Below are 72089 nucleotides of genomic sequence, written 5' to 3' on the forward strand. Positions count from 1 at the left end.
TTTTGGGGCTTAACATGACAGTTTCTTTAATGTTGATACCTCTGATTTATATACTAACCTGGTTCAGAATGACTTCTATCACCAGTACTTATTTTCTAAATTCTTTTTACTAGCCACTATCTAGTACCAAGCAGAACACATAGTGCCATCCAGAGTTTTCTTCTTTCTTTTAAATGATGCTTATTGCAGAGAACTAGCATTTGTGCACCTTTTGGAAAGTTTCCATGTTGTCTCTTTCCATTTTCCCAAGTTCTCATGTTTTATTCATTCTCAGTTCCATTTAGAGCAATTTTCAGACAGGGTTTGATCCTCTCCTTTAGGAGATGACTATTTCTTGGTGGTGTATGAAAAATCCCACCACTAGGGCTCCACCGACCTATCTCTTACTCTTTTCTACACCCTGTGAAAGTTTATGATGTCTTGTGTTGGCTGATTCTACTGTATTCGGAAGGTTTTGAACCCTTGATACATAATTTACAACTTGTAGGATTTTTTTCCTAACTTCTCTATCAATATAGTTTGTAGTGAAGGGCAGAAAGGTGTGATACCACTTTTTACTACTCATAAGGGTCATGGTCAACACATTTATAATGAAAAGCTAATTAATAAGCGAAAAGCATAACATATTTATTTAATTAAAGTTTTATGTGACATGGGATCCTTGAAAAACAGAGGAAACTCTGTTTCTATGCGTATGGTTGACAAAGAATGGATGGGGGTATTTAAATGTGATTGAACAAAAGGGTATGAGCTCAGCTCAGAGTAATAGACTGACAGGGGGAACCCAGCAAGGCCCGTCTGTTCAGATTCTTTTCAGCCTTTCTAGATAGTGGTCTTTCCTCTCAGTTGTGGGTCTTGGCAGGAATCCTGTGGAATGAGAGGCTTCAAGGGAAAAGGGAAATGGGATAGAGCAACCTTTTTATATTATGGGTTTTTTTTTTTTTTTTTTTTGGTTTGTTTGCAGAATAGGGGTTATAGTTTCTATGATCCATCTTGAGAAAGAAAAATTCTGGTTTCTGTGATTCACTTCAGGAGAGAAACAGGGGTGAGAGATCTGTGGGAAGGAAAAGGTTAGAGAAATCCTTCTTTTGAGGCCCTTTCAATTTCCTCCGTTGAAAGTGCTCAGCATGCCAAGGTGCCACATTTTGGGATTTTGTGTTATGAGCTCTGCTAGGAAGAAAAGTAGGCAATAAAAAATTAAGCTGCCCTCATACTAAATGATTTAATACCTGTTCTTCAAACAGCACTTTGGATTATTATTGCAAATGGTTCATTGGTCAATAAAGTTATTTATGTCGTTTGTAGCATTTAAAGGAAAACTTAGTTATTTTCAGAGACAAAACTTACAATCTTGATGGCATGACACAATGAAAGTTTATTTCTTGCTCATGTAAAGTTCAGTGGGCCAGGGGAGCACTGGGGTTAGGGCATGTGTCTTAACATGGTCACTCAGAGGGCTAGGTTGATATAGGCTGTGCCATATTTAACATATGGATTCCAAAAATTGTCTACACCTCGGTATCGATTTGGCAGATGGAATAAAAGAAAGACACAACAGGTTTGTACAGGATTTATGAGCCAGGTCTGAATGTGGTATCCCTTTATTCCACCCACTCCAACCTGCAATAGTTACTCATATAGCCACAACTAGCTGAAGATGAGCTAGGAAATGAAACCCTGTTCTGTGGAGAAGAAGACCAGGAAACAGATTCAGTGAAGAAATAATCCATCTTGGCTACAAAGTATCTGTCTCTTCTGCCAGTCCACTAGCTTTGCCTAGGAATGGTAAAAAGTTTGCTCATCTCCATCCCCTACTTAGCTTGGTAGAGAACCTGGGAAATAACACATATTCAATGAAAGCTCGTGAAATCACGTTTTTATTTTGCCATTTAATTTGAATCATTTAAATATCCTCTCATGTTGATCATGAGCCATGTACTTCTGTCTGGGACTTGCAATGGACAAGGTTAAACTAAGGCAGAAAAGGAATGGCAGATTGACAAAGTGGAGAAGATAAGAAACAGATCCTTTCCAAGTCTCTATAAACTATGACAAAGCCCTGCTTTGTTTTAGTGTCATGGAAAGTGACACATATCTTGAGATAGGTTAGATCAGAACACAGTCTGCCACCTGCCATGATAAAATGCAGGATGAGGGGGAGTCATCCAAGGTGAAAATAGTATTGCTGCTATTCTCACACTTGGAAGAAATACTTTGAACAGATAGTGCATTGTGTGTGTGTGTGGGCCCAACATTAAAGGAAATTGCTATTAGCATATCTGTTGCTTTTTTGTTGTGGCATTATCTAAAGTGATGTGGCTTATCATACACATATCCTTCCATATTTTGGGATTTTGTGTTATGAGCTCTGCCAGGAAGAGCAGGAAGGAAATGTATGTTGAAATGTATGTTGAAGGAAGGAAAATGTGTTTCATCATTTTTAATGATGTACATGCTTTCTTCATTTAGAATAGGCCTTATTTGGGGCAATTTCAGCATGATATATTTTACTGGAATACCGGGTGACATAGAATTTTTGAATTTTCAAAAACTAAGAAATTATGTAGTTTAACTCTTCAGTGACTAGCAAACATTTATAAGTCGAAAGATTTATAAAAGAATACATAGCATGGTGGGAACTAGGAACCAAGCCGGTATTCCTATAGTCTTGCTGGTATAAGAAGGATCACTGGAGTGCTGTTTTGAGTCTATTAAGGTCCTCACTAACATGACTCTTTTGATGGCCTGTCCTCTGTTCTCAGTTATTCTAGGCGTGGGAGAGTCCCTGGGATTCAATCAGAAAGGACTGGTCAAGAATGCTCTGGATCAGAATACCTTGCTCCCCAAGTTACTTCCCTGTTGAAAAGTGATTTTCTGATTCAATCACAGTCAAAAAATTATAAACAAGGGTGGGGGTGGGGGAGGGAGAGAGAAGGAAGAGAATGGGGATAAATAAAAATGATTTAGACTCAACAACTATCTCTCTAGCATCTCACATATCACTGAAGCTTATGTTAAATACTTACAAGGAGAAAATATTTAAAACAAAATAGGGATACTGTTCTTCAGATGTCAGCCTCATCATCACCTCTGAAGTCTAAAATAAACAAATGCATGTAAAATGTTCCATTAACTAACATGAATATGTTGAAGTCTACCCCATTTCAGGGGAATAAAACTATTCTTACTATTTTCACTCCTTTGAAAATTAGCTTCAATTATTTAGGGAAGGACTTATGTCAAAAGCTAGTTAGTTCAAATCAAAATCATAATGAGATGCCACCTCATATCCAATTAAGATAAATATTGTTTTTAAAAAACTCCAACCAAACAGAAAACAACTTGTTAGCAAGGAAGTGGAGAAATTGAAATTGGAACTCTTATACAGCGTTGGTGGGAATGTGAAATGGTATAGCCAATAAGGTAAACCAAGGGGTTCTCAACCTTCCTAATGCCACAGCCCTTTAATACAGTTCCTGTGGGTCATGACCCACAGGTTGAGAACCACAGGTTGAAAACAGTGTAACAATTATTTAGAATATTAGAAATAAAATCATCATACATATCAGCCAGAAACTTCACTTCTGAGCATATACCCCAAAGAACTGAAAACAGAGTCTCACAGAGATATCTGTATACCCATGTTCATAGCATTATTCACAACAGAAAAAAGGCAACCTAGCATCGATTGACAAAGGAAAGGATAAACAAAATGCAGTATAAATACATGCACATAGACACATATACACACATGTACGATGGAATGTTACTCAGCATTAAGAGGAAAGGAAATCTGAGTCCCAGTAGTGAGGTCAACACAGTCCCATATGCTATTTCATTTACCTAAGGGCTGCAATGAGAAAGGCATAGTGAGGGACATCTGAGGCCAGTCACAGAAGGAATTTCAGTTTCTCATAGGGAAAGTATGCGATCCCTTAGACAGGCTGGTTTGCCCATCCTCAAGCCATGTGAATTTTGGCTGCTGATGACTCAGAGCTACCCTCCTTCTATGGAGAACTGCCCTTGGCTAATGAAGTTATGTTACAACTGGGAGTTACACGCTGACTTCCCAATTCAGGGGCAGTTAGTGACAATGACTGAGTGATGTGGGGGAGCACAATCCAAGCTTGTCTCACGTGGGAATGATTCTGTCTTGACACTTATGCTTCCAAGCCCCTGGTCGATAACACTTTAACCAAGATGATAAGCATGATGGTTAAATTTTACATTTCCACTTGACTGGGTTGCCCAGATGTTTGGCTGAACATTACTTTTGTGTACATCTGTGAGAATGTTTCTAGAAGAGATCAGCATATGAGTTTGGAGACTGAGTAAAGCAGATAAATCCTCCCCAAAGTGGGTGTATCATTCAATCTGAGGAGGGCCTGAATAGGACAAAAAAGCTGAGGATGTATGAATTTTCTGTCTACCTGACTACTGAGCCGGGACTTCAAGCTTCTTCTACCCTCAGCACTCTGGGTCTCAGGCCTTCAAATCAGACTGGAAAGAGACACTACTAGTTCTCAGTTCTCAGACTTCAAACCATACCACTGGCCTGCCTGTATCTTTATATTTATAGATATTTGTATCTATTTATATCTTTAGTTGTATTCTCATATATCTCTATGTTTATCTAATTCTAATTTATAATACCTCTTGCCCCCCATATGTGTGTATTTAGAGATCATCAATAGATACATAGATACACACACACACACACACACACACACACTCTTGGTTTGTTCTCTGGAGAACTCTCACTAATACATCAAGTTTGTTCTTTTTTTTTTTTTTCCCCATACAATTCTTCTTCCCTCATTCTCTTATGGGATTTACTGCAGGGCACCCCCTCAGTAAATCCTGTGTGCCCAAAGGCGCTTTCCCTAACCAACAACCCCTGGAGCTATTGGCAACATCTGTCTTCTCCGGCTTTGATACTCTCCTCATCTCTTCCAGTACAGCTTTTAACACCTCTTTACTCCTGGAGGCAGTCTGGGAGTTGGGGCCACCTTTCATCTGAGTCAGATCTAACTAATCCCTTTAGGAGGCATCTGAGTCAGTCTAACCCAAACTCATGTAAAATACAGTATGCAGATACCACACAGGACTGTTCAGAAAAGAGGCAGTTTTTATTATCAGGAGCAAGAAAACATAAGAAGTGAAATAATTTTTTGTTGATAAACTCACAGAACAATGAGTGCAACTAGGAGCTGTCTTGGAATGTGTCAGTTCTGAGAGAACAAGAGCCCGAAGTGTTGTCTAGATATAGGCTCTTTGTAGGTAAGGAAGATGTATCACCCCAGGTAGATAGCATTGTATCAGAATTCATTTCACAAAGGTGCATAAGGTGCTTTTGCCTTTGGTTATGATTTATTGTGGATCCTTTCACTACAGATCCTTTATGCTAGGAAGATCTTCCCTATTCGATGTTTATTGATCATTCTCCTTCCCTTGCCTTTGGTTAAAAGAAAGGGGTATACTTTGTTATCCTTTGCATCTTGGCTATTGCATTTGAAGCCCTTCCTAAAATATATTTTGTCTTATAGTCCTTACTTTTGCATTTGTCTGGATTTTCCTGAATGTATTGTACTGACAAGTATTCAAAAGCTTAATTGTAACTTAAAATTGTAACTTGAAGTTAAATAATGAACCATACATGTTTGAAAAACATATCAGTAGAATAGAATTTGCATATCTATTTCATGTTATCCTCCTTACTACAGAGGAAGCTATAGAAAACCCGGAATAGAAATGCATCAGGAAAAGATGCCATCCTTGGAGGACAATGTACCCTGTTTCCCCGAAAATAAGACAGTGTCTTACTTTAAGGTGTGCTCCCAAAGATGCGGTAGGTCTTATTTTCAGGGGATATCTTATCTTTCCTATAAGTAGGTCTTATTTTCGGGGAAACAGGGTATATGTGGGGATGGGAAAAGGAAGCAGAGGTCCAGAGCCTAAGAGACTAGCAAACAGAAAGTGGGGGGTGGAGGAGACAAGATGGCTGACTGAAGCCAGCTTTCCACAGAGGCTCCCGTCCAGAAGGAGTTAAAGGACAAAAATTCAGCAAGTAACCTGGTGGATTTAAGCTGCACTAAGAGAGAAGGTTGTAGTACGCACGTCAACCCTGCTGAGGCGAGCTGCGACCACAAGGATACAAACAAAAGGTACAAAATCCATCACCAAGCGGACAGGAGTCCCCCTCCCCCATGAGAACGGCTCAGAGTGCCCCACAAACAACCGGGCAGAGTTCAAAGGTCCTCCCACTACACTCCACGGGAGAGACCCTCTAAAAACTGGACCTACTTCCCCTACTAGGGTGCCATGGTGTCCTCCTGCCAGGCATAAAACTGTATAAACTGTATATAGTCTCTACGTGGAATTCTGAGCTCCCAGTGTTCCCCTTCGCTCACACTGGGGTCTTGAGGCCAGTCCTGGTCAGTCGGCGGAGAGGGGACTGCACCGGAGTGGCAGTTCCCTGAGGCACAGTGCGACAGCCGTCATTTGGTGACAATACTGCCAGGCATAAAACTGTGTAAAGCTGTGTCTGTTCTCTGCCCACAACCCCAGGCTTTCAGCGCTCCCTGCACTCTCCTCTGCTCTCGCTCCAAGGTCTGGAGGCCTGCCCCCCAGGGGTCCAGACTCTTGAGCGATTGCTCAAGGGGTGTAGACAGTGCTGGGCTGCAGCCGGTTGGTGCAGACTCTGGGGTACGGGAGCAGAGAGAGGACAGAGGATGGTTGGCTGGAGGGGAGCTACACCAGAGCAGCGGTTGCCTGAGCCATAAAGCAGCAGCGGTCTTTTGCTAGCAATACGGCTCACTACCAAATATTCTGAAGCCACACCCCCTGTCTCCCTGGGCAACCAGAGAATCTGAGTTTGCCTGAGGCAACTCCAACTTGCAAACCGGGGAAACTCCCAGGGCGGGGCTGACCCAGACGTCCACTTCACTAAACCTAAGACGCACCTGGCCCTCAGGGGATCCTCACCCTATAGACAATACAAGAGCAAAGACAAGCTGATTTGGAACTCAATTCAGCTTCTCTTCTGCAGGGGAACCGCAGAGTTGTTCTGTTCTGTTCTGTCAGTAACATTAATTAGGGGCGAGACTGGACCTGAGTGAAAACCCCTCAACCTTCATCAAGCGCCCGAGGTTGTCAGGCCTCACCTCCTCCTGCTAGAGAGAGGCAGAGCGCAGTGGCCTGGCAGACTTCCTTGTGATTCAGGCAGGTACAAACTCCTGGAGTTCTGATTCACTACAGGCAACTGGGTCAGCCAACTGCAGGGCTATCAGTGACAGGGTGTGAAGTGGTGCAAGGTGGGGAAGGAGGCAGCAACCTTCCCAGACTGATTTATTGGCTGGGTGGCTTCTCCTGACTCCACACAGCACTGGAGCAAGCCACACCAGAGTAGTCACCAGACCCCTGTGATCCAGTTCCCAGAGACCTCTTAAACTCTCTCACCTGAGACAGGTGCAGACTGAGACAATTGATTTGGACCTTTTTGAACTGAACCAATCACCTGAGGACAAATCAGGTGGTGCCCTGGGTGCACGGTGGTAGGAAGGTTTGATATTTCTTTTCCAATTGTTTGCCGGTGGGGTGCGGGGTGACTTAATTGCTGATATTTCTCCACAGCTGAGACTTCAATCCACAGTATCTATTTTACTAGGGTGGAACAGAAACCAGCTGAAAACAAGACAGAACCACTTAGCCCCACCACACCAGACAGGGCCCCAGTTTCTCAGGCCACAACACTGTATAGGCCCTCAACAAAGCCCCAGGGGAAAAAATCAGAGGGAGTAAAACAACCATGGGGCGGAATCAGTGGAAAAACTCTGGTAATGTGAATAACCAGAATAGATCAACCCCCCCAAGGAAAGATATGGCAGATGCAATTGAAGATCCCATTCATAAACAACTAGCTGAGATGTCAGAAATCGAATTCAGAATTTGGATTGCAGACAAGATTAACAAAGTAGAATTAGGAATTCGAGGAGAAATTCAAAAGTTGTCTCAAGAATTTAACGAATTTAAAGACAAAACCACCAAAGACTTAGACACACTGAAGCAAGAATTTGCAGCCCTCAAAGATATGAAAAATACAGTAGAATCCCTCAGCAACAGAATGGAGCAAGCAGAAGAAAGGATTTCTGATATTGAAGATAAAGCCTTTGAATGCTCCCAAACTCTCAAAGAGGAAGAGAGATGGAGACCAAAAACGGATCATTGTCTCAGAGAGCTCTGGGATAATTCGAAGAAGATGAATATCCGAATCATAGGAGTTCCAGAAACAGATGAAGTGGCCTCGCTGGGCACAGAGGCCCTTCTGCATGAAAGTATGAAAGAGAATTTTCCAGACATGCCTAGAGATTCTGAAATTCAGATAGCGGACAGCTTCAGAACCCCAGCACGACTCAACCCCAGTAAGACATCTCCCAGGCATATCATAATTAACTTCACTAAAGTTAATATGAAGGAGAAAATCGTCAAAGCTGCCAGGAGAAAGAAAACCATTACCTTCAAAGGGAAAAATATTAGAATGACTGCAGATCTCTCTGCTGAAACTTATTAAGCCAGAAGAGGGTGGTCACCGACTTTTAATCTCTTAAAGCAAAATATCTTTCAACCTCAGATCTTGTATCCAGCTAAACTGAGTTTCATTTATGATGGAGAAATTAAATACTTTAATGACATTCATGTGTTGACGAAATTTGCCATAACCAAACCAGCTCTTCAGGATATTCTCAGACCTATCCTCCATAATGACCAACCCAATCCTATACCACAAAAGTAAACTCACTCAGAAACTTCAGATCAAACTCCAATTTCCACACTGGCGAAAGGATTAAAAATGCCCACTGGACTTTTGAAAAACTCGATACCCAAAACTTCACCAGACTTATCAATATTCTCCATTAATGTGAACGGCTTAAACTGTCCTCGATAGAGGCATAGGTTAGCTGATTGGATACACAAACTCAGGCCAGATATTTGTTGCATACAAGAGTCACATCTTAAAAGACAAATACAGACTCAAGGTGAAAGGATGGTCGTCCATATTTCAGGCAAATGGTAATCAGAAAAAGCAGGTGTTGCAATTTTATTTGCAGATACAATAGGCTTTAAACCAACAAAAGTAAGGAAGGACAAGAATGGTCACTTCATATTTGTTAAGGGTAATATTCACTATGATGAGATCTCAATTATTAATATCTATGCACCCAACCAGAATGCACCTCAATTTATAAGAGAAATTCTAACAGACATGAGCAACTTGATTTCCTCCAGCTCCATAATCGTTGGAGATTTCAACACTCCTTTGGCAGTGTTGGATCGATCCTCCAACAAGAAGCTGAGCAAAGAAATTTTATATTTAAACCTAACCATCCAACATTTGGATTTAGCAGACATCTACAGAACATTTCTCCCAACAAAACTGAATACACATACTTCTCATCGGCCCATGGAACTTACTCCAAAATCAATCACACCTTAGGTCACAAGTCTAACCTCAGTAAATTTAAAGGAACAGAAATTATTCCATGCATCTTCTCGTAGCACCATGGAATAAAACTTGAGCTGAGTAACAACAGGAATCTGCCTACTCATACAAAACCATGGAAGTTAAATAACCTTATGCTGAATGATAGCTGGGTCAGAGATGAGATTAAGAAAGAAATCGCCAGGTGGTGCCTGTGGCTCAGCAGGTAGGGTGCCAGCCCCATATGCTGAGGGTGGCGGGTTCAAACTCAGCCCCGGCCAAACTGCAACAAAAAAATAGCCAGGAGTTTGGTGGGCACCTGTAGTCACAGCTACTTGGGAGGCTGAGTCAAGAGAATCACCTAAGCCCAAGGATTTGGAGGTTGCTGTGAGCTGTGTGATGCCACGGCACTCTACCGAGAGTGATAAGGTTAGACTCTGTCTCTACAAAAAAAAAAAAAAAAAAAAGAAAGATATCACCAATTATTTGGAAAAAAACAACAATGAAGACACGAAATATCAGAACCTCTGGGACACCATACAGGCAGTTCTAAGAGGGAAATTTATAGCACTGCAAGCCTTCCTCAAGAGAACGGAAAGAGAGGAAGTTAACAACTTAATGGGACATCTCAAGCAACTGGAAAAGGAAGAACATTCCAGCCCCAAACCCAGTAGAAGAAAAGAAATAACCAAAATTAGAGCAGAATTAAATGAAATTGAAAACAAAAGAATAATACAACAGATCAATAAATAAAAAAGCTGGTTTTTGAAAAGGTCAATAAAATAGATAAACCTTTGGCCAACCTAATCAGGAAAAAAGGACTAAAATCTCTAATCTCATGAATTAGAAACAACAAACATGAAATAACAATAGTCTGCTCAGAAATCCAAAAAATCCTTAATGAATATTATGAGAAACTTTATTCTCAGAATATGAAAATCTGAAGGAAATTGACCAATACTTGGAAGCACGTCACCTTCCAAGACTTAGCCAGAATCAAGTGGAAATGTTGAACAGGCCCATATCAAGTTCGGAATTGCATCAACCGTACAAAACCTCCCTAAAAAGAAAAGCCCGTGACCAGATGGTTTCACATCTGAATTCTACCAAACCTTTAAAGAGGAATTAGTACCTATATTACTCAACCTGTTCCAAAAGGTAGAAAAAGAAGGAAGACTACCCAACACGTTCTATGAAGCAAACATCACCCTGATCCCCAAACCAGGAAAAGACCCAACAAGGAAAGAAATTATAGACCGATATCACTAATGAATATAGATGCAAAAATATTCAACAAGATCCCAACAAACAGAATCCAGCAACACGTCAAACAAATTATACATCACGACTAAGTCGGTTTTATCCCAGGATCTCAAGGCTGGTTCAATATACGTAAATCTATAAATGTAATCCAGCACATAAACAAATTAAAAAACAAAGAACATATGATTCTCTCAATCAATGCAGAAAAAGCTTTTGATAATATCCAGCATCCCTTCATGATCAGAACACTCAAGAAAATCGGTATAGAAGGGACATTTCTTAAACTGATAGAGACCATCTACAGCAAACCCACAGCCAATATCATATTGAATGGAGTCAAATTGGAATCATTTCCACTCAGATCAGGAATCAGACAAGGCTGCCCATTCTCTCCATTGCTTTTTAACATTGTAATGGAAGTTTTAGGCACTGCAATTAGGGAAGAAAAGACGATCAAGGGTATCCTTATAGGGTCAGAAGAGATCAAACTTTTGCTCTTCGTGGATGATATGATAGTATATCTGGAAAACACTAGGGACTCTACTACAAAACGCTTAGAAGTGATCAAGGAATACAGCAGCGTCTCAGGGTACAAAATCAATATTCATAAATAGGTAGCCTTTATATATACCAACAACAGTCAAGTTGAAAAAACAGTTAAGGGCTCTATCCCATTCACAGTAGTGCCAAAGAGATGAAATATTTGGGAATTCATCTAACAAAGGATGTGAAAGATCTCTATAAAGAGAACTATGAATCTCTAAGAAAAGAAATAGCTGAAAATATTAATAAATGGAAAAACATACCATGCTCATGGCTGGGAAGAATCAACATTGTTAAAATGTCTATACTACCCAAAGAAATATATAATTTCAATGCAATCCCTATTAAAGCTCCACTGTCATACTTTAAAGATCTTGAAAAAACAATACTTTGGTTTATATGGAATCAGAGAAAACCTCGAATAGCCAAGACATTACTCAGAAATAAAAACAAAGCAGGAGGAAGTACGCTACCAGACCTCAGACTATACTACAAATCAATAGTGATCAAAATAGCATGGTATTGGCACAAAAACAGAGAAGTAGATGTCTGGAACAGAATAGAGAACCAAGAGATGAATCCAGCTACTTACCCTTATTTAATCTTTGACAAGCCAATTAAAAACATTCAGTGGGGAAAAGATTCCCTATTTAACAAATGGTGCAGGGCGGCGCCTGTGGCTCAGTGAGCAGGGTGCCAGCCCCATATACCAAGGGTGGCGGGTTCAAACCCAGCCCCGGCCAAACTGCAACAAAAAAATAGTCGGGCGTTGTGGCAGGTGCCTGTAGTCCTAGCTACTCGGGAGGCCGAGGCAGGAGAATCGCCTAAGCCCAGGAGCTGGAGGTTGCTGTGAGCCGTGTGATGCCACGGCATTCTACCAAGGGCAATAAAGTGAAACTCTGTCTCTACAAACAAACAAACAAACAAACAACAACAAAAAAAAACAAATGGTGCTGGGTGAACAGGCTGGCAAACTGTAGAAGACTGAAACTCGACCCACACCTTTCACCATTAACTAAGATAGACTCTCACTGGATCAAAGATTTAAACTTAAGACATGAAACCATAAAAATACTAGAGGAGAGTGCAGGGAAAACCCTTGAAGAAATCGGGCTGGGTGAGTATTTTATGAGGAGGACCCCCTGGGCAATTGAAGCAGCTTCAAAAATACACTACTGGGACTTGATCAAACTAAAAAGCTTCTGCACAGCCAAGAACACAGTAAGTAAAGCAAGCAGACAGCCCTCAGAATGGGAGAAGATATTTGCAGGTTATGTCTCCGACAAAGGTTTAATAACCAGAATCCACAGAGAACTCAAACTCATTAGCAAGAATAGAACAAGGGATCCCATCGCAAGCTGGGCAAGGGATTTGAAGAGAAACTTCTCTGAAGAAGACAGGCATGCGGCCTTTAGACATATGAAAAAATGCTCATCATCTTTAATCATCAGAGAAATGCAAATCAAAACTACTTTGGGATACCATCTAACTCCAGTGAGACTAGCCTATATCACAAAATCCCAAGACCAGAGATGTTGGCGCGGATGTGGAGAAAAGGGAACACTTTTGCACTGCTGGTGGCAATGCAAATTAATACATTCCTTTTGGAAAGAGATATAGAGAACACTTAGAGATCTAAAAATAGATCTGCCATTCAATCCTGTAATCCCTCTACTGGGCATATGCCCAGAAGACCAAAAAGCACATCATAGCAAAGATATTTGTACAGAATGTTTATTACAGCTCAATTCATAATTGATAAGTCATGGAAGAAGCCCAAGTGCCCATCTATCCACGAATGAATTAATAAATTGTGGTACATGTACACCATGGAATATTATGCAGCCTTAAAGAAAGATGGAGACTTTACCTCTTTCATGTTTACATGGATGGAGCTGGAACATATTCTTCTTAGTAAAGTATCTCAAGAATGGAAGAAAAAGTACCCAATGTACTCAGCCCTACTATGAAACTAATTTAGGGTTTTCACATGAAAGCTATAACCCAGTTACAACCTAAGAATAGGGGAAGGGGGAAAGGGAAGGGGGAAAGAGAGGGGGGAGGTGGGTAGAGGGAAGGGGATTGGTGGGATTACAGCAGCGGTGCATCTTACAAGGGTATATGGGAAACTTGGTAAACGGTCTGTGAAGCTAGTGAATGAGGGCCCATGATCATATCAATGTACACAGCTATGATTTAATAAAAAAAAAAAATTAAAAAAAAAAAGTGGGAAGACCTAAACCACTCACTAACCTAGTGACCACTACCAAATAATTAATCATTGTTTCAAATTCCATTTTTCTAACTGCTAACATACTGTCTAGACCAGTTTTAACATTGACCCTTCAAAGACAAGGTAGTAGGCTTATAGGTATGCTTTATGAGTGTCATCTCTTTGTAGTAATTTTGAAAGAAATATTTTCTTTCTACTCCCATGAAGAATGAATTAAATCATATCAGCTTTCAAAGATCAATGGCATTGGGGTGATACTTTAGAAAAAGAATTACATTGTAACATTATTAATCCCATGCCCTCATTACAGAAGCACAGAGGTGCTTAATTACAGACAGTTCTGGGTGGGTGGAGATGGCTCAGGACGATGAATAGAATCATTAGACAGAACAACCTTGATCGACTGGTAAGTGAAGGAAGGAGCGCGCAGGCAGCAGCAGTCTCAGACAACTCTGGAACCAGACTCGCGTCCTCTCAGCCTCGTCTCTGATTTCAGCTGTTATCTAGCAGACAGTTCCTTGTGGGCTTTGGCGCCCTCCATGCTACTTGTCATCTGCTTTATGTCCCAGGTTTCTATACTACTGTGGACACTGTCAGGAATCCAATAGTCAAGCATGTTTGCACAGTCTGGATGTACAGGGAGTTATGGCCCCAGGGGATCCCTCAACAAATACATAATGGGATGGGAGCTGATGGTGAAATACTCTCGCCAACTCTCGGGTGAAAATTCTGAGAGGCAAACTAGATGTTCCTTAGAGGTCTGTAGAGAGAATTTTGCCTTTTTCTTCAGTGGTATCCCCAAGCATGCAACTTTATAATGAAGGTTCCTCTTTCCCTTGGTATCTTAGGAGCTTCACTCCTGTATCCCAGGATAACTTCAAAATAAAATACCTGCCCACAAATCCTTGTGTTTGACTCTACTTTTGAGGAATAACCCAAGATAAGATAGTGTTTTGTATGGGCCTAGAAATCAAATGCTCATAATACCCTGTTTCCCCGAAAATAAGACAGTGCCTTATTTTAAGGTGTGCTCCTAAAGATGTGCTAGGTCTTATTTTCAGGGGACGTCTTATCTTTCCTGTAAGTAGGTCTTGTTTTCGGAGGATGTCTTATTTTCAGGGAAACAGGGTAACATTGAGCCCAGCTGCCCACAGCAGTGAACCAAATAATATGTCTTTTTCTGCCTTTTCCTTCTTTCCTTCACTCTCTCTTGTCCTCACTCATTCTCCTTGGATTATCTCCTGAGTGAACTCTGGCAGAAGTTCTTGCTCAGGCTCTGCCATTGGTGGGAACCCAAACTTAGATGGGGATTGAGCAGAGCTGATAAGGAAAATGGTTTCACTGAAATCAAAGGATGAATACATTTCAAAAGAGTGGTGAATGACATAAAAAACTATAGAGAGGCCAAATAAGATAAAAATTAGAAAGAATCATATTTAACAATTGCAAGGTTATAGGCAGTCTTGGAATAGAGCTGTCAATGCAATAAAGAAAGTAGATCTTATGACCACTGGAAAGATCGTTTTCTTAGAATTTTATTTTTTAATCTTTAATTCTCTTCATAATGTTGTGAGCATTTTTCGTCAGTGTCTTACACTGTCTTAATCATCCATAAATTCCTTCTATATATTGTCCTTTGTGTTTGTAAAATTAGTTCTATTGGCAATATGAGTAATTATTCTGATTATTGTTAAGTGGAGCTGTAGATAAATAATTAAGTAGCATTGAAAAGGTTCTAGGCCCTCTAAGAATGTAAAATATAAGAAGTTCTGCAAGGAAGTCACGGGCATGGTCTCAGAAGTCAGGATAGTGTTTAACCATGGGGAAGCAGGTGCTTATGACTGGAATGGTCTTAAGGGGGCTTCTGGAGCTGGATGCTGACTACATAGATGGATTCAGTTTGTGAAAATTCAGTTTTACACTTTTGGCTTACCTGCATATATGTATGTATTATTTTGTACTTAAATAAAAAGTTCAAAAACAAATATAAAAACAAAACCATAAACCTTTAGATGTCGATGCAGAAGAATTACTTTAAAATTTCAGAATGAGGGAGTCCTTTTTTATGATGATTCAAAAACCCAAAGTCAATTTGGATCTGATCAAGTTGACTACTAAAAAGAAAATATTTTGTTAAAATGCAAATGAAATCTGCTAGATAACACTCAACCCATTATGTAGGCAAAGTGTTTTGATAATACAGTGTGCTGAAAGGAGGTGAGGAAACAGGTAGTCCAATAAACAGGTTTTAGAACTTAGCTTACTTGTATGTGTGTCAGATGACTTAGGTACAAGTGGATTAAGTGAAGCAGTGATGGTAATAGCAAAGGTATTGTAAATAGGAATAAATTTATTTTTGCTCATATATAGATAATCATCTTTTGAGATAGATATTCAAACTCTAGGTAATTAAGGTAAGAAAAAGATGATTAAAATGTGGAATGAGAGTATTTTGATGCTTTCTACATCAAAGTTTTTTTGAAATTACTCAATTGAAACATTAATTAAAATAAGAGTAAAGCTGTAACAGTAGTCCCAACTACTCAGGAGGGTGAGGCAGGAGGATTACTTAAGTTCCCTGTGATCTAGGCTGAGGGCATGGTACTCTAGCCTTGGCAATAGAGTGAGACTGTCAAAAAAAAAAAAAAAAAGAGTCAAGCTATAACAAACAAAAATGAACAAAACTAAATTTCAACATGAATGATATTAAATTATAATCCTGTAAATATATTTATAACACATATAGGAAAAATAGAAATTGTTATAATATTAAAAATAATAGCATAGTGCTATATAATGTCTACCCTTGCCAGAGTTTGGAAAAATGCTTACTCTCTTGTATCAATGCTTGTTGGCCTGTGAATTGGTGCAAAGGTTCAACAGACAATTGTACCAATTTGGCTGTAGGAATCAACATAGTAAGTTAGCCCTCTTATGGCAAATTATCCCTAGAACAATACTATTATTTATATTTTATTTTATTTTTTAAATTCCAGTTTAACATGTGAGTACAAACAATTATGTTACAATTTTTTTTAATTTTTATTTTTTATTGTTGGGGATTCATTGAGGGTACAATAAGCCAGGTTACACTGATTGCAATTTTTAGGTAAAGTCCCTCTTGCAATCATGTCTTGCCCCCATAAAGTGTGACACGCACCAAGGCCCCACCCCCCTCCCTCCGTCCCTCTTACAATTTTTTCATTTGTTAGGTTAGGTTCCTGTTGTAGTTGCGTCCCTCACTCAAAAGGTGTACCGTATACCCTTACATTGTGCCCATTAGGTAAGAGCACACCAATCTCCCTCCCCCTGGAAACTCCCCCCTCCCTCATTCCTCTTTCCCCCAGCTTGAATTCATTTGAGTGTTTCTCTTCAGTGGGCATGTATTAGTTCATCTACCGGCTTCATATCGGCAGAGCTAAGGACACAAAATTAAAACAAATACACTTTAATTTTTAAAAAAAGAATATTAGTAGCTAACAATGAATAATCAACAAGGAACTGGAAATTAATTAGCATGTATTCATATGATAAAATATTACAAATTTGTTGAAAAAAATGTTGTTCTTTGAGACAATTTAAAAGTGTGAGACTATGCTTCAATATACAGATGATGCCAAAAAATGTATACACATTTAGGAAAGGAAAAAGTGTATTAAAATTATAATATGTAATACATGTAGTTCACCTATAACCAAGGATGAATACAAGTAACATTGAGCACCTCTTGGAACAGCAAAAGTCAAATGTGACTTGACTATTACACATTTAATACAGCCTTTTTTCTTTCTTACAATGTGTATACATTTTTTTGCCCTCTGTATCTTAAGTAATTAAGAAAGATGAAATTTTACACTGCATAATCACAATTTGGTAAAATTTTATAGGGCATGTCTGAAAAGAAACACCTTTAATTGATAGGAGGAGAAGCAATTTTCCTTGTCCTACTTTAAATATTTTTAAAATGTTACATATTGAACATATATTAAATTATATTCAGAAAAGTGAACAAAACAAACATTAATAACATGGAGTACTTCAGGGTCTGATATGACTTGAGTTATTTGCTGTTTTGTGGTTCTAGTTTCCTACAGGTAATATGTGGACCATTTTAAATGGACAGCTTTGTTTTCCTCTGGATGGTCCCTCGTGGTGGTGACTCTCACAGAGAGAAACGTTTAAATTTATTTCAAAAAAGTTTTTTTGTCATCTGTCCAGTGGAGTACTCAGATTGATTCTTGGCTCAGTTTTCAAGAAGTCAAAAGCAGACTGCTTCTGAGATTTCCAAGTTTATACTTAAATACTCTGGTAAAAACAAACAAAACCCCCCCCACAAACAAACAAAAAGAAAAAAAAAGCTGGTCCTACTGGTCTTAAGGCAGTCAAGTAATTTGATTCTCTAAGATAACATTGACCAGGAAGGCCCAACACTTGTACTCAAAGCCCCTTTGCAAGCTGAGCATGAGAGGGGTATATAATGATTTCTTCCACATGGCCATACAGGCGCCACAAATCATCTTTTAGGAGATGCCCTAGTCCAAATTTGCAGAAAATTGCATTCAGTTTAGACAAAATATGTATCAAATTTTTGGACTAAAATATGGCTAAATTTCTAATATTCAATAAAAAGAACGAAGACTCCGAAGTTAGAAAGGAATAGGTTTGAATACTATTTGCTATCTCACACACTATTTAAGCATCTTTCTGAGCCTGTTTCTTTCTTTCTTTGTGTAAAGTACATCAATATCTACCATTCTAGATTGGAAAGTTATATCAAGAAATGTGCACAAAAGACCCATAGATTTTCTATCTCACGGAGACCCTACTCTGTCCCTGGCACCAATTTAGAGGGAGCTACATTTTCTTTTAATTTTTATATTTTCATTTAAAAATCAATTCCTAAATATTTCTATACCATCTTGCCTAACTTATTTTTTCCAAACTAATGCTATCAATTTGATTATAAATGACTCTATATTTATAGAGAAAGTTGAGAATAAATTCAAGATATGTTTATAAGCCAAGATAAAATTTAGCAGCACTATATTAAAATTCAAAAGATCATTATTAAAATCATTTTGAGATGACATAAAATAAATACATATATTGATATTTAACTTAGAGTAAAATTAAGTTGAGGTGTACAAATCTATGAATTTTAATACATGAATATACTTGTGTAATCTTCACAGTCAGGATACAGGAGGATTTCATCATACTGAATTCTGTAGCTAAACTCTTTACTCACCCTTAACCTGTGGCAACCATTGATTTATTCTTTATCATTGTATCACTACAATTTTGTCTTTTGCAAGAACATTATACAAATGGAATCATACAATATGTAACCTTTTCTAACTAGCTTCTTTGGTATTCATCCAAGTTATTGCAGTAATTTCTTCCTCTTTCTTGCTGAATGTTTTACTGTATGGATGTAAAATGGTTTGCTTAATCATTTACCTGCTAAAGTAAATCTGGGGTTGTTAGAGGTTTTGGCACTTATGAATAGAGCTGCCATAAACATTCATGAGCAGGTTTTGGTTTAAAATAAGTTATTTTTAAATAGCTAGGGATGAAATTGATATGTTTGTATTTAGAACTATTTTATTGTTTGCTTTCTATATGTTGCCTCTATTTTTTATGTCTCTGCTTTTCCTTTTCTCTTTTTCTTTCCCCTTTTTTTCTTAGGTTAATTACATATATATATATTTATTAAATCATAGCTGTGTACATTAATGCAATCATGGGACACCATGCACTGGTTTTATATACAATTTGAAGTATTTTCATCAAACTGGTTAAAATAGACTTCCTGGAATTTTCTTAGTTATTATGTTAAGACTTTTATATTCTACGTTTAGTAAGTTTCACATGTACCCTTGTAAAATGCACCACAGGTGTGGTCCCACCAATTACACTTCCAGGTTAGTTAAATATTTTTAATTAAATTTTAATTCACTTAATTTGTTTGTATTCATGTCTCCTTATGTTGGTTTTGTTTTGCTTTGCTTTATTTTTTATTGGTTCATTTAAGGATGATTACAAGATACACATTTAGCCTCATACAATCTATTTATAATCAGTATACCTATACCATTTCAACTGGGATGTAAAAACCTTACAACCGTGTTGTTCCCTCACCTTTCACTCTTTTGTTTTTAGTTTTCTCAGGTGCTGTTTCTCTTTCCATTGAAAATCCCATCATACAGTGTCATAGTTTTTGCTCTCGACTATTATACGTATTTGAAAGAACTCCAGTAGAGAATAGTTTATTACATATACTCAGGTATTTAGTGTGATTTATCTTCTTTTAATACTGGTATTCCAAGTTTTCATCTGATGCAATTTCCCTTCAGCTGGGAGAAATCCCTTCAGTCATTCTCTAAAGTACACCTGTACCAATGGGTGGTCCAAATTTTCGTTCATTTGAGAATGCATTTATATCAGTTTTACTACGCCTGAAGTATATGCTTCCCAGGTATAGAATTGTGGGTTGACAGCAATTTTCTTTCAGTACCTTAAAATATTATTTAACTTTGTTTCAGACTCCATCATTTTTAATGAGAATTCTTAAATCAATGTTCATTTATAACTAAGGTATTCTTTTTTTTTCCCTTCACGTTTCTACGGTTTTTCTTTGTTTTTTGCCTTTAGTCATTTGACTCTGGTACATCTGGCTTTGGATTTCTTTGCATTTTTCATGCTTGAAGTTTGCTGAGCTGCTTGAATCTGTAGATTTATGTCTTTCAAAAATTTGGAAAGTTTTTAGCCATCATTTATTCAAATAACTTTCCTGCACTGTGTACTTTTTTCTCCTCTTCTAGGATACCAATGACATGAATGTTTAACCAATGAATGAAAGTTACTGAGACCCTGTTAAGATTTTTCAATCTTTATTTTTCTCATTTGTTCATACTGTGTAATTCATTTCATATCTTTCCAACTTTATTGACTCTCCTTTCTGCCATATCTATTAAGCTATTGGGTCCATTTAGTGAGTTTTTGTGTATAGGTTTTTCTTTTGTTCAGTTATAAAATTTCTATTTGGTTCTGCTTTCTACTTTTTCCTTTTTTAAAAGTTTCTGTATTTCTTTTTGTTTGAAGAACACTTAATATTTATTTAAAAACTTTTCTAGTAAATTCTTTGATGCTTTTGTTGAAGAATTGTAACATTTTAGTCATTTTCTTATTGTCATCTACCAACTGATGACAAGTTGAGATTTTTTTTTTCAAAGAATTATGAATTGTATTCTGGAACTTTTGAATATTATATAGTAAGACTGTGAATATAATTTAAATACTATAAAGAAAAACATTTTTTTTAAACATTTTTTTTTCAAAGAATTCTGAATTGTATTCTGGAACTTTTGAATATTATATAGTAAGACTGTGAATATAATTTAAATACTATAAAGAAAAACATTTTTTTTAAACATTTTTTTTTCAAAGAATTCTGAATTGTATTCTGGAACTTTTGAATATTATATAGTAAGACTGTGAATATAATTTAAATACTATAAAGAAAAACATTTTTTTTTTAAGTTGCTTACCCAATTGGATTTAAACCACAAATTTAGGTCAATCATCTATGGTTGTGATTTAGACATTAGTTTTCTATGTAAGCCTTTGTAGAGCTCCTTAAATCTGTCCCATGTCTGTGCCCCAGTTGCCAGTCTGCAATCTGGATGGTGGCTATTCTTTTAGTTCAGTTCTCAAAGTCTGATGAGGAACTGCAGTGTGAAATTTGTAAGTTCAAGTCAATTAGAAACATTCTCTCTCTCTCTCTGTTTGGGAGGAAAGTAGACAGACAAAAGCAATTGTCAACAGACAAAAGCAATTTATCTTATCCGTCACTTTGATTTTGCTGCATAAAAGAGCACCCCCAAAGCATTGGCTTCATACAACAGTTTCTGAGTGCTCTTATATCTGTGGAGTGACTGGGTTTCTTCAGATTTGGATCTGGATCCAATAATAACCTGGACCTACTAGTGAGTTTGTAGTCACATGCTGAGTTGGGTGAAGGGTGGGCCCAGCTTGGAGAACGAACTCATCTTCAGTCCATATGGTCTTTTATCTTCCTACAGTCTAGTTTGAGTTTATTAGCATTGTGGCTCAGCAAGAGTCCAAGGGGGCGGACAGAAGCATGCAGGGCCTCTTGGCCTAGACATGGAACTGACACAAGTTTACCACGTTCTATTGGTAAAACAAGTGCTGATGCCAGCCCAGATTTAAATAGTGGGAAATGGACTTCATGGCTTGAGAAGTTACATTAAATTGTGTCAAATAACTTTATGAGTATGAATAAAGGAAAACTTCTTTATCTTATAGCACTTAATTATAAATTCTTTTTGGTATTCTGTCAATACAGATGGAGCTCAAGGAAGCAGGTAAGGGCAGCTATCTGAGATGAGGCATGTGAGTGAGCAGCCTTTCAGAAAGGATTGGTCTCTACCTCTGGGTGATAGTACTAGATATAGATGTGGGAGAATCTCGAAGAGTTTGCTATCACGCATTCTAAAATTATGTATAATAGCAGTTAAAACCTAGTATTACAGGGTAACTGACAAATCTTTGAAATTCAACTTTCAAAATTAAAAATACTTAAAGAATTATGATTGGGTTTAAATTTACACATAAGGAAGAAAATATTTGTTCATGGTAGCCTTTAAAAAAGTACCATGGAACAATGGGGAAAATTAAGACTTCAGTTTAGAGTCTAAAAATGTGTAACTAATTTGTTTCAATTCCAGATAAAATGGAGCAGTGACTCTACCTGGATATAATGCACAGAGCAGGGGGTACTGCAGGGACTAAAACTCTGAGGAAGGGTAAAGAAACCACATTTGCTATATAAGGATTTGTGAGCCCAAGAGATTGAGGCAACCCATTGTTACCTTTTCCCTTTCTCTAGCCTTCTGCATCCTTGTCACAAAGGCAGCTGCAGTCATGGGAAATACAGGAGATAGCAGTCTAACTATAGCTCCAGATTTCTGGTTGGGGGATTGAAGAAGGTAGCCCCAGAAAATCAGAAAACACCAAGAAAATCATAGTCAGAAGTTTGAGAGAGCAAAACCAGGATGCTGTTTAAGAACTGGGCGGACCATCAAACTGCACATGTGTGGATCTAATGGTAAAAAAGCAAACCCCCACACATACACACAGGTATGTAGGTACACACACTCACGCACACACACAAAGTACAAAAAGTATTTCTAACTGACCTGCACTTAGGAATTCCACACTGCGGTTCCTAATCAATTGAATGGAAGTTTCAACACCATGTTAAAGCCTGTCAGTAACCATCTCTAGAAAGCTAACAATTTTATTTTCATACATTTCATAAATTTTATGGCCCACATTCTGCTACTACAGCCATTATTGGCATCAGAATGCCACAGTTCATGGATTGTCATTTTCAGCATATATTTTCCTTCTGAGGAAAAAGAAAAGAAGATTGATTGAAACACAATGAGTCTGTTGATTTGAAGGAGGAAAAGAGCCTGTAATTGAGACTATGCAGACAGTGCCGTCCAGACTCACATTTGTATTTTCAGCCCTAATTAGCTCTTTTGGAGCAGATTGTTTGCAATGAGCTCCAGAAAATTGAGTATGATTTACTCAAGGCAAACAAGGTTCAGTTGTTAACCTTTCAGTATTTAATGATGCAATGTCTTAAAGATGAACAACAGTAAACAAGGAAGCTTGTCAATAAGAATCAAGACTGTGCCAGAATCCAATTTTACACCAAAACAAATCTCTGGAGGAAAATAACTTCCCTGCCATGAAGCGATGGTGAAAGATATGCTATAATAAAAAAAGTATCATCCCAATTCAAAACTGATAATTCAATTTTGGAGTGTCTAATATTGTCAGGTAAATATAAAGCAAACAACGCTCCCATGCTGCTGCAGAAGGCAATGAAAAAGTGGTAAATAGAAAAATATGACAATAGGTTTCTACTTCATAGAAATATAAGGGTATTCTGCTAGAATTGTGAATTTTAATACTGTAAAGTCTTACACATGAACTATGTCATTAATCAAACAGGTGATTGGAGTGAGATGTGAGAGCCTATTCACACACGTTTGCAGGTGGAGGAAGACGCCTGTGCTCTGCCCCAGGTGAGACTTCTCAGACAATCTCCACAGCTGATTGTACACTTTAAGCTGTGTCTTCTACACTGAATGCTTGCGCTTTTCTGAGCGTGCTTTATAGTATTGCACTTCCTAGTGCCTTGCTAATGCTGTTTCCTCTACCTGGACTACCTTTCCTGAGTTTCATAGTCTGCCAAATTTCTACTAATTGGTAAACTCCTAATCAAATTATCTCCTTAGTATAGGAGAATGTATTTCTTCTTTATCTGTATTTCTCAGACACGTTTTTACAGTAGGGTTTCCAAACAGACTCTGAGTCACTAAGAGGCAAACGTGAACTATTATTTCTATATCTTCAGCTTCAATGTCATAGCAATTTGGACTAATTTATGAGAATGTAGTGTATTGGCGCCTTTTGTAAATCTCAGGAAATTTTTTACATAGGTATACAGAGAAAAATTTTCACAGAGAACATACACTTACCAAAACAAGGAATAAAAAATGGATTTTTTGGGTGTGTGTGTGTGTGTGTCAGGCTGTGTCACATCTGTAATCCTAGCACTCTGGGAGTCTGAGGTGGGAGGATTGCTTGAGGTCAGGAGTTCATGGCCAGCCCAAGCAAAGTAAGACCCAGTGTACACTAAAAATAGAAAAATTAGCCAGCAGTGGTGGCTCATGCCTGTAAGCCCAGCTACTTGAATGGCTGAGGCAAGGGGAATGCTTTAGCACAGGAGTTTAAGGTCGTGAGCTGGGCTAAGACCATGGCACTCAAACCCAGGTGACAGAGCAAGATTCTGTCTCAAAAAAGAAAAAAAAAGATGGAATTTGTATCACAGTTTTTAAGACCTTCTGATACAGGGTAGAAATTCAGTTTCTGCCTTTTGCTTGATTATTGGAATGGGTTGGCAGATTGCAAAAATGACTACAGTTATTCTTTTTCTACATCAACAACAAAGTGACTTTTCAGTTTCTTGTAACAAGAAGTGAAGTCTGTTTCCCTAACCTTTGAATCTAGAATGATCTTGGAATTTACCTTACCAATAAAATGAAGCAGAAGTCATTCTATGTCAACCCCAAGCCTGCACCTCAGAATGCTTTGAATTCTGCTTGTTCTCTTTGTAAGTCCCAGACACTAGGTCAAAACACCTTGAGTTAGCCTGGTGACAGATGAGAGACCACATAGACCTGAAACAAGCCACCTTGGCTGGACCATTTGAAACCAGTCAGCCTGAATGGATACAGATAAGACCAGAGAGAACATCCAGATAAGCCCAAATTGCTAATCCATTGTGTGGTAAGCTAAATAAAATATTGTTGTCTTAATTCACTATGTTTTGAAAAGGCTTAGACTTAGGAAAAAATTAACTGATACAAATAGTCAAGTGCCTATAAAGATATACAACTGTTAAGTACGCATAATAATTAAAAATTGAAAAACAGTCAAATGCACACATATTTGGTATGGTCCTATGTCAGAAAGGACATGTCCTGGATGTTTTTCTTCTTAATTGTTGAGCTACTCAAATATTCTTCCCCATCCCAAGTTTCTTGAACTTTCCTTCTTTTCTTTCCCAGAGTATATCTGATCTCTTACATTCCTCTCTATTCCCTAATTTCCACCATTTCTCCTTCACTTTCAGCTTAGGTTCTCAATGTGTTTCAAATCATTGTGTTTAATTTTTTCTTGCCGTACATTGTAATTGAGGACCTATGAGGACTGTCTCTTAGAATTCAGGCGAGGAATAAATGAAAACTGTGTATACTAAGCCAAATAACTACGAAGCTACCTTTTCTATTACAAAATATTTTATGCCAAAAAAAAAAAAAAAAAGAAGAGAAAACTAAAGTGAAGTGACAACAAAACTAAAGTGAAAAACTTCCCATTCTTGGGTTTCATTACATTGCAGCTATTATTCTGCCTTGATTTGTCTATTTTGCCCCAAGAAGAGATTTTAGAATGTCTTATTCCAGGAAAGCATTATAAGTAATCAATAAATTTCCTACCTGTCCTCAGATAACATTTTGAGTCATTAAAAGCGACTGGTTTCCCTTTAGTACTGTTGCCCCTTCTTTGCCCTCCCCACACCAACCAGTGTGTAGGCAGAGATTGTAGTGAACCACTGAAATTTTTACTCAGTACTGATTTTCTAGTATGAAAAGCTTGTATGTTTCAGGTCCTAAAATAAAAGGAAAAATACAGTTGTTTAAACACAAATATTTGACATTTTTAAAGGTCACATCTTACTCTAAGAATTATCAATTTTTGTCCATGCAAAAGCTGGAGACCAAAAAAAAAAAAAAAAAATAGTTTCATTGAGTTCATAAACAGAGGGTCTCTCCATTTGCTCAGATCTTCATTACTTTCTTTTCTTTTCTCAATGTATTGCAGTTTTCAGTATATAGATCTCCCCCCTCTTTGCTTAAATTTATTCCTAGGTTTTTTATTCGTTTGTATGTTACTGTAAATGGAAGTGCCCTTTAATGTGCTGAGGAAGGTCCTTTATACTCCCAGTTTTCCTAGTTGGGATTTTTTTTTTTTTTTTGTGGTTTTTGGCCGGGGCTGGGTTTGAACCCGCCACCTCCGGCATATGGGACCGGTGCCCTACTCCTTGAGCCACAGGTGCCGCCCAACCTAGTCGGGTTTTGATCATGAAAGGACGTTAGATTTTGTCAAATTTCTTTTTCTGTGTCAAATGAAATAATCATGTTTTTCCTCTCCTGTGTTCTATTGTCGTGGTGTTGTGTTGTGGATTGATGATCTTTACGTTAAATAAACTTTGTATTCCTTGGAAAAATCCCACATGATCATGCTCTTTGAATACACTGTTGGTTTTTGCCTGCTGGTATGCTACTCAGGATTTTTGCATCTATATTCTTAAAAATGTTGATATGCAGTTTTCTTTTCTTATGATGCCTTTATCTGACTTTGATATCTGGGTAATCCTAGACTTATAGACTGAGGTAGAAAATACTTCCTCCTTTTTTTTTTTTTTTTGGTGAAGAGTTTGAAAAAGATTGGTGTTAATTCTCATTAAAATGTTTGATAGAATTCATTAGTGAAGCCATCTGCTCTTTGACTATTTTTTTCCAGAGGATTTTGATTATTGATTAAATCTGTGCTTTCCAGCTTTGTTGGTATTTTCTAATTTATTTTTAGTTGTTTTAGGTAATTTGTATATTTCTAGAAATTTTCTTATCATGTCTAGGTTATCTGTTTTATTGGTATACAGTTGTCCATCATTTTTCTTCATAATGCTTTTTATTTCTGTGAGGTTAGTAGTAATGGCCCTACTTACATTCTTTAATGTAGTTATTTGCATTATCTCTATTTTATTTCTTTGTCATTCTAGCTAGAGGTTGGTCATATTGTTGATTTTTTTCAAAGAACCATTTTTGGAAATAAATGGAGAATAGAATAACAATAGAGATAATCAACAATACCAAAATGATCGACTAGTTTGAGTTTAGTGTGGCATACATGTGGTGTTTGTTTTTTCACAGTTGTGATACCTAGTAGAATGGTCTCCAATTCCATCTGGATTATTACAAAAGATACTAAAATAATTACTGGTAAGAAAGAACTGCCATTTTGCTATTTGTTTTCTTTATGTCTTCTACTTATTTTGCCTCTCATATCCTCTACTACTGCTTTCTTTTCATTTAGCTGATTGTAGTAAACTATTTTGAATCCCTTCTGGGTTCCTTTTGTGTATAGTGTAAACATATATTTACATTTGTGATTACCACATAGTTAAACTTATATTTATACTAGTTATTCAATATTCTAAGTATAACAATCTAGTTGTAATTGATACCAACTTAACTTCAGTAGCAAACAAAATCTCTGACAGAAACAGCTCTGTTTTCCCTGTCCCCTTTTTTTGTTGTCAAAAATTACATCTTATACGTGTTCACATCCATGTATTTATTATTACTTTTATACATTTTTCTTTTTAATAATTTAGAAAATAAAAAATAAAATTACAAAGCAAAAATAAAATAATGATAGCTTTTATATTTGCCCATTTACTTACTTTTATTTGAATTCTTTATTTCTGCTTTCAAAATCAAGTTGCTATCTAGGGTCTTTTCATTTGAACCTGAAGGACTTGCTTTATTATTTCTCAGCTCTTGTTTATTTGGGTAAGTCCTCATTTCTCCCTTATTTTTGAAGGACAGTTTTGCTGGATGTAGAATTCTTGGTCAACAAGCTTTTTCTGGAGGAGAAACCTTAACTGTGTCGTTCTACTGCCTCTGACCTTTATAGTTCCTAATGAAAAGTCAGCTTTTAATATTATGGACAGTACCTTGTTTGTGGGTCATGTCACTTCTCTGTTACTGCTTTCAACAATTTCTTTTTGTCTTTGCCTTTGATACTTTGATTAGAATGTGTCTCAGTATGAATTTCTTTAGGCATATCATACTTGGAGTATGGATGTGTATCTTAGCTTTGGATGTGTATCTTCCTTCAAATTTCAGAATTTTGTGACCATTCTTCCAAATATTCTTTCTGCACCTTTTTTCTCTCTTCTCCTTCTGAATTTTCCGTTATTCATATGTTAGTCCACTTGATCATATCCCACAGGTCCCTTAGGCTTTGTTCACTTTCTTCATTCTTTGTTCTCTTTTTGCCCCACAGATTAGATAATCTTAATTGTTCTATGTTCAAGGTTGTTGTTCTCTTTTCTGACTGCTCAAATATACTCCTTTAACCACTTTCATTTGTTATGATAATTTTAGGCTCCAATATTTTAGTTTCATTAATTTTATAATTTTTATCCTCTTATTGTCATTCTCATTTTGTTCATATACCTTTTTTAATTTCTTTTAGTTTTTGTCCATAATCATTTCTATTTAGTTTTTGAACATTATTACAGTTGATGTAAAGTCTTTATTTCTTAGGTACAATGTAGGGGTTTCCTTAAGGACAGTTTCTGTCAATTAATTTTTGTTCCTTTGAATGTTTTATACCTCCTGTTTTTCTGTATATCTTGTGCTTTCCTTTTGTGTAAACTGGATCTTTGAATATTATATTTTGACGACTCTGAAAGTCAGTTTCCTACTTTTCCAGGGTTTGCTCTTTTTAAATTATTGTTACCTATAGTCATTCATTTGCTTATTGACTTTTCCAATCTATATTTGCAAAGACTGTATTCCTTTTCAGTTGGAGGTCCTTGACTTTTTTTTTTTTTACTTTACTTTGGGAAGTCTTGACAGAGATTTCCTTGAAAATGATGAGCAAAACAAATAAATAAAAACACATCTCCTATTCCTTGTGGAGGAGCTCAGTGCCAGAATACTCCAACAATTAGCCAGGCTTACACTGAGCCTAGATGTCACTAAAGGTGACATTGTAAGTTCTTTTCAAGTATTTTCTGTTCATGAGGTTCTGTTCATTTTGTTCTGCACATGTCTGCTGCTTTCTAAATTCTTTAATGTATTGGGTGCTTCTAAGTGTTTTAACTTTACAAGCAAACTCTTCCTTGCTTTTCTTTCCATGCTTTAGGTCCTCTGTTGTATGTTTCAAGCATTTCTTTTGCCCCAGGCCACTGCTGACTACTCACTGGCTTTACAGTGTTTTTAAGCTATGTCCACTACATTTCCTCCATGAGATAGTTTCATGTTCAGCAAAATAGAGAAGAACACATTTGTTTATGCCTCCAGTTATCCCTCAGATGAATTAAAATGGACGTGGAATAATTTGTGATAAGTTATTTATTTTCTACTTTCTCTGGAACCAGGGACTAGGGGCCCATCCTAAGAGTTAGGAATGTCCATTACTGTCTTCAAGTCTACTGTTGAGCTGGAGAGAGAGTGGAACAAAGATAAGAAAAAATGCCACAAGTATTTCCCTACCATTTAACAATTGCCTTTCACTTGGTTTAGCATTTATTTTTATTGTTTATTTTCTGATTATTTGTGAGCCATGTCTCTTTTTAAAAATGTCTTAGATACTTTGCCAGGAACTTGAGTTTTCTGTTTCTCATTGATTTATAGAATTTCTTCAGATAGTTTTCACACGAATGGTTTGTTACATATATTGTAATTATTTTCTATCCCTTGACACTTTTATTTTAATAGTGTTTATGGTACCTATGCTCAAAAAATTTTTGTATGATTAAGCTTAAAAATATTTTCCTCCTTTTGGGTTTTATGCCTGGCTTTATAAGGTCTTTCCTATAAATATTTTTATAGTAAATTTAATTTCTTGTGTATTAGCTTATTAAAATATTTTTTAAATAAAATATGTACTAAAATATTTAAGTAAATCAATGTTTATATTTAGGTTTTTGATTCCCTTATGGCATGCTCTTGATTTTCTTTAAACGTCTTTTAGTTTTGATTTTTATTCAAATTGTTTCATTTCCTTTCAACTTTCTTCCCTTGCATTCTACTTTTCTTTGTATACTATAGCCTGCTTCCACTAATCTTGGGGATGGTATGGGACAGGCTTACCAGTGTGATTCAACAATGGTTAGTGTATGGGGGAAAAAATGTTAAGTCTTCTTTCTGCTTGTCACCACCCACCTTGACACTTCTTGGCCTCTTCCACACCAGTTTTCACATTACTGCTCCAAAGTTTCTGTCACCAAAGTACAAATGATCACCTGGTGTGAACCAGTAATCATTAAGATAGTTCCCACTGTTTGTATCTTCTACCTTTGACTTGGAGAACTCCTAGAAATGTTCCTGGTTTTTGTAGTTGTCCTTCCTTTTATGTTCTTTGATCTGTGTTCATCTCTGTCAAGCTGATTCTGTCTGCATTTTACTCTCTCATGGATCCTGCAATAAATTTGATTCACAGACGAAAGTTTCTTGTATACTGCTGATGTTATAATTTTGTTTCCTCTAATACAATTTTTTACATATTCTCAAGGGAAGAAAAAGATACAGCATTTGTTCTGAGACTAATATCCTGATCTAATTTCCCATGTATATTTTTATTCTTACAACACATTTATGTAATAGGATTTGAGGTTCCTAGAAAGATCACATTTAGTACAATAAAATAAAAATACTTGGGGGAATAAGAAGATATGAATGAGTATGAATGGAAAGAAAACAGCAAGAAATTAGTTTGGTACCTATAGGAATTCATATTCTTGGCAGATCTGAGGCTTTCTCTTAATAATGGGTAAGAAAGCCAAGGGTATCCCAGAAAACTGACCTTTGACTTGTCTAGAAATAAGTTTTCTTATTGGTTGGTTTCACACAGTCACTAAGACTTAGTCAGTAGAAGGTGCTTCTCCTGAGCTTCCAGAAAATTACAAATCTTCTCTCTATGGTCAGAATTTTATGCTACCAAAATTAAATTATTGGCAGCTGAGCATCTCAGACAGCACTTTCTGTTTCCTTGAAAGCTTCCCTTCCAATTGGGAATGTAAAGCAAGTTCTCCATATTGATATGGCTTCATATCCTATGTGGGGAATAACAGCCTGTCCTGTGTCTGCTGGCATCCCTTAGTATTCCCACAACTGACCCATGATGACATTAGCTAAACCACTGGACACACCACTCCTCGTCTTTTCAATAGGTGAGCTGAAAATATGGACTGTTTTTCATTATTCAGAAAAATAGATCCTACATTTGAAAATGTAAGATATAAATAAACTGATAAGTAAAGATTTGACTATTCCTAGAAAAAAAAAAACTAAAGGAAAACACTTAATATTGTAGAGACAAGTTTCATCCTCGAAGATATTCTTCATAGTTACTAAATTATAGACATTTGGATGTCTTCTGTTTTACATGCTGGTATTTATGGCATGTTTGTACTTTTATTCTGTGTTGATACTTTTGAAACTATGTTCTCTGGATAACTTCTGATGCCACATTAGATTATAATTTCTGTGAAAGAAGGACATGGGCCAATGTTTCCTTCAAATATTCTGTAAAACACTATAATAATGTCAGTACTGAGCAAGTGATTAATAAATAACCATGACATTTTATTTACAGAAAATGAACAGTTGAGTATGCCATTTTTTTTTTAATGAGCATTATGGTGAGATTCTTCAGCTGCCTATTTTTGCCCTGGGGCTTTTGACTTGACTTATAAAAGTTGCCAAACTTATTTAGGCAGAAGCTACAGAGAGCTGGATGATTGAGAATAAGAAAAATGTTCATGACAAATCTGTGATTCACAGAATCTTTTAGTAAGACATGATAAAATGAAACCATCAGCTAACGAATTAAAGGATCCTTTGATCAGGAACTATAGATTCTAATTATAGGCCTTTAGTTATCCCCTGAATAACCCCTGAAAATTCAATTATTCTTTTATTTATTCATCTAAGGAAGGGAATGAAAGGAGATGCTAACGTTTCCTTGAGTAGTGTTAAAAAGAGGTAATGGAAAAATTAGAAAGGAAATGAAACTTTTGAAATAGGGAATAATTCAGATATAATTGTTGACATATATGCATATTCATGTTCTTTTAACACTTGCTTATTGTGTTGAAATCTTGGTATATTTTCAGCTATGAACAAATGTTTTCCAGATTCAGTAGCTTTATGATTTATTATTTTTTTCAGGTCTAATACACATCTTATCCCTAAGGTACTTCGGAGCGAATGTCTTTTCTGCTCTGTGTTTCAATAAATCCCACCAAGAATTGAGTTTACAATACAAACTGCTTGAAAGAGGAAATGAGTTTAAAACTTGAATTAAGTTTCCTCCGGTAAAAGCAAGTTATTTTCCTCTGTAGAGAACCTTGTTGAGCAGGTACCCACTCTTAAGGAAAGTAGCTTGAACTTGATAATTGACCGAGCTCTGACTTGAGGAACTGCCTAACCCCCAGAGGGAAATCAATTGAGGACTATCACCAGGCTGTGATGTGCTTATTTCTCTTGTGGGGTGTGGAGAGTACTTCCTGAATCATAAGGGCAAATCAATATTTTGTTCATCCCTTTCAGTGCTAATTCTTAAGAGCAGATGCATCATTTTTTGACCTTTCCTCAGAAGAATTGATTGCTCCTTTTTCCATATCCAACCAGAATTTTGTGCATCTTTTACGATAGCCTTCCCGAGACTCAGAGATGTAGCAAAAAGAGTGTGGGCTTTGAAAATGGGGAGATATGACTTCAAGTACTGTTTCTGCCACCAATTTACCATATAACTTATAATGAATTGTTTTCTTGCATTCATCAATAGAATGGGGTAATAACAGTTATCTCTCAGGCTTTCTGTGAGAGTTAAATATGTTACTAAATGTAAATTCCACAATGAAGTGTCTAGCATCTTGTAAGCACACAGGAGAGCATTTCTGTGGTGGAAGGAGAGGAAGAGAGAGGTTATGTCACACCCTCCATCTACATAGCTCAGAAGGTATGAACAAAAAATAGATATTCTATTACTGCACTGGCTGAAATACACTGGCATAGCTTCACAAAGCATTCTATGAAATATGTAAATGGGAGGAAAAAAGAGAAGACTATAAGAGTATCCAACACTTAGCATGGTTTGGTAATTTTCCTAGTAATATTTCTACCTTGTAAGCAATGCAAAGGGAAAATGAGATGGATGGGCCATATCCTGATGAATTTTAATCCATATGCTTAAGTAAGAAATAGGTTAGAGTCAGGAGGATGTCAAATAGACCAATGATCATTAATATCCTTGCTCTGGAAGCCTTAGCTAGTGTAGTTACATGAAATAATAAAGCACTATAAAAATGAGAATGGTAGACATTAAATCATAGTTTTCTTGAACATCATATGACTCTGTATCATTAGAACTCATGAGAATTGTCTGAAAAGTTACTAGAAATAAAAAAGAGAGTCCAGAAAAATCCCTAATTGCAAAATGTATATATAAAGCATTAATTTGCTTCTACATTAATTAAAAACAAAAATTAATGAAGAAAATATCTTATTTATAATATCAAGAAAAAATGATTTAAAAAACTAGGAAAAAGCAATATTCAGAGTTTATGTGAAGGAAACTTGAAAACTCTTCTGAGGGTTATAAAAGAAGACTTTGAAAAATAATTATTACTTATTCTTAGATAGAAAACCTCAATATTGTAAGGGTGTTATCTACCAAAATTAATTTGTGAAACCTATAATATCCAAATTAGAATACCAATGAGATGTTTTAAGAGAAATATTTATACACTATTTTCTGAGGAATGCATGGATGAATTTGCTATTATGACTCTGAAAAATAAGAAAAATATTACATTCAGCAGAAAATCTAGAATCTTGAAAATATACATTCATAAATATATGAATATGTTATATATGATAAAATGGAATTTTATGAGTAGAAATAGATGAGTTAATTGAAAAATCCAGGTTGCAAAAACTGAATTGACATTTATAAAAAACATATACTTGGATAGCTATGGATAATTCAGTCTCAAAATGAATTTGAAGCCTGTTTATTGCATAAATGTAAAAAATAAAACCTTAGTGATAGTACAAGAAAATATGGAAGACATAAAGAAAATATTGATAAAGTAGCAACTTAAAAATTAAAAACTGGAGTGTGGCAAAAATATGGTAATATAAAAAACCCAAATAAACTGCACAAAATATTTCCTATATGCACAATGATCTTATAAAATTACAAATAAGTAAATATTTCACTCACAAAGTAAGTTATTATTTTATAGAAAATAAGAAAATATGTCTAGGAATTAAGCAAAAAATGAAAGGTATATACAAGGAAAACTATAAAACCTAGACGAAAGAAAGTAAATAGTATACAAATGGAAGAACATCCCATGCTAAAGAAGTGAAAGAATTAATATTGTTAAAATTACCATAATACCCAAAGCAATACGTATCAAAGTACCAATGTCATTTTTTTTTACAGAAAAATAGAAAAACATTGTAAAATTTAAATGGGACCTAGAGAGCAGAAATAGACAAAGCAATCTTGAGCAAAAAGAACAAAGCTGAAAGCCCAATGTTACCTGACTTCAAAATATAATGAAGGCCATATAATTATTTTCATATAACTGCACACCCAGGGGACCTGTAGAAGACTGAAACTGGACCCACATCTTTCACCATTAACTAAGACAGACTCTCACTGGATTAAAGATTTAAACTTAAGACGTGAAACTCTAAAAATACTAGAAGAATGTGCAGGGAAAACACTTGAAGAAATTGTCCTGGGAGAATATTTTATGAGGAGGACGCTCCAGGAAATTGAAGCAACACCGAAAATACGTTACTGGGACCTGATCAAACTAAAAAGCTTCTGCACAGTCAAGAATACAGTAAGTAAACCAAGCAGACAGCCCTCAGAATGGGGGAAGATATTTGCAGGTTATGTCTCCAACAAAGGTCTAATAAGCAGAATCCATAGAGAACTGAAATGTATAAGCAAGAAAAGAACAAGTGATCCTATCGCAGGCTGGGTAAGGGACTTGAAGAGAAGCTTCTTTGAAGAAGACAGGTGCACGGCCTACAGACGTATGAAAAAATGCTCATCATCCTTAATCATCAGAGAAATCATCTAACTACTCTGAGATATCATCTAACTCCAGTAAGATTAGCCCACATCACAAAATCCCAACCAGAGATGTTGGTGTGAATGAGGAGAAAAGGGAACACATGTACACTGCTGGTGGGAATGGAAATTAATACATTCCTTTTGGAAAGATGTTTGGAGAACACTTAGAGATCTAAAAATAGACCTGCCATTCAGTCCTACAATTCCTCTACTAGGTATATATCTAGAACACCAAAAATCACGTTATAACAAAGATATTTGTACCAGAATGTTTATTGCAGCCCAATTCATAATTGCTAAGTCATGGAAGAAACCCAAGTGCCCATCGATCCAAGAATGGATTAATAAATTGTGGTATATGTACACCATGGAATATTTTGTAGCCTTAAAGAAAGATGGAGACTTTACCTCTTTCACGTTTACATGGATGGAGCTGGAACATATTCTTCTTAGCAAAGTATCTCAAGAAGAGGAGGAAAAGTATCCAAAGTACTCAGCCATACTATGAAACCAATTTATATCTTTCATATGAAAGTTATAACTCAATTATAGCCCAAGAAGAAGGAAAAAGAGAAGAGGGAGGGGATGTGGGAGATGGTTGGAGGAAGGGTACTTGTCGGAACCACACTTACGGTGCATCTTACAAGGGTACATGTGAAATTTACTAAGTTTAGAACATAAATGTCTTAACACAATAACTAAGAAAATGCCATGAAGGCTATGTTAACCAGTTTGATCAAAATATTTCAAATTGTACATAAAACCAGTACATTGTACCCCATGATTGCATTAATTTACACAGCTATGATTTAATAAAAAAAAAATGTTTCTTATAATACCATGGCATTGATATGAAAACAGATCAATGAAAGAAAATAGGGAACTCAGAAATAAATCCACACATTTATAGCCAACTTATTTTTGACACAGGTACCAAGAACATATATTGGAGAAATGGGGAAAGGAAAATCTCTTCAATAAATGGTGCTGAGAAAACTAGATATCCATATGGAAAAGAATAAAACTAGACCCCTTTTTCTCACCATATGCAAAAATCAAACCATATGGACTGAAGGCCTAAACATAGGACTTGAAACTATTAAACTATTAGATGAGAACTTTGGAGAAACACTTCAGGATATTCATCTTGGCTGAAATATCTTTAGTAATACCCCCCAAAACATAGGTAACCAAAGCAAAATTGACAAATGGGATGATATCTAGTTAAGAAGCTTCTCCACAGAAAAGAAAACAATCAACATAGTGAAGAGACAGAATTAGTACAATTATTCACTAGCCATCAAGAAACCACAATGAAATATCTCACACCACTTAAAAAGGCTTCTATCAAAAGAGACAGGCAGACTTCAGCAGTGATTCCAGCGACAAGCACTTCCCTGAGAAAGCTTCTGCTCAGTAAGTGAACAAGTTCAAAGTGCCCTTTAAGTGGGCTGAAGAGAGATTTAGGGTGTCTACCTGTGGGGGTTTGAGAAACTAGCAGCCTCCAGTTGTATCAGAACTGTGATTAACATCTCATACCCCAGAAGATCACGTGTTGCCCAGACAATATTCAATAACATATACATACTACTTTGTTTTTAGTTGTGTTTTTTTTTTTTTTTTGGTTTGGTTGTTTTTTTTTTTGTTTATTTTGATGTTGATTGTTGTTTTGTTTTTTAAGTTCAACCTTTTCCATACAGATCCTTATTCTTTCTCAATTTCTCTAGTTTAATTATAATTTCCCATTGCTGCCTATTTCAATAATTAGAACTTCACTTTTGTTAGTGTTTCTACCGCTATTATTTGGTTTTTCCAGCCAATTTTATCCCGTAAAGTTTTCTGTTTGCTTGTTTTGGTTTGATTTATAGCATTTTTGTCTTTCCTCTCTACTTGGTGGAGGTGGGGTACTGTGTCTGATCAGGTTAGCAAAGAGCCGCTGACCTCAAGGGAACCACCCAACTGGGCACCCCCAGAAGGTGGTTTATTTTTTTAAGGTTGTATCAAAGTACCCTACTGTACACCTATATTGCTCTATCTCCCTCTTTCTGTGACTCTCTTCTTTTTGTCAATATTCCTTTTACCCACCCCCTCTCCTTTCTCTATTTTTCTTTTTTTTTTTTCTTATCACTTGGTCCTCCTTTCTTTCATACCTTTTTTGCTCTTAAACCTTCTCACCCTTCTGGTCCTGTAACCCTTAGTCCACAGGCACAAGAACTTAAAGAGCAAGAGGAAGTGAAAGGAAAATTAGGGCAAGGAAACAGATAAAAGAAATCACCCATGAGGAAGAAGAAGCAGAAAACACCAGGCAACATGAAGAACCAGTCCAGAACAACACCACCAAGGGACCATGAGTTAGCTACTGCAGAGGATTCCACCTATACAGAAATGTTAGGAATGACAGAAAGGGAATTTAGAATACACATGTTGAAAACAATGAAAGAAATGATGGAAACAATGAAGGAAACTGCTAATAAAGTGAAAATAACCAAAAGGAAATTCAAAAACAGAATCAAATAAGAGATGAACAATATGAAGAATATAAAAAGGATATAGCAGAGCTGAAGGAAATGAAACAGTCAATTAGGGAACTTAAAAATGCCATGGAAAGTATCAGCAACAGGTTAGACCATGCAGAAGAAAGAATTTCAGAGGTAGAAGACAAAGTTTTTGAGATAACTCAGATAGTAAAAGAGGCAGAAAAGAAGAGAGAGAAAGCAGAACGTTCACTGTCAGAATTATGGGACTATATGAAGCGTTCCAACATACGAGTTATAGGAATTCCAGAAGTGGAAAAAGAATGCCCCAGAGGAATGGAAGCCATACTAGAGAATATTATAAAAGAAAATTTCCCAAATATCACCAAAGATTCTGACACACTGCTGTCAGAGGGATATCGGACCCCAGGTCACCTCAACTCTAACCGAGCTTCTCCAAGACACATTGTGATGAACCTGTCCAAAGTCAAGGCAAAAGAAAAGATTCTGCAAGCTGCCAGGAGTAAGCGCCAGTTGACCTACAGGGGCAAATCCATCAGAGTGACCGCAGACTTCTCTAATGAAACTTTCCAAGCAAGAAGACAATGGTCATCTATCTTTAATCTACTTAAACAGAACAATTTCCAGCCCAGAATTCTGTACCCTGCTAAGCTAAGCTTCAAAATTGATGGAGAAATCAAATCATTTACGGATATACAAACATTGAGGAAATTCGCCACAACAAGACCAGCTCTACAGGAAAGACTTCAACCTGTTCTCCACACTGACCACCACAATGGATCAGCAGCAAAGTAAGAACTCAGAAATTAAAGGACAGAACCTAACCTCCACACTGATGCAAAAGATAAAACTAAGCAATGAACTCTCACCAAATAAGACGAATAGAATACTACCACACTTATCAATTCTCTCAATAAATGTTAATGGCATGAATTCCCCACTGAAGAGACATAGATTGGTAGACTGGATTAAAAAACACAAGCCATCCATTTGCTGTCTGCAAGAAACACACCTGGCTTCAAAAGACAAATTAAAGCTCCGAGTCAAGGGTTGGAAGACAATTTTTCAGGCAAATGGAATTCAGAAGAAAAGAGGAGTTGCAATCTTATTTTCAGATACATGTGGATTTAAAGCAACTAAAGTCAAAAAAGACAAAGATGGTCACTTTATATTGGTCAAGGGAAAAATACAACAAGAAGACATTTCAATTCTAAATATCTATGCACCCAATTTAAATGCTCCCAGATTCTTGAAACAGACCTTACTCAGTCTGAGCAATATGACATCTGATAATACCATAATAACAGGGGACCTTAACACTCCTCTTACAGAGCTGGACAGATCCTCTAAACAGAAATTAAAGAAAGATATAAGAAATTTAAATGAGACCCCAGAACAACTGTGCTTGATAGACGCATATAGAACACTCCATCCCAAAGATAAAGAATATACATTCTTCTCATCACCCCATGGAACATTCTCCAAAATTGATCATATCCTGGGAAACAAAACAAATATCAATAGAATCAAAAGAATTGAAATTTTACCTTGTATCTTCTCAGACCATAAGGCACTAAACGTGGAACTCAACTCTAACAAAAATGCTCGACCCCACCCAAAGGCATGGAAACTAAACAATCTTCTGTTGAATAACAGATGGGTGAAGGAAGAAATAAAACATGAAATCATTAAATTCCTTGAGGATAACAACAATGAAGACACAAGCTACCAAAACCTGTGGGATACGGCAAAAGCAGTTTTGAGAGGAAAATTCATTGCTTTAGATGCCTATATTCGAAAAACAGAAAGAGAGCACATCAACAATCTCACAAGAGATCTTATGGAATTGGAAAAAGAAGAACAATCTAAGCCTAAACTCAGTAGAAGAAAAGAAATATCCAAAATCAAATCAGAGGTCAATGAAATTGAAAACAAAAGAATCATTCAGAAAATGAATGAAAGAAGGAGTTGGTTTTTTGAAAAAATAAATAAAATAGATAAACCATTGGTCAGACTAATGAGGAATAGGAAAGTAAAATCTCTAGTAACCTCAATCAGAAATGATAAAGGGGAAATAACAACTGATCCCACAGAGATACAAGAGATCATCTCTGAATACTACCAGAAACTCTATGCCCAGAAATTTGACAATGTGAAAGAAATGGATCAATATTTGGAATCAAACCCTCTCCCTAGACTCAGCCAGGAAGAAATAGAGCTCCTGAACAGACCAATTTCAAGCACTGAGATCAAAGAAACAATAAAAAATCTTCCAACCAAAAAATGCCCTGGTCCAGATGGCTTCACTCCAGAATTCTATCGAACCTTCAAGGAAGAGCTTATTCCTGTACTGCAGAAATTATTCCAAAAAATTGAGGAAGAAGGAATCTTCCCCAACACATTCTATGAAGCAAACATCACCCTGATACCAAAACCAGGAAAAGACCCAAACAAAAAGGAGAATTTCAGACCAATCTCACTCATGAACATAGATGGAAAAATTCTCAACAAAATCCTAGCCAATAGATTACAGCTTATCATCAAAAAAGTCATTCATCATGATCAAGTAGGCTTCATCCCAGGGATGCAAGGCTGGTTTAACATACGCAAGTCTATAAACGTTATCCACCATATTAACAGAGGCAAAAATAAAGATCACATGATCCTCTCAATAGATGCAGAAAAAGCATTTGATAAAATCCAATATCCTTTTCTAATTAGAACACTGAAGAGTATAGGCATAGGTGGCACATTTCTAAAACTGATTAGCTATCTATGACAAACCCACAGCCAATATTTACTGAATGGAGTAAAACTGAAAGCTTTTCCTCTTAGAACTGGAACCAGACAAGGTTGTCCTCTGTCACCTTTACTATTCAACGTAGTGCTGGAAGTTCTAGCCAATACAATTAGGCAAGACAAGGAAATAAAGGGAATCCAAATGGGAGCAGAGGAGGTCAAACTCTCCCTCTTTGCTGACGACATGATCTTATACTTAGAGAACCCCAAAGACTCAACCACAAGACTCCTAGAAGTCATCAAAAAATACAGTAATGTTTCAGGATATAAAATCAATGTCCACAAGTCAGTAGCCTTTGTATACACCAATAACAGTCACGATGAGAAGCTAATTAAGGACACAACTCCCTTCACCATAGTCTCAAAGAAAAGGAAATACCTAGGAGTATACCTAACGAAAGAGGTGAAGGATAAAGAAAACTATGAACTCCTCAGAAAGGAAATAGCAGAGGATATTAACAAATGGAAGAACATACCATGCTCATGGATGGGAAGAATCAACATTGTTAAAATGTGTATACTTCCCAAAGCAATCTACCTATTCAATGCCATTCCTATCAAAATACCAACATCGTACTTTCAAGATTTGGAAAAAATGATTCCGCGTTTTGTATGGAACTGGAAAAAACCCCGTATAGCTAAGGCAGTTCTTTGTAACAAAAATAAAGCTGGGGGCATCAGCATACCAGATTTTAGTCTGTACTACAAAGCCATAGTGCTCAAGACAGCATGGTACTGGCACAAAAACAGAGACATAGACACTTGGAATCGAATTGAACACCAAGAAATGAAACTAACATTTTACAACCACCTAATCTTTGATAAACCAAACAAGAACATACCTTGGGGGAAAGATTCCCTATTCAATAAATGGTGTTGGGAGAACTGGATGTCTATATGTAAAAGACTGAAACTGGACCCACACCTTTCCCCACTCACAAAAATTGATTCAAGATGGATAAAGGACTTAAATTTAAGGCATGAAACAATAAAAATCCTCCAAGAAAGCATAGGAAAAACACTGGAAGATATTGGCCTGGGGAAAGACTTCATGAAGAAGACTGCCATGGCAATTGCAACAACAACAAAAATAAACAAATGGGACTTCATTAAACTGAAAAGCTTCTGTACAGCTAAGGAGACAATAACCAAAGCAAAGAGACAACCTACACAATGGGAAAGGATATTTGCATATTTTCAATCAGACAAAAGCTTGATAACTAGGATCTATAGAGAACTCAAATTAATCCAAATGAAAAAAGCCAACAATCCCTTATATCAATGGGCAAGAGACATGAATAGAACTTTCTCTAAAGACGACAGACGAATGGCTAATAAACTCATGAAAAAATGTTCATCATCTCTATATATTAGAGAAATGCAAATCAAAACAACCCTGAGATACCATCTAACCCCAGTGAGAATGGCCCACATCACAAAATCTCAAAACTGCAGATGCTGGCGTGGATGTGGAGAGAAGGGAACACTTTTACATGCTGGTGGGACTGCAAACTAGTACAACCTTTCTGGAAGGAAGTATGGAGAAACCTCAAAGCACTCAACCTTGACCTCCCATTTGATCCAGAAATCCCATTACTGGGCATCTACCCAGAAGGAAAGAAATCCTTTTATCATAAGGACACTTGTACTAGACTGTTTATTGCAGCTCAATTTACAATTGCCAAAATGTGGAAACAGCCTAAATGCCCACCAACCCTGGAATGGATTAATAAGCTGTGGTATATGTATACCATGGAATACTATTCAGCCATTAAAAAAAATGGAGACTTTACATCCTTCGTATTAACCTGGATGGACGTGGAAGACATTATTCTTAGTAAAGCATCACAAGAATGGAGAAGCATGAATCCTATGTACTCAATTTTGATATGAGGACAATTAACGACAATTATGGTTATGGGGGGGAAACAGAAAGAGGGAAGGAGGGAGGTGGGTGGGGCCTTGGTGTGTGTCACACTTTATGGGGGCAAGACATGATTGCAAGAGGGACTTTACCTAACAATTGCAATCAGTGTAACCTGGTAACCTGGCTTATTGTACCCTCAATGAATCCCCAACAATAAAAAAAAAAAAAAGAGGCAATACAAAGAGCTCAAGGAGAGTCAGAAAAGAAAAGGAAAGGAAGAAAAGGAAGGAAATGAAAGGAAGGAAAGAAAGGAAGAAAAGAAAAAGAAGGAAAGAAATAAAAGGAAGAAAAAGAAAATCAAACAACCCCATTAAAAAGTGAGCAAAAGACATGATGAGAAGCTTTCCAAAAGAAGATAGACTAATAAAATATAAAAATATGTTTAACATCACTGATCATTAGAGAAATGCAAATCAAAACCATAGTGATATATCACCTAACCCCACTCAGAATGGCTCTTATTAAAATGTCCCCAAACAATAGATACTGACATGAATGCGGAGAGCAAGAAACTTTATAGAATGTTGGGGGAAGTGCGAACCAGTACAACCTCTATGGGAAATAGTATGGAGAGTATTCAAAGAACTAAAAGTAGTCCTGTCATTTGATCCAGCAATCCCACTAATGAGTTTTGGTTCAAATGAAAAAAAAATTAATTTCATAAAAGGATACTTGCACTTGGATGTTTATTGCAGCACAATTTACTATTGCAAAGATGTGGAATCGACTCAAGTACCCATCAATTCAATAGTGGATTAATAAATGTGGTATAAGTATACTATGGAGTACTACTCTGCCACCAAAAATGAAGTAGTAACTTTTGCAACAGTCTGGCTGGACTGAAGACTATTCTCCTAAGTATCACAAGATGGAAAAAAGAACACTGCATGTATTCACTATTAAATTGGAACTAACTGATCAGCACTCATGTGAACAGATGGAAACAAAATTCAAAGGAAATCAAGTGGATGGTGGAGAAGATGTGTGAAAACTTACCTCACAGGTACAATGTACACTATATTGGTGAGGGCACACTTATAACTTTGATCCATGCAGTACAAAAACAATCCACGTAACCAAAACATTTGTACCTCTGTAACATTCTGAAATTTAAAAAAAAAGTGACGAGACTAGACATGCTTGTATTGTTCCTGATTTTATTCAAAAACGAGAGTTAAGAAAAAATAGATTCCCCTTTAAAAAGAAAACTTCAGTCAATAACAGATATTGATGGGAAAGTAAACTATGGAAATGATATGAAGCTTCTCAAAAAAACTAAAAATAGAACTACTATATGACTTAGCAATCTCACTGCTGTGTATATTTCCAAAAGAAAATAAATTACTATATCAAAGAGGTGTTTGCACTCCCTTTATTTATTGTAGCACTATTCATAACAGCTAAGATATAGAATCAACCACAGAAATGGATAAACAAACTGTCCCACATATATGGAATATTATTCACATATAAAAGGATAATATTCTGTTATTTTGAACAACATAGATGAAAGTGGCAGTCGTTATGTTAAATGAAATTAGCCAGACACAGAAAAAGAAATACTACATTTTGTAATTTATATGTAGGAGTTAAAAATTATTCTCTAGTAGGTAGTAAATAGAATTGTGGTTACAAGAGGGTAGAAAAGAATGAAGAGAAGTTGGTTAAGGGGTACAAAAATAATACCTTTAGAATTAAGCCATAAGTTTTAGTATTTGATTGCATGGTATGGTAATTATAGTTAACAATAATTTATCATATATTTCAAAATAGCTAAGAAGACAAGGTTTAGAATTTTTCCAACAAAAAGAATGATAAATATTTGAAGTGATGAATATCCTAATTACTCACATTTTATCATTATACATTATATGCATATATCAAAATATCATTTATACTCATAAATATGGATACTAGTATATATTCATAAAAATTAAAAAGAATAACTACTAATAAACATAAAATTCTTTTCTTTTGCTTACGTTCAAATGAATAAAAAGAAAATGAGATAACATTCACAACTATTCAATTTCAAAAGGGAATATAATTGATAATGCTAATTTTAACAAAGGTCTTGGAATATGAGAATTTTCATTTGATTAAAGTTCAAACTAATGCTACTTTGGAGAGCAATTTGTTGGTATCTGACACAATTTTAAATGCCCACACTCTTTCACAGAACAATTCCATTATTAGAAGGTTGACCTAAGAATGCTGTATTGCGTAACTACATAGAAAATATGGAAGGTAGGTTTTTAATAGTTAAAAAAGCTACATAAACATAAACTGGTAGGTACTTGTTAAATGAAATATAATACTGTACATCCAAACAACCTAATTCTACACATCTTTAAAAAACTTGCTACATTGGTAATCCCTGTTATCAAAAGAGCTTCAAAAAATGTACTATGAAATGAAAACTAGGTACAGTACAGTGGCATTAACCAATCCCTTTTATTTAGAAAATTTTGTGTTGTATGTATATTACTCATTATTTTAAATGAAAGAAGAATCAATATTTTCGTACACTTTATTATGTTTCCAAAGTTATTGGAGATATGATGACTGATAAATTAATTTTTTTGAAAAGTACAGTTTATTTTTTAGATACTTTTTAGGTTAACAGCAAAATTGAATGGAAAGTACATACATGTCCTATCCATCTTCACCCCCATAACATGCATAGCCTCTCCACGGCCATCCTTCTATACCAGAGTAATACCACTTTTACAATGGATAAACCAACACTGACACAACACTATCAGCCTAAGCCTATAGTTATATTAGGGTTTACTCTTGATGTTCCATGGATTTGAAAAATATAAGACACGTAGCCAGAATTATAGTATCATGCATAATAGTTTCACTGCCCTAAAAATATCATATGTCCCACCTATTTACTCCCATTCCTCCCAAATTCTTAACAACTAGTACACAACTCTCTAGTTTTACCTTATGTCAAATAGTTGGAATAATACAATATATAATCTTCTAAGACTGGCTTCTTTCTCTTAGCAATACATGTTTAAGTGTCTTCCATGTCTTTTTATGGATTGATACCTCATTTATTTTTAGCACTGAATAATATTTTATTGTATGGGATTCCTGTAATTTATTTATACCTCTGTCTATTAATGAACATCATGGTTGCAAATTATAAATAAAGTTGCTATGAACACCTATGTCCCAGCTTTTGCTTGGACATAAAATTTCAACTCATTTAAGTATATACTAAAGAGTACAATTGTTCAATTATTTAGTCAGAGTACTTCTAATTTTGTAAGAAACCGCCAGGCTATCTTCCAATGTTAGCTGTACCATTTTGCTTTTCTATCGCAAGTGAAAATTTCTTTTGCTCTCTTTGGTGGTATTTGTGTTTTCAATTTAGCCATTCTAACAGATGTGTCCTGGGAACTGATTGTTGCTTATGTATGCATTTCCATATGATGTATGATATTAAGCAACTTTTCACATATTTATTTTTCATCTGCACATCTTCTTTGTTCAAATATTTACTTATTTTTAAATCAGGTTGATCATTTCATTGTTGAGTTTAAGAATTCTTTGTTGTAAATTACATTTATCAGAGACGTCTTTTCCCAAGGTTTTTCCTAGTCTGTGCCTTGTCTTATCCATTGATAATGTTTTTTTTTTCTTACAGTAGAAGTTTTAATTTTAATAAAGTATAACTATCAATTTCTTCCCTCCTGGATGATGCCTTTGGTAATTTGTCCAAGATGTCATTGCCAAGGTCATCTAGAATTTCTCCTATGTTATATTCTAGGATTTTCATAGTTTTGTATTTTATAGTTAGATCCATGACCATTCTGTTGAGATACATGACCATTCTTAGTTTTGTAAAAGAAATAAGGTCTGATCTGTCTATAGATTCCTTTTTCTTTGCCTGTAGATGTCAAATTGGTCCAGCACCATTTTTTGAAAAAGCAGTATTTTCTCTATTGAATTACCTTTGTTTTGTCAAAAATTGGTTGACTATATGTTTATTTATTTTGTTCCACTAACCTATCTGTCTAGTCTTTCTCCAAAAACATACTGCCTTGATTACTATCATTTTATAATTATGACTCAAAATAGGGTAGCATCAGTTTCCTGATTTTGATTTTCTCTTTCAATATTGTGTGGGCCATTGTATTGATTTGATGGTTCTCAATAACAAAATGCCATAGACTGGGTGACTGAAACAACTGAAATTTATTCTTTTACAGTTCTGAAGGCTAGAAGTCCAAGATCAATATTAGGACACAATTTGTTTCCCCTGAGGCCTCTTTCAGGCTTGTAGATGACCTCCTTCTCGTTGCCTCTTCACAAGATCTTTTGTTTGTGAACACACATCTCTAGTAACTCCATGCATGTCTTACTCTTCTCTTTTTATAAGGACACAATTGAATTAGGGCTCACCCTAAGACCTCATTTTAATATAATTGCCTTTTTAAAGGCCCTCCAAATATAGTAACGTTCTACAGTACTGGAGGTTATGGCTTCTACATGTAAATCTCGGGGGGACACAATTCAGTTCATAACACCTATTCTGAGTCTTTTGCTTCTCCTTGTAAGCCTTAGAATTAGTTTGGCTATATCCACAAAATAATAAGCTATTTTTTTTAACTGAAATTGTTGGAATGTATACATATAGATGTAGCAGGGAAGGACTAACATCTGGACAATATTGAGCCTTTGCATCCATGAACATGGAATATATCTCCATTATTTAGTACTTTGACTTGCGTCATCACAATTTTGTGGGTTTTCTCATCTAGATCTTGTACTTACATTGTTAAACTTACACATAAATACTCCTTTTTTAGTACAAATTAAATGGTATTATGTTTCAATTTCAAGTTCCAATTGTGTCCCCCTGCCTTCATTTCTGTGTTGAAGCGCTAACCTCCTAGCATCTCATAACATGAATCTATTTGGAAATAGGACCTTTAAAGAGGTGAATAAATAAAATGAGGTGATTAAGGTGACTGCTATGACTGGTGTCCTTATAAACAAAGGATATGTTTGTCTCACAGAGTGAGAGACACTAGGTGTGTTAGTCCATTTTGCATTACTATAAAGGAATACCCAAGGCTGAGTGCTTTGTGCAGAAAAGAGGGTTATTTGATTCACTTCTGCTAACTGTACAAGAAATATGGAACCAACATCTGCTTCTGTTGAGTGTTTCAGGGAGCTTCCAATCAAGGTGGAAGGTGTAGAGGGAACAGGTGTGTCACATGTAAAGAGAGGGAGCAAGAGAGGGAGGAGGTGTCAGACTCTTTTACACAATTAGCCTTTACATGAATTTACATGAATTTAATCATTATTGCATAGAGGGCACCAACCCATTCATGAGGGATCTGTTGCCAAGACCCAGACACTTCTCATCAGGCTCCACCTTCAAACTAGAGATCAAATTTCCTCATGAGATTTGGAGGAGGTCAAACATCTAGACAGTATCATTTTGCCACTTACTCCTAAAATATCATGTCCTCACATTGCTTCCTAATAGTCCCCCAAAGTCTTAATTCCTTCTGAGGATCACTCAGAAGTTCAAAGTTCAAAGTCCCACCTGAGACTCAAGACAAATTTGTTACAGTTGTGAGCCTGTAAAATTAAAAACCAAAACAAAACAAGCTATTCAGTTCCAAGATACGATAGGAATACAGGCATTGGGTAAACACTCCCATTTTGAAAGGGAGAAATCAGGCCCCATGAAAATCTTTTTTCCCCTTGTTTGTTTATTTATTTATTTTAATTTCAGAATATTACAAGGGTGCACAAATTTTGGTTACATAATTTACTTTTGTATGTTTTAAGTCAACATTATAAGTATGCCCTTCACCCAGAATGTGGGAAAGTCTTAAACTCATTAGGGCAGACATTAAATCTTAGGCTCCAAAATGACCTCCCTTGACTCCATATCTTACATCCTGGTGTGAGATGTAAGCATAGCATTTCAGGGCATAAGGATGCACACACTGCTGGTGGTTCCAGGCTATGGGCTTCCACCCCTGTGGCAGACTTCTGCCTAGACATGCAGACTTTCTGATAATCTAGGTGTAAGCTGCCAAGCCTCTACAACTATTGCATTTTCCTGCATGCAGATGTAACACCATGTGGATAACACCGAGGTTTATGGCTTATGCCTTCCAATAGTAGCTGGCCAATCTGTACTTAGGGCCTTTTGAGCCATGACTGGAGCTATAGAAGCTCAAATGTGGGGAACAGGATTCTGAGGTGGTGTAGGGCAGTGATGCCCTGGGTCTGGCTTCTGAAACCATACCTCCTATACCTCTAGGCCTGTGAAAAGAGGGGTAGATTGGAAAATTTCTTTTTCCCATTATCTTGAATATTAGCACCTGGCTCCCTTTTAGCTATGCTAAGTTTCCTGGCAAAAGATTGCTGCGCAGCCCACTTAGATTCCTTCATGCTCTTTCCTTCTCTTCCACTTGGTCAGGCTGCAGTTTTCTAAATGTTTAACTTTTATTTCCCTTTTAATTATAAGTTCCAATTTAAGTCATTCCTTTACTCAGTATCTGGTCACAGGCTGTTAGAAGTAGCCATGCAACTTCTTGAATCCTTTGATGCATAGGCATTTCTTCCGCCAGCTATCCTAAGTCATCACTCTTAATTCTGGTCTTACACAAAGACCTGGGGCATATACACAGTGCAGCCATGTTCTTTGTTATGTGTAACAGAAGTGATCTTTGCTTCAGTTCCCAATAAATTCCTCCTATCTATCTGAGTGAGACCTTTTTAGCCTAACCTTCACTCTCCATATTTCTACGGGTATTTTGGTCACAGCCATTTAACACGTCTCTAAAGCATTTCAAACTTTTCCCTCATCTTTCTGTCTCCATCCAAGCCCTCCAAACTCTTCCAACCTTTCCGTTACCCACTTCCAAAGCTGCTGCCACATTTTCAGGCAACTTTATAGCAATGCCCCATTATCGGTTAACAATGTTTTGTACTAGTCTGTTTTGTGTTGCTGTAAGGAACACCTGAGTCTGGGTCATTTATATAGAAAAGAAGTTTACTTGGCTCACAGTTTTGCAAGACTGTATAGCGTGGTGCCAGCATCTGCTTCTGGTGAAGGCATCGGGAACTTACAATCAAGGCAGAAAGTGAAAGGAAAGCAGTTGTGTCACCATGTTGTCATGTGGTGAGAGAGGGAGAAAGAGAGGGAAGAGGAGGTGCCAGGCTCTTTTAACAACCAGTTCTCATGTGAACTAAAACAGTGAGAACTCAGTCATTATTGTGGGAAGGGCTTTAAGCCATTCGTAAGGGATCTGCTTCATGACCCAGATACTTCCCACCAGGCCTCACCTCCAACACTGGGGATCAAATTTCAGCATGTGGAGGGGGGATAAACATTCAAACCATACCAGTAAGATGTGTGTTCACAGAGGAGGTACCCTGTGAGAAGATAGCAAGAAGAAAGCCATATACAAGCTAACAAGAGAGACCTTAGAAAAAGTTAATCCTGCTGATGCCTTGATATTAGATTTACAGCTTCCAAATCTATGAGAGAATAAATTTCTATTGTTTACGAAATGAAATTATAGAAACGAAATACCACAGACTACACTGGCAACTTAATAGACTTTACATCTATAGCCTTGCTATAATTCATATTAGTTTGAGGAGGGCTCATGTTTAGCTTTGCTTATTTTTTGATAGATTCTTTATATTGTTTTTTACTTTTGCTTTGAATGCTTTTACATTTACAAAAATAGGAAAAATATATTTTTAAAAATAATTAAATAATAAACATCATTCTTTATCTTTGAATTTCAATCATGTATGTCTCTTCCATATAAATATGTACATATTTAGCACAGCAACATATGGTTAGGTCTTAGCATAGTTCATGGAATGACACTCACTGGGAATTCTATGTTTTTAAATGAATAAATTTGAGCTCAAATGCACTGTTTACTCCTATAGTTTTCTAAAATGTTTTATTTTTATTTTCAAAAAAATATTTTTTTATTGTCAGGGATTCATTGAGGGTACTAAGATCCAAGTTACACTGATTGCATTTGTCAGGCAAAGTCCCTCTTATAAATGTGTTCCTCTCCCAAGAGGTATGCTAAACACTATGACCCCCCCACCCCCTCTCTTCTTCCTTCTCTCTGCTCCCCCATTCCTCACCCCCCCATGTACTAGGTCATTAATTGTCCTCATATCAAAATTGAGTACATTGGATTCTTGCTTCTCCATTCTCGTGATGCTTTACTGAGAAGAATGTGTTCCACCTCCATCCAAGTTAGTATAAAAGATGTATAGTCTCCATATTTTTTTTTTAGTGGCTGAATAATATTCCATGGTATACATATACCACAGATTGTTAATTCGTTTCTGGATTGGTGGGCATGTAGGTTGTTTCCGAATTTTGGTGATTGTAAATTAAGCTGAAATAAACACTCTAGTGCAGATGTCCTTATGATAAAAGCATTTTGTTTTCTTCTGGGTAGATGCCTAATAATGGGGTTGTAGGATCAAATGGGAAGTCTAGCTTGAGTTCTTTGAGGATTGTCCATATTTCCTTCCAAAAAGGTTGTGTTACTTTACGGTCCCACCAGCAGTGTAAAAGTCTTCCCTTCTTTCCACATCCACTGCGCGTATCTATAGCTTTGAAACTTCACGATGTGGGCCATTCTCACTGGGGTTAGATGATATCTCAGGGTGGTTTTGATTTGCATTTCTCTGATAATTAGGGATGATGAGTATTTTTTCATATGTTTGCTAAGTATTCATCTGTCTTCTTTAGGGAAGGTTCTATTCATCTCTTTTGCCCATTAAGGGATTGTTGGCTCTTTTATGTTGCTTAATTTGAGTTCTCTGTAGATCCTAGTTATAAATCTTTTGTTTGACTCATACTATGCAAATATCCTTTCCCATTCTGATTACTGCCTATTTGCCCATTCTGATGACTGCCTATTTACTTTAGTTCTTGTCTCTTAGCTGTACAGAAGCTATTAAGTTTAATTTCTTTTTTTTTTTTTTGCTGCAGTTGCAATTGCCACAGAAATCTTCTTCATTAAGTCTTTTCAGCATTCTTTTCCATTTAGAACACTGAAGAATATTGGTATAGCTGGCTCATTTCTTAAATTGATTGAAGACATCTATTAACAATCCTCCAGCTAATATTATACTCAACAGAGTAAAACTGGAAACATTTCCACTTAGAACTGGAACCAGACAAGGTTTTCCTCTATCACCGCTACTATCCAACGTGGTGCTGGAAGTTCTAGCCAATACAATCAGGCAAGAGAAGGAAATAAAGGGCATCCAAGTGGGGCAGAGGAGGTCAAACCCTCCCTCTTTGCTGATGATATGATCTTATACTTAGAGAATTCCAAAGACTCAATCTCAAGACTCCTGGAAGTAATCAAAAAATATAGTAAGGTCTCAAGATATAAATAAATGCCCTCAAATCAGTAGCCTTTGTATATCCTAATAACAGTAAGATGAGAAGCTAATCAGGGACACAATTCCCTTTGCAGTATCTTCAAAGAACATGAAATACCTAGGAATATACGTAACAAAAGAGGTGAAGGACCTCTATAAAGAAAATTATGAAATTCTAAGAAAATAAGACAGTAACAAATAGAAGAACATAGCATGCTCATGGCTGGGAAGAATCAACATTGTTAAAATGTCTTTACTTTGCAAAGCAATCTACAGATTCAATGTAATCCCCATTAAAATACCAAAGTCATACTTTCAAGACTTGGAGAAAACAATTCTTTGTTATCTATGGATCCAGAAAAAAACCCATATAGCTAAGGCAATTTTAGCAATAAAAACAAAGCTGGGGTCATCAGCCTACCAGAGTTTAGGCTGTATGACAAGGCAATATTGATCAAAATGGCATGGTACTGGCACAAAAATAGAGACATGGACACCTGGAATCGAATAGAAAATCATGAGATGAAACTAACATCTTACAGCCACCTAATCTTTGATAAACTAAACAAGAACATACACTGGGGGAAGGAATTCCTATTCAGTAAATGGTGCTGGGAGAACTGGATATCCACATGTAAAAGACTGAAACTGTTTATGTGGATGGAACTGGAACATATCCTACTTAGTAAAGTATCTCAAGAATGGAGGAAAAAGTTTCCAATGTACTCAGTACTATTATGAAACCAATTTATAGTCACTCACACTTTTATATGAAGAATAGATCAAAGGGGATGAAGTAGTGGGGGTTACGGGAGGGGAGGGCAGAGGTCAGATGGAGGGAGAGTGAATGGTGGAATCACACCTATGGGGCATATTGCAAGGGTACATGTCAGATCTATTAAGTATAGAGTATAAATGTCTTAACACAATAGTTAAGTAAATGAGGTGAGAGATATATTAACCAGTACGATGTAAGCATTCCAAATTGTATATGAAATCAGCACATTGTACCCCATAAATGCATTAATGTATACATGATCTACCTCTTTATGATTTAATTAAAATAAATACATAAAAGACTGAAACTGGACCTGCACCTTTCACCACTCACTAAAATTGATTCAAGATGGATAAAGGATCTAAATCCAAGACATAAAACAATAAAAATCCTTGAAGAAAGAGGTAAAAAGACTTCTAAGACTTCTAAGAAACAGCAATTCTCAACCTGTGGGTCATGACCCACAGGAACTGTATAAAAGGGCCGTGGCATTAGGAAGGTTGAGAAGCACTGTTTTAAAAGAAATGCCCCAGCTGGGCGCCTGTGGCTCAAGAGGCTAAGGTGCCAGCCACATACCCCTGAGCTGGCGGGTTTGAATCCAGCCCTACCTGCCAAACAACAATGATGGCTGCAACCAAAAAATAGCCAGGCGTTGTGGTGGGTGCTTGTATTCCCAACTACTCGGGAGGCCTGGAGGCAGGAGAATCACTTGAGTCCAGGAGTTGGAGGTTGCTGTGAGCTGTGATGCCACGGCACTCTACCCAGGGTGACAGCTTGAGGCTCTGTCTCAAAAAAAAAAAAAAAAAAGAAAAGAAAAAATGCCCCTCATGGAAATAAGAGAGATGTGCAGAGATATGAAGAATATAAATGAAGAGAGAATGACAGGTCTTGTTGAGATGGGCTGTTCTCCTGCCAGCTGATCCTGGAGAGGAAATCCTCTAAGGAGACCTTTTCACAGGTGAAAGGTCATAAAAAATGGAGAGTCCATTTGATGACCTTCTCAAATTTACTTACTTCATCTTCTGTTTCTTCAGTTTTCCAATGTGTTCTCAAACAAAAAACTCTACTCAAGAGGACATGTACCTGCAACATTTCCTCTGTCATCAAAGATAAAAATGAAACTACCTGATAAATACAGAGAAAAGGTCATATTGGAAGTTGACCTCACTATGTGCTTTTTAAAAAAATCTCATTTGGGTAAATTGTTTTTATTAGAGCTAGATTGTGTAGATTCTTCAGCTCCAAGGTTAATTGAAAAATTGTTCAAGCCTTAACACATAAGAAGTGATCAAAATATGTGAGTCCATGTATGTATGAATGGATCACCTAATGCAGGAGCAATGTTTAATTTAAGTTAAAATTTAATTTAAATCATTAAGTTTGGGATTTTTACTTTTAATTCTTTTAAAGACATTTGTCTAGCTTTGTTGCCTCTACGACTGAACAAAGAAGACTTTTTATGGGTTGATGATACAGACATCTCATAGTTTATCACAGATGACTAAAATAAATGTCTGCTTTAATAAAGAGAGAAATTATTTATGTGGCTAAAAATAATCTATAAGTTACAAAATTATTTCCTGCTGAATAAAGAATTTATGAATTATTGTTAATTTTTAGTACTATTATTGTCTAATCCCTTCCGTGCTTTCTGAGAGAGCAAGAGAGTAAAAAGAATACATCAGATTTAATGGAAATCCTTATCTGCTGAGCTGACAAATGGTGTTTTACTCCCTGGAATTTGAAGATAATGAAAACTAAAGAGGTACTTTGGTTGGTTGGAACTTTTCTGGGTTAAGCAAAGTATAGCCATAGAAAAGGAACATTATACCTGCAAAGTTCTAAAAATAGAGCCATCCAGTCACTTGGCCTTATGTATCTAACTTCATGTCTTCTGTGTTAAGAAGTTGGGTCCAACCTAACCCTTGAAGAGTTTATGACCTTTTCTCCACAGTCCATCCTCTTGTCTATCAATTTAAGTAAACATGTATCTGAAATCTCTTATTAATGAAAATTAGTGCTCATGACATGTAAGCATCTGGGCTAGCAATTTTTGGGAGTGCAAAGATAATCAACATACAATGAGGCTTCATGACCCCCCCAAAACATGCAGTCTAAATGAAGAATCAATATCTCTAACCTCTTACCAAAAGCAGGTGCCAGAGGGAAGAGCCTGCTCCCCAAATGACCGTAAGATTCTCCAGTAGGATGCAGTGAGAAAATATTACATTTTTATTGGTATTAATTTTTATATAATTTAAATGTCTATTTTTCTGTTTTATTATTAATATATGTGTTTTATTATTGTACTAGAAAATTTTAGTAATTGTAATAAGCATAAATTTGAGGTATGTGCTTATTTTGTGAATGTGTTTTGTAGATAAGGATAAATGTTAAAATCATTTTGGAGACCATAGGAAATAACTGCTACTGTGTCATGTACTTTTTAAGAAAATAATCAGTACTTGGGACTGCAAACTAATATAACCTTTTGGAAGGAAGTATGGAGAATTCTCAAAGAACTCAAACTAGACCTCCCATTTGATCTTGTAATCCCATTACTAGGCATCTACCCAGAAGAAAAAAAAATCATAAGAACACTTGCACTAGACTGTTTATTACAGCTCAATTTATAATTGCCAAAATGTGGAAACAACCTAAATGCCCACCAACCCAGGAATGGATTAACAAGTTGTGGTATCTGTATACCATGGTATCTGTATACTATGCAGCCATTAAAAGATGAAGACTTTACATCTTTTGTATTAACCTGGATGGAGGTGGAACACATTCTTCTTAGTAAAGTATCACATGAATGAAGAAGCAAGAATCCAATGTACTCAATTCTAATAGAACCCAGTAGATGATCTAATACATACCCACATCAGAGAAAAACTTGAATCAATTCAAGGTGTGGGTCAGAGGAATGAGGGAGTAGGGGAGGGGCTGAGGAAGGGGGATGAGTGTGCTCCCCCTTGATACAGCACACCTCTTGGGGGCAGGACACAATTATAAGAGGGACTTTACCTAACAAATGCAAACATAGTAACCTAATTTTTATACCCTAAATTAACCTGAAACAATAAAAAAAATTAATCAGTGCTTAGCAAAGTGCCTGGGGCAGTTTAATACTCTTTTAGGTATGTAGAAAGAAGGACAACATTGGAAGAAAGAGGGTGTTGAAGCTTGTTTCTAGAGATGTCAGATAAAATCACCAATATGGTGCCAGTGGTTTACTTGTAATCAGAATTCTATCTGGTAACAGCAGAATTATATGCAAAGCAAAATGAGACATTATTTCTCTTGCCATTTAATAGGTCAACTGGATTTCCCGTCTCCTCTCACTCACTTGGCTTTTTTACAAAATTGTTGGAAGCTACTAGATAATGTTTTGCTTGGAGTTTTTGTGACCTTTATGCCAATTATCTATGCTATGTATGCATTTAAAATGCTAAATGCAAAAGTTAATAAGAGATATTTTCTGCAAAAGAGATTGGGAATTGTAGATAACCAACCTAAGTACGCTATTGCTCATGCATGGTATTTCTTCAAAGAAATGTCATTACTAGCACCTTTTTTGCTGATGAATCCCATACAACACTTGGAAAACTTTTATCAACAGTGCAATAGAAACAAAGTGAAAAAAAAATAACCTTGATGTAATTCTAAATGATTTCTAAAAGAAAAATTCTTTTCTTCTCTATGCAACTTAATCCCTGTGCCTCTTGTTTAGTCTCTCTGGGAATTTGTGCCCTCTTCCTTAAAACATAAAGGTTTGGCTTAGTTGATTGAACTCAAAGTTTCCTTATGTTCTGATGTACTATGATTTTATGACATCACTTTTAGATATTTGTTTCAGAAATGTAAGAACTACTAACTATGCTTATATTTTCACTTTTATCTACTAAATATTTCATTGAAAGTAATATATCTTTGCTAAGTTTTTAGAGTCTTTAAATATTTGTAGACTAATACTGCCATCCTTGTACTCCAAATATCAATTGCTAACAACACCATTTTTATTTGTTTTAATTTTTTCATAAGTCAATTATCCCTTACTAAATAATTTTTATTTTCTTTACACCCCAATTACTCAAAATCTTCCTACAAGTCAAGTCAGATAGAACAAGAATTCTCATGACTGTGACTATGTGGCTTCATTAGAAAAAGGCACATTTGGTGCTTTTCTTAGATCTGAAAAATCATATACCTGTGCCTGCTTGGATGCTTAGAGAACATGATGGGTCCTTTATTTCCTAGTAATTCACTATGAAGTTGAATAATACTAGCTTGTCTGACTCAGTTGTAAAATGCATCATAATTGGTTGATGGCAAAATACCTTGTAGTAAAATAAAGCAGATTCTAGGTTTTCCAAATGATAAGATTGCTTTCACTTGCCCATCTCCATATCTTTTCTTAAGTGGGACAGAAAGGTTTGGAATTGCATCTGTTGCTGGGATTTGCCAATAATAAATCACAGAAGATCAATTAGAAGACCTTGGTTAGACTTTAAGCATAGTTTCTAAGTGTGTTTCTGTTTGTATAGGTGTAGGGGGTATGGAATAAGAATTAATATTCCATATGACCAACTGTCAAGCTCAGGTTTGTGTTCCTGGCATTCATATAATAGTCTCATTAACTTATTTCCCTGCTCCTGTTCTCTCCCTTACATGTTGTTCTCCACATAGCAATGAAGGTGATCTTTAAGAAATGTAAATCAAATGAGCCCCTTTCTGGCTTTGAACCACAGGAAGCTCATCGTTGCACTTAAAATAGGATCCATACTCCCTGTCACGGACTTTGGCCCCTCTGCATTTTACCCCTGCTTTCCCTAAGACTGTGTCTCTACCAGTCTACCCTTTGTTCACCATTTGTGGATCAACCTCCAACACTTAGCAGATGCTGTCAATGTCCCACGCAAATCCCCTGACATCTACCATTTACACACACCCCTGCTGGACTCTTAACTACCAGCATGTTCACTTATTTGCCTAAAACATTTCTCTATATAGTGGAGACTTCTAAATATGGCACTCTGGAGGTTCTAGGGAATTAAAACGTCTTAGAAACAACCCTCAGTTAAGAACTGATGGAAGTGGGTATATCAACATTCCTAGCATTTCTCATGCTTCACATCGGATACGTGTGAATTCTACACTACCTCTCAGAACTGCACAACAAAATTAAGTTGCCATTGCCCACTGTGAAAACTTGCTGGATAATAATAAAGCCTTTATTGACACCTTCCCCTTCACTGTATCATGCTCCCATTTCCTATGATCTTGAGATCAACTTTAATGTAAAGTATTTTTCTTAGGGTGTGCTTCTTGAGGAACTCCGAGTAAGATGTAGAAGTTCCTTTCTACAAATTACTAGGCTTCTTGTTATAATTTTAATTTAATCAGAAATGTCATGTCTTTAGAGAATGTCCTTGTCTCCAATCTAAAGTAAGAACTTAGTCAAGCTCTAAGATCCATGTATTTTAATTTCTGCATGGCAATTACTATTACGTCTTTTTCTTGCTCATTTATCTGTTTGTCTTTTGTCTCTCCAGGAGACTGAGAGCTCTATAGAAGGAAAAAGACTTTGGTTTTCATTATTTACTGTAGGATAATCTGGGTTTAGAATAGCCCATGGACTCATCAAGGACTCAATATATGTATTTAGAATTAAATATTACTGTCAATTGCTCAGGTTTAGTCAACTTCTAGCATTCTTTGTTTTCTCTCAAGTGCTTTTGAGAAAGAAATTCTTCAATAAATACACAACCTAGTGGTTATTTAGACATGTTATCAAGTGGATATTTTTGTTTTGTTTTTCAGTATTTAATTATGTATCTTTGACTGTTTTTTCTGAAAGTGGAGCATATTTGTTTGGGAAAAATTATATTTATCTACCTAGAATGACAACAATAATGACATGTAAGAATTGTATTTTAGAAGTTACCGATTTTTAAATATATTCTTCTTCTTATAAGAATATGATCAGGTTTTTCTCTATAGGAGACAAAATAGAGGCTTTTATAACAATAACAAAAATAAAACCAAAAAAATTATTTTTTGAAAAGATCAATAAAATTGGGAAACTGCCTAAACTAATAAAGAGATCCCATGGCACAACAGTAATAAAGGACTTTCTGACAACAAATTTGATAATTTTGATAAAATGTATCCATGCCTTGAAAGACACAAAAGAAAACCATATAAAGGAAAACGTGCAATCTTGGTAAGCCTATATTTGTCAAAACAATTGGTTTTACTATAGATCTCTACCAAATTTTAAGTAAGAAAAGATACAAATTCCTTTTAATCTCTTCTAGAAAATAGAAGGAAAAGAAACACATCCAAACTTATTCTATGAGGCTAGCATTATCTTATTCCCAAAGAATAGAAAAACATTAAAAGAAAATTATAGACCAATATCTTTCATGAACATAAATACAAATCTTTAAAATATTATTAAATCTAAACTACCTATGTATAAAAAGAATTACAAACCATGGCCAAGTAGCTCACAAAAAGGGGGAAAAAGAAAACAAAGAAGTGAAAAACAGAGAAAACAACAATAAAATAGATTGTTAGATCCCCTAACTATAATTATGGCAAATGTAAGTGGTCTAATGTACTAATTAAAAGTCAAAAACTTGCAGAAAAGTCATGTGTTTATGTCAATTTATGAAGAAAAAGCACTTAACAAATTTCAATACCTCTTTGTGATTTTAAAACTCTGGAAACTAGGAATAGAATGGAATTTCCTCAACATTGTAAAAAAGAGCATTTGTAAGATAACTACAGAGTGCTTTCTCATTAAGACTGAGAACAAGGTAAGGAGGCCCACTCTCATCACTACTATTCAATATAATACTAAATTCTAGGTAGTACAATAATACAAAGGAACATAATTAAGTCATATAGATTGAAAAAGAAGAAATAAAATTATTCCTCTGTGCAATTGGTATGAGAATCTACTTAGAAAATTTCAAGGAAATGAAAAAATACATTCTATAAATAATAAATTATTATAATAAAGTTGCAGGAATAAAACACATGCAAAAAATTAAATGTTTTTCTATATATTAGCAATTAACATTTTAAAAGGAAAATTAAAAATATGATAGAATTTCTAATCTCTCAAAAAGTGAATAATTAGGTGAAAGTTTAACAAAACATGCATATTTGTTCATGAGCATACAGGTGGTATTGGTTCCAGGATCTCCTGTGCAGATATGAAAATCCATGGATGTTCAAGTTCCTTTTATAAAGTGATGAAGTTTTTGCCTATAAGTTGTGCATATTCTCTCATGCACTTTAAATCATTTCCATGTTATTTATAATACCTAATATAATGCAAATGCTATATAAACAGTTATCATACTGTATTTCATTTGTATTATTTTATAGTTTTATTTATTTTTATTAATTTTTCTTATCCATGCATGGTTGAATTAATGGATGGATGTGTTACAATTTTTCTTATCCATGCATGGTTGAATTAATGAATGGATGGGCTGAGTTGTTTACTGAAAACTGCATAACACTAATTAATGAAAGAAGTCAAAGAGGCACCCGTAGCACAGTGGTTACGGTGCCAGCCACATACACCACGGCTGGTGGGTTTGAATCTAGCACAGGCCAACTAAACAACAATGAGAACTGCAACCAAAAATAGTTGGGTGTTGTGGCAGGTGCCTGTGATCCCAGCTACTTGGGAAGCTGAGGCAAGAGAATCGCTTAAGCCTAAGAGTTTGAGGTTGCTGTGAGCTGTGATGCTACAGCACTCTACTGAGGGTGACATAGTGAGACTGTCTCCAAAAAAAAAAAAAGTCAAAGATTATCTAAATAAATGGAGGGCTATGCCATATTCATGATTGGAAGACTCAAAGGAGTTAAAGGGTTTGTTCTCCCTAAATTGATATGGAGTTTTAATGCAATCAAAATCCAGGAAAGCATTTGTAGATATAGACAGATTATTATAAAATTTATATGAAAAGGCAATGGAATTAGAAGAGCTAATACAATTCTGAAAAAGAACAATAAGAAATAACTTTATTCAATTTTAAGGCATTGTTGCATAACTACGGTGATCAAGACTGTGGTGTTGGTGGAACAATAGGAATATCAATCAATGAAACATAACAGAGAAGCCAGAAATAGCTCCACACAAGTGATTTTTTACTACGTTTCAGAAGCCATTCAATGAAGAATAGATAGACTTTTCACCAAAAGATTATCTATGGTTTGTTTATTTTTTAATTTAATTTAATTTTTTTTTTTTTTTTTTGAGACAGAATCTCACTATGTCTCCCTGGGTAAAGTGCTGTGGCGTCACAGCTCACAGCTACTTCCAACTCTTGGGCTTAAGTGATTCTCTTGCCTCAGCCTCCCGAGTAGCTGGGACTACAGGCACCGGCCACAATGTCCAGTTATTTTTGGTTGTAGTTGTCATTATTATTGTTTGGCAGGCCCGGGCTGGATTCAAACACGCCAGCTGCAGGGTATGTGGCTGGCGCCCTAGCTGCTGAGTTACAGGTGCTGAGCCCCATGGTTTGTTTAAATACTCACCTTCTGAGAGATGTTTGTATTGTTTTCAGTGTTTGGCCATTACTACAGCTGATGTCAATAAATATGCAGGGTTTTTTTCAGGTATACGTTTTCATTTCTTTGGGATAAATACTCAGAAATGCATTTGTGTTGGTCAGAGGGATTTGTGCATTTAGCTTTGTTGTTGTTTAGTCTACTTTATTGAGGTATAATCGTACACTGAAAGACTATACAGGTTTAATGTACATAATTGGTATATAATTATATCTCAATAAAGCAGATTAAACAACAACAATAAAGCTAAACGCGCAAATCCCGTAAGACCAACACAAATTCATTTCTGAGAATTGATGCGAAAGAAATGAAAACGCATGCTTGTACAAAACCTTGCATGTTTTTTCACATCAGCTATTGTAATAACCAAGCACTGAGAACAATGCAAACATCTCTCAGTAGGTAAGTAAGAAAACAACGGTACATCTGCAACATGGAACATTACTCACCAATATAAAGGAATAAAGTCTTGGTGTACATAGTGAATTAATCTCAAAAGTTCTTATGCTGCATTATTTTATGTGTATAACATTCTTGAAATGACAAAATTTCAGAGATGGAAGAGAGATTGGGGCTATCAGCAGTTAGGGTGGGCATGGAGGGATTATGGGTATGGCTATAAAGGAGGAGCACAGGGAAGATTTTTTTTTTTTTTCGGTGAGGGCAGATTTTATTTTATTTATTTATTTTTTATATTTGTGGTGATGGGACAGATCTGAACTTTGGTTGTGATGGTTACAAAAATATATGCATGTGGTAAGATGACATAAAACCATACACATGGTACCAATGTAAAATTTGTTTTGATATTTTACCATAATAACATAAGATGTAATTATTTGGAGAATGATGAGAAAGGAATATAGACCCTCTTTACTATTTTTGCAATGTTTTGTCAGTTTATAAATTACATCAAAGTAATTTTTTTAATGTTTCAATTTGGTTATAGTAGTAGCTGCTTTATGAGAAACTTTTTTAGATAGTTGATATCAGCATTTCAAGTAGGTTGATTCTGAATATTCTATATATTAATAACTAGAAATAAACATTATTTTAACTTTAGTATGTTAACATCCTACATTTTACATATAAATATTTGTGTGCATATGTTTACGCACTAATATTCTTATAGTAGAATGTGTACAAAATTCCCAGCCTGTTTTTCCTAAATATATAGCATATCTTATAAAGTATGTTATTTTATTTGTGTGGTTATAGTTTCATATACTTGTGTTTACATATGCATGCCTATTATTAGTAGATGGATGTTAGATACAGTGTAATAGGTAAGGTTTCACTTAATGGTAAAATTGGAAATATGTGTAGGAATAAAAAAAATTTTTAATATTCCTTTAAGAAATAAGTAAATCTTTTTTATTTTTATTGTTGGGGATTCATTGAAGGTACAATAAGCCAGGTTACACTGATTGCATTTGTTAGGTAAAGTCCCTCTTGCAATCATGTCTTGCCCCCAGAAGGTGTGATAACACATATGTTCAGTAGAATTTATCCTTTATGTTTTTTCTTCATTTTATTTACTTTATAACATAAAATTTACTTCCTAACTATTTTAATTATACAGTTCAGTATTAATAATCTTAAATTATTTTTATTTTGTCGTGTTTAATATTGACCCAAAGAAGTGACAGAAAAATATATCAGATTCTGCAGTCTGAAATGGATTTAATAATATCTTTCCACAACTAAAGAATTTTTCAAGGGGGACTGCAGGTTAAAAAAGATACAAAGAACAAGGGGAGGGACTTTTCTGTAGATTGAGCCAAATTTGTGTTGTCCATAAGAGGGACTTATATGGTCAGATTAGTTAAGAAAGGGAAAGTCTCAGGAAATAAAACAAAACCCCCAATTACAACAAAGCATTGACCTGCTTCTTCAGAAGCAAATTTTACATTCTTAATAATTGTGCATTTTACAAAAACTAAACAACCCTTCATGCAATGTTTAAGGAATGCTATTTCATATGTATAAATATTTGCTGGCTATTTCTTTAAACGCAATGTTTTCTTTTTCATTTTCTCATTCTTTCTTTGCAAATGTTAAAACATACTCTTTAGATAGAGTCACTTAAGAAGGCTGGAAGAAAACACAGGGAGGTAAGGCAATTCAATCAATCTACCAATTTCCTTTGAAATTTGATTCCCCGTAGTTGTTTATCTGGGGATTAACACATTAACTTTGAACAGGTGACACGAACTTTCATCTAGATGGTGATCAAACTACTGTAAAATATGGAGACAAAAGTTGTGTTCCAGCAACAAACTTCAAAGCAACTTCCTTTGCTGGCGTCCTTTCCTTGTTCTAGTGCTCATTTCCTTTCTTTAACTACACGTCAACTGAGCAAAGCAGGATTTGGTAAGGCAGCCTGAAGGCCAATGTTAAGACAAGGAAAATAAAAACTCATAATCTTCTAAGCTCTTGATGTTCAGTTTGGGAATGATTCATACTAATTGCTTCCTTTTCTCTTCCATGCTTATGAAACCATTAAGAGGTCTGAGGCGTACCTCAAAACAGACTCCTATCTGCCTTATTAATAGCTGCATAATTGTTTATTAACTGGATAACAAACCATTCGAAACATGGTGACTTAAAAATAACAACTGTTTATTTAGTTTGTGATGCTATAGGTTGGTGATTGGGACTGGGATGAGTGAGGCAGTTTTTCTCGTCTTGGCTAGGCAAACCAAATCTCTTCTGGGCTTGTTTATACCTACATGATCAAGGGGGTCCACTGATCTACCATGGCCTCAGCCCAGGTGCTTGAGATGATTGGTATCCGTTTTCTAGAGTCTCTTGTCTTTCATCAGGCTAGTTCAGGCTTATTCACAAAGTGGTCCCAGACTTTCAGTTGCTGAAAAGAGGACAAACCACAATGTACAAGAGCCTTTCGAGTGTACTTTTCAGTGGACAAAATAAGTCCTTTGGCCACAGTAAGTCCTATGCCATGCCAACAGTAAATAGAGGGGGCGGGGCTCTTCAAAAAAGCCTGGGAATGGGAGGCAGGAGCAAATTAGAGCACTATGTAAATCAATCAATGCTAGAAGTTTTGATCTATGAGCTTAGAAAGGATGGAAAATACAGTTTTCCTGGTGTTGTCCAAATATTTCAGTGGAAACCAGAGATGTATCCCCACTCCAAAATAAAAATCCAGTTTAAAGAAGAACCCCAGGAGCATTAGAGGGAAATTAGAAGTAAAATAGCTCTTTCTGACTGCACATATAAAAACTTGATAAGCCAGATTTTTTTTTTTTTACATTAGAACCTTAAATTGTAATTTTTAATTCTGAATCTAGATTTTAGTAACAAGATGTAAATGATAAGAGGACATTGATATTATATATTTCATTTTCATTAAGACATGAAAGCATAACATAATTTATTGTTCACTATAGGTTACTGGACTGTTTCAATTAATATTATTTCTAATTGCATTTGAACTGCAATTCTAGGTCATGACACTTATTGCTATTACTGTTATTTTTATTTCTATTTTAATGAGAAGTTGAGATTCATAAAAATTAGGTGGTCAGATCATATAGCTAGATAAAAGCTCAGCCCCTAATGTACTGATTCTTAATTCAGTTCTATTTTTATTATAATATTATTGTCTTGTATTTGGCATTTATTAAGTCAAAAACTCATCATATTTTCCTTTTTACAGTCACACATTGACAACCAACATTGAAGCTAGTCCATTACCTTCTGCAACATACGCAAAGAACAAAGCTCAGTATCCCTTCTTCATGCGTGGTAATTTCTTCACATAGCTAAAACAGCAGATGCTTATTACTTCATTTTACTGTGTATTTTATATATATTTCTCTCCTTAAGTAAGGGAAGCAACTCTGTATCATTTAGACCCTTATAGGGTACTAGATGGATATTTTTTGAACTTCATCTCCCATAGCTATGCAATTATGATTAAATTTAGATTGACTCATAATGTCATCATGAATCATCAAAGCCCAATGTAATTATCTTCAGAATACAAACCTGAGCAAAGCAGGAAAATAGGATAACTTTAGAATCACTTTCAACAGCAAATATTATGGTGTCTTGTATACTCTTCAACTCCCCTAAATATTTGCTATTTTTGTTGTTGTTGTTGTTGTTGTTGTTATTCTTTTGAGACAGAGTCTCAGTTGTCCTGGGTAGAGTTACATGGAGTCACAGGTTACAGCAACATCAAATTCTTGGGCATAAGCAATCCTCCTGCCTCAGCCTCCCAAGTAGCTGGGACTTCAAGCACCTGTCACAAGACCTGGCTACTTTTAGAGATGGGATCTCACACATACTCAGGCTGGTTTCGAACTTCTGAGCTCAAGCAATCTAACTGCCTCAACCTCCCAAAGTGCTAGGATTACAGGTGTGAACTACTGTGCCCAGTCATAGTACTTGAACTTTTAAAGGTTAACCTCAAGTTAATACTAACCACAAATAATTTTTCTCTGTTAATTTTGGGTTAATAAAATTAAATTTATTGTTTTGAAAGATTAGCACATGAAAATGTATTATTTGATGGGGGGACTAAGCCTGTTAAATTGACTTCTCAGAAACTAAGCCAGCCTGTGGACTAAACCTTTCGAATAACATAGAATAACAGTAATGAAAGTTTGGCAAAAGAGCTAAACTATGTATGTATGTTAATGAATGAACACCATCAGTTTTTTTTTTTTTCTGAGACAGAGTTTCACTTTTTCACCCTCAGTAGAGGCATCATAGGTCACAGCAACCTTAAACTCTTGGGCTCTAGTGATCCTCCTTCCTCAGCCTCTTGAATAGCTGGGACTACGGGTACCCCCACAATGCCTAGATAGTTTTTCTGTTGTTGTTGATTTTTTTTTTTTTTTAGTGGATAAGGAGTCTCGATCTTGCTCAGGCTAATCTCAAACTCCTGAGCTCAAGCATCCCAGAGTGCTAGGATTACAGGTGTGAGCCACCACATTCAGCCTCAACATCATCAATTCTCCCTAAGGATCTTCTTTAATTTCATAGAAGTTAAAAAAATTTGAGAAGAAAAATAAAGTAAGGATAAGAAAGGAAAACTGATTAAGATGCATCCAGAACTATAAGGGTCATAATGTTATAGACAAGAAGAGAACTTGAACAGATTCTAGTTCATCCTTGAAAGAGATATCTCATTCTCTTTTAGCTCCTCACACTGTGAACCCCAAATTGAGGGTCTGTCTAGACATAATGTCTATCTTCAAAGTTCAAAACTCAAGTTTTCATCCATAACAGCTAAGAGAACTGGCAAAAGGCAGTTCTAAAATTTATAATGAATGAGGACTTTTCTAAGAAGGTGACCCAAATACGTAGCTGAAGAGATGGTGGAATACTGATAATAGGTTGTCAGTTGGCCAAGGGAGCTTTCCCCTGGATTGATACTGGCTGGATCTTCTAGTTCAAGATCTGGAATAGAGCACAGTGCCCATTTTGGCAGCTGACATATTTTCCTGGCCTGGATCTGTCTGACATAGAGACAGGGTAGGGATGATAAATACAGGCATTATTATTATTGTTTATTTATTTACTTTTTTTGAGACAGAGTCTCACTTAGTTGCCCTTGTTAGAGTGATGTGGAATCATAGCTCACAGCAACCTCTAACTCTTGGGCTCAAGCAATCCTTTTGCCTCAGCTTCCCAAACAGCTGGGACTAGAGGCAACCATTACAATGTCCCAGTTATTCTATTTTTAGTAGAATTGGGGGTCTCACTTTGCTCAGGTTGTTCTCCAACTCCTGAGCTCAGGTGATCCTGCCTCGGCATCCCAGAGTGCTGAAATTATGGGCGTGAGCCACAGCACCCAGCCATTTCAGGCATTATTACTTTGCAGATACAAAATCAAGACTGGTTTCTTTTCTTCCAATTTCCCCCTTAAGAGTCCCACAGTTTTTAAATACTTAAACCTAAAATAACATATTCTTTCTCAGAAAATTAAAAAAAAACACATAATAAAAATAAATTATGTATTAAATAACTCAATATCTATTACCAGAAAAGTCTGGAGGAGGGAGGTTGGTTAGTAGTCACCTAGCATCTTCTTAATTCTTCAGTTCAACACAAAAGGACATTCCTCATTTTCTCTCTTCTTTCTCTGATGGAGCTCAATTACCGCCAAGAGTTTTTACCAATGAAATACCAAAGACCTCTTCAAAAATTTTATTTTACTTTAAAGTACAATATTGAGAAAAATACATAGAACCTAAACATATAGGTAAATAATATTTCAGTTTAATTTTTTAATTTTTAGAACTTTTTAATTGACATATAATAATTGTACATATTGATGGGTACATAGTGATGTTGCAATACATATAATGGGCAGTGATCAGATCAGGGTAATTAGCATATGCATCATCTGAAATATTTATTATTTCTTTGTGTTGAAAAAATTCAGTATCCTTCTAGCTATTTGAAACTATAATATAGTTATCCTACAGTACCATAGAATACTAGAACTTATTCCTTTTATCTATTTGTAATTTTGTATACTTTAAGAAATCTCTCCTTATCCCTCTTTCTCTCTTCGGCTCTCGTGTATTCTGTTCTATTTTTTACTTCTATAAGATCAACATTTTTATAGATTCTCCATGTAAATGAAAACATGCAATGTTTAGCTCTCTGTTCCTGGGTTATTTCACTTATTACAATGTCCTCCATTTTTGCCCATGCTGTCATTAATAACAGGATTTCATTTGTCTTTATGGCTGAATAGTATTCCACTGTGTGTGTGTGTGTCATTTTCTACGTATAATCATTTGTTTTTGGACACCTAGGTTGATTCCATATCTTGGCCTTTTGTGAAATTGCTATAATAAATATGGGGGTGCAGATGTCTTTTCAATATACTAATTTCCTTTCTTTAGGAAAAATGCCCAGTATTTCTGGATCATATAGAAGTTTTATTTACAGTTTTTTGAGGAAGCTTCATACTATTCATCATAGTGGCTATACTAGTTTAAATTCCCACTAACAGTGCATAAAAGTTCCCTTTTCTCTATATCCTCATGAGCGCTTATCATTTTTTGCCTTTTTCATAGTAGCTATCCTAACTTGAGTGTGATATACCTCATTGTGATTTTGATTTACATGTCTCTGTTGATTACCAATGTTGAAATTTTTTTTACACATTCGTTGGCCATTTGTACATCTTTTGAGAAATGTTGCTTTAGATCCTTTGACCATTTTAAGATCATATTTTCTTTGCTGTTAAGATGTTTGAGTTTCTTGCATATTCTCAATATTAATCCCTGTCACAGGAATACTTTAGAAATATTTTCTGCCATTCTGTGAGTTGTATTTTCACTCTGTTGATTGTTTCCTGCATTGTACAGAAGCTTTTTAGTTTGATATAATCCCATTTGTATATTTTTGCTTTTGTTTCCTGTATTTTTAAGGTCATATTCATAAATTTGTTTTCTGGACCAATGTCTTAAAGTATTTCTCCTATATTTTCTTCTAGTAGTTTTATGGTTTCAGATCTTATGTGTAGATTTTGATTCATTTTTAGTCAATATTTGTATAGGGTAAGAGGCAGGAGGTCTAGTTTTTTTCTTTTGTATATGGGTATACAGTTTTCTGTTTGTTGCTACAGATTTTTGAATGCTGATTTTGTATCATACAACTTTACTGAATTAGTTTATCAGTTCTAACAATTTCTTGGTAGAGTTTTTATGTTTCCCTATATAAGATCACATTGTTTACAAGCAGGAACAATTTAATTTCTTTCTTTCCAATCTGAATGCCCTTTACTTCTTTCTCTTGCCTAATTGCCTTTGGTTAATGAATTATTATGTATCAAACACTTATGTATCATGGCACTGGTCAATATAACAGAACATTTTCTATTTCAGAACCCTTTTCTGTGCTCTTCATAATCACAGTTTTATTGCCAAAATTGCTTATTTCAAATTTGGCAAATGCTAGAGGAAAGTCAGGCCCACAATATAAAGGGGGCAGTTCCTCACTATTACTTGCCAGTGCTCAGATGTGTGTAAGCAGAGGCTGTTGGTCCAGTTTTTAAGTTATTTGCAATGGGAAATTCAGTACAAATCTAGTACTCTGTTTCTGAAACAAAACATGCACAAATCTCTTGTTTTGGTATTTGTTCTTTTTTGTATTTCTCATTGTCTCCTCCACAGGATACCTCAAGATATCTCCCTAACACCTCTTCTGCTAACGGGGTAATGATAACACGTATCTTAATCTATGAGAGGGTATTCTGTCACCTAGAGCAGAGAAAATTAACTTCCAGAGAGATGTGGTAAATCAGTGGTTCTCAACTTTTCTAATGCTGAGGCCCTTTATTACAGTTCCTGTGAGTCACGACCCACAGGTTGAGAACCACTGTGGCAAATTATCTGTCTTCATAGGAACTCATTTTTCTTGAATCCTATGGACCTCATGACATTGTAAAAATCAATCAGAATTTTAAAAGTGAAATTAAAGTTGCTGAAATAATTTAAACGATGCTCTCTGACTTGCCCCAAATCCAGTTCTGTAAAAAGTGCAAAAGTACAGTTAGTCAGGCTAATCCAAAATTTCTGTATTCTATTTTCTATTCGTGTTACAAATCGAAAAGAGGAGCTAGGATAAGATGAAAAAAGAAAGTCTCTGATTCATATGGACTTCTCCTGGATAAGGCTCCAGAGAATGATCCCCAATTTTTTAGGAAAGAAAAAAGCAGTGCTTCTTATTAGTGCTTCTACCAGAGCTAAACTTATGGGGAGTGAAAACTGGCTCACTCTCTTTCTTTTTCTTTCTTTCTTCACGGTAGGCTGCTGAATTCTGGACCCATTATAGGGAAAACTTCCCTAAGCTTAATATTGAACTGCAGATTATACTGGGCACACTTCCATCCTCTTCTTGAACTCTGAAAGGAGAAGAAAACAGGAATTTCAATCATATTAAGAAATTTTGAGGTGAAGTAATATGGGCATGAGGAGGTGTAAAAGGGCCTCTATAATTTCTGTTTACATGGAGTTTTTTTTCTGCTAGCCTATTTTTGCATCAGGCATTTTTTTGTTTTTTTTTTTTTTGCTGTTTTCCTTCTGCTGCTGGCTCCACCTGACCTAGAGATAGGCTGGTGATGGGTTCAGGCCTCAAATATCATCTATTTCCATATGCAAAATTAGATCTGGCTTGCTTTCTTCTGAGTTTCTCCTTTAGAATTTCACTACCTCTACTCCTAAATGCAAGCAGGATCCTAAAATGGATGATATCATCTCATTTCTCAGAACAAAAACATGAGAAAAAGTAGCTTTTAATAGACTCAATAGTTACCAAAATTCTGTTGAAGAAATGGTTGTGGGAACTGCAGCATGGAGACTCCAAGACTGGTTGACATCCATGGCCAAGGACGCTGTGGCAATGAGACAATGGAAGATTCCTGGAGGGTTGGCATAAAGAAGGGATCATGATCAGTGTGTTCACCAATGAAGAAAATGATGTGTCCACAAACCAGCCTAGCACATACACAACTTCAATACTACAAGACCCCATGAAGTGGGGCTTAGGTAAATATCAGCAGTGGGCATTTTGGGAGGAGAAAAGAGAGTATGGTAGCAGGGATATCTCCAGAAAAGACTTGATACATTAAAGCCTTGATTTTACATGGAATTCAACTGATTTTGTCACATAAATTTTTAAAAAAGGCCAAATCTCTAATTGTGATTTGGTCAATGGGAAGCTTAATGCCAAAGTTCAGGTGACCTGCTATAAATCAGTTCTGAATTGCACCTTTATTTTATTCCTTCCTATTACATAATTTGTATTTTAAAAAATTTCCAGTTTATATACATACATATATATTGTTTTCTACAATCTGCTTTACTTTCTAAGAATTTTTATTTTAGTCAGGGTATAGTAAATAATAAAAATCACACTAAAATGGATAATAGGGATCAATTTATAAAAACACTGGAAGACAATCTAAAGTCTACAAAAAAAGCAAGTGGGAGGAAAAATTAGGCAACTACAAGGAGTTTAATGTGATCTTCTTGGTACCTGATTTGCAGTCCCACTGAATGTGAGATTAGAGGAAGGAATTCGTACTTATTGAAGATAAGCAACCAGTAACATTAGAGTATTGGAGGGAGAAATAACATGGCATGGTGGATTCAGGGAACAATCTGTCATATGGAGTAGAAATAAGAGAGGAGAGGATTCCGTGACAGACAAACCAAGTCTTGCAATATATGCTATAGAAGATGAAATCTACTGAACTACACACTCCTAAAAAGGAATGGAATAATGTCCTTTTCAGCAAATTAGAGTCAACTAAAAACTATTATCCTAAGTGAAGTAACTCAGGAATGGAAAAAACGAATATCGCATATTCTCACTTATAAGTGAGAGTTAAATGTTGAATATATCTGGTTATAAAGTGGTAGAATGGACATTAGGAACTATGAAGGGAAGGGTGGGAAGGGATTGAAAGATGAAAGAATTATGTGTTGGGTATGGTGTATACTATTCTGGTAAGGGGTACACTAAAAGACTTGATTTCAAAATTATACAATTGATCCATGTAACAAAAAATACTTACACCTCTTAAAAGTATTCAAATTTTAAAAAGAATGCTTTTGATATAAAATATACACTACAGAGATATATGCTTATATGCACATATTATATACAATAATAACATATATTTTTATATATAATCATATACACATACAAATACACCATACATGCACACGTATATACTTAAAGCATAGACTGTATAGCCAGACTATTATGAATCCTGGTTCTTCGTCATTCTATTGGATGATAGGAAAATTGCTTAACTTTTACATGCCTTATTTTCCTCATTGGTAAAGTGAGAATGGTAACAGTAACTATGTCAAGAATATATATTATTTTATCACATGATTGTATATTATTTTATCACATGATAGGTATTCGATAAATATTCTTATTCTTATAAGAAACGAGTTATGAGAGTCTGTTACCACTTTCATCATCAACAATGATTATATTTA

This window comes from Nycticebus coucang, chromosome 8 (genome assembly GCF_027406575.1).
Source record: "Nycticebus coucang isolate mNycCou1 chromosome 8, mNycCou1.pri, whole genome shotgun sequence".
Lineage (NCBI taxonomy): Eukaryota > Metazoa > Chordata > Mammalia > Primates > Lorisidae > Nycticebus > Nycticebus coucang.